This window comes from Heloderma suspectum, chromosome 2, assembly GCF_057233095.1.
Source record: "Heloderma suspectum isolate Gila_16-S chromosome 2, 16-S_ref, whole genome shotgun sequence".
In the NCBI taxonomy this organism is placed as follows: Eukaryota; Metazoa; Chordata; class Lepidosauria; order Squamata; family Helodermatidae; genus Heloderma; species Heloderma suspectum.
In genome coordinates this window covers 32,492,295-32,564,383 of record NC_139459.1, presented here as the reverse complement: position 1 = coordinate 32,564,383, position 72,089 = coordinate 32,492,295, and the positions used below count along the sequence as shown (strand labels likewise).

Genomic DNA, 72,089 nt, shown 5'->3' with positions numbered 1-72,089 from the left:
GGGAGAAATTCTCCGCCATCCCTACCGCGAAGCAAGCTGCGGGACCAGGTAAGGGACTTTCGTCCATCCCTAGCACCACAGTTCAAAAGCATCTATCTTCCTTCGCTCAGCCTTCCTGAAGGTCCAGCTCTCACAGCCATAGGTTACTACGGGGAATACCATTGCTTTAACTATGCAGACCTTTGTTGTCAGTGTGATGTCTCTGCTCTTAACTGTTTTATCAAGATTTGTCATTGCTGTCCTCCCAAGAAGTAAACGTCTTCTGATTTCCTGGCTGCAGTCAGCATCTGCAGTAATCTTTGCGCCTAGAAAGACAAAGTCTGTCACTGCCTCCATGTTTTCTCCCTCTATTTGTCAGTTATCAATCAAACTGGTTGCCATAATCTTGGTTTTGTTGAGGTTTAACTGCAACCCAGCTTTTGCACTTTCTTCTTTCACCTTTGTCATGAGGTTCCTCAGCTCCTCCTCGCTTTCAGCCATCAAAGTGGTATCATCTGCATATCGGAGATTGTTAATGTTTCTTCCAGCGATTTTAACTCCAGCCTTGGCTTCATCCAGCCCAGCATGTTGCATGATGTGTTCTGCATACAGGTTGAATAGGAAGGGTGAGAGTATACAACCTTGCCGTACTCCTTTCCCAATCTTAAACCAGTCCATTGTTCCGTGGTCTGTTCTTACCGTTGCTACTTGGTCGTTATACAGATTCCTCAGGACGCAGACAAGATGACTTGGTATCCCCATACCACCAAGAACTTGCCGCAATTTGTGATGATCCACACAGTCAAAGGCTTTAGAATAGTCAATAAAACCGAAATAGATGTTTTTCTGAAACTCCCTGGCTTTCTCCATTATCCAGCGGATATTGGCAATTTGGTCTCTAGTTCCTCTGCCTTTTCTAAACCTGCTTGTACATCTGGCAATTCTCATTCCATGAATTGCTGGAGTCTACCGTGCAAGATCTTGAGCATGACCTTACTGGCATGTGAAATAAGTGCCACTGTTCGATACTCTGAACATTCTTTGGTGCTTCCCTTTTTTGGTATGGGGATATAAGTTGATCTTTTCCAATATGTTGTCCATTCTTGTGTTTTCCAAATTTGCTGACATATGGCATGCATCACCTTGACAGCATCATCTTGCAAGATTTTGAACAGTTCAGCTGGGATACCATCATCTCCTGCTGCCTTGTTATTAGCAATGCTTCTTAAGGCCCATTCAACCTCACTCTTCAGGATGTCTGGCTCAGCTCACTGACCACACCGTCAAATCTATCCCCGATATTATTATCCTTCCTATACAGATCTTCCATATATTCTTGCCACCTTTTCTTGATCTCTTCTGCTTCTGTTAGGTCCTTGCCATCTTTGTTTTTGATCATACCCATTTTTGCCTGGAATTTACCTCTGATGTTTCTAATTTTCTGGAAGAGGTCTCTTGTCCTTCCTATTCTATTATCTTCTTCCGCTTCTGCGCATTGCTTGTTTAAAAATAATTCCTTATCTCTTCTGGCTTACCTCAGGAATTTTGCATTTAATTGGGCATATCTCCCCCTATCACTGTTGCCTTTGGCAGGCTTTCCTTCTTTCTTGGGCTACTTCCAGTGTCTCAGCAGACAGCTATCTTGCCTTCTTGGTTTTCTTTTTCTTTGGGATGTTTTTTGTTGCCTCCTCCTGAACAATGTTGCGAACTTCTGTCCATAGTTCTTCCGGGACCCTATCTACTAAATCTAGTCCCTTCAATCTATTTTTCACCTCCACTGCATATTCATGAGGAATATTAGTGAGCTCATATCTAACTGATCTGTGGGTCTTCCCTATTCTCTTTAGTCTGATTCTAAATTGTGCAATAAGAAGTTCGTTATCTGAACTACAATCAGCTCCAGGTCTTGTTTTTACCAACTGCATAGATGTCCGCCACCTTTGGCTACAAAGGATGTAGTCAATCTGATTTCGGTGTCGACCGTCTGGTGAAGTCCATGTATAAAGTCATCTCTTAGGTTGTTGGAAAAGAGTGTTTGTTATGCACAGTGAGTTGTCTTGGCAAAATTCTATCAGCCTATGTCCTGCTTCCTTTTGTTCTCCCAGACCATGCTTGCCTGTAATTCCAGGTGACGTTTGACTACCCACCTTAGCATTCCAGTCTCCTGTAATGAAAATAACATCTTTGTTTGGCGTACTATCCAGTAGGTGCTGCAGATCCTCATAGAACTGATCTACTTCTGCTTTTTCAGCATCTGTGGTTGGGGCATATATTTGGATCACTGTGATGTTAAATGGCTTACCCTGAATTCGAATTGAGATCATTCTGTCATTTTTTGGATTGTATCCAAGCACTGCTTTAGCCACTTTATTATGAAATATGAAGGCTACTCCATTTCTTCTGTGGTCCTCTTGTCCACAGTAATAGATCTGGTGGTCATTTGATGTGAAGTGGCCCATTCCAGTCCATTTCAGTTCACTGACACCCAAAATGTCTATATTTAATCTTGACATCTCCCCAGTAACCACCTCCAATTTGCCCTGGCTCATAGATCTTACATTCCAGGTTCCTGTGGTGCATTGATCTTTAGAACATTGGATTCGTCGTTCACCACCAGCACCATCGGCTGCTAGCCGTCCTTTCGGCTTTCAGCTAGCTGCGTCATCACATCTGGGGCTAGTTGAACTTATCCTCTGTTCCTCCCCAGTAGCATTTTGACCATCTTCCGACCTGGGAGTCCCATCTTCCGATGGTATACTGACATATCTCTGGTTGTACTGATCCATTTAGTTTTCATGGCAAGAATACTGGGGTGGGCTGCCGTTTCCTTCCCCAGGGATCGTATTTAGTCTGACCTCTCTGCTATGACCTTCCTGTCTTGGGTGTCCCTTCACGGTTTAGCTCATGATGTCATTGAGGTGCTCAAGCTCCAGCACCACGACAAGGTAACAATCTCCTTTGCCCTATGCTTTTTCTTCTTCTTCTTCTTCTTCTTCTTCTTCTTCTTCTTCTTCTTCTTCTTCTTCTTTTTAAAGGAGGACTGGAGCCGTATCCAACGGTGTCGTTCCACCAGCGCAAAAGAGGTTGTCTTAGTGGAAACTAGGTTCCAGAGTATGTGCAAGGAGAGAATCCAATGAAAGTTCTGCTTGTACAACCACGCAAGGGCTTGTTCAACCACTTTCAGGAAACTGGACCTGAAACAGTCTCCTGAAAGCACACACTCTGCTAGCACAATGCACAAGCACTTCTGCAACTGAAAGCTTTCTGCTATTTGAGCTTGTGGGATGACATCATTGGATAGTGCCAAGATGTTTGTTGGAAGAGGAAATCACTGACTTCTTACATAAATATAAGCAAGCCAGTGTGGTGTACTGGTTAGAGTTGGGGCTGTGCAGAGACACCCTGACCTGCTTTGGAGCCCAATTTGTAGCTTCTAAATTGGCCTCAACCCACCTCAGGTTGATCTGGAGCTGGAGCAACCCGCTTCAGCTTCTGGATCCATTGGAAGATCTAGCCAAAGCCCCCCACCTAGCCACGTGAGCCGCACACCAGCACCCACCACTGTCGAGCCACGTGAGGCCTGCACCCACTCCCCACCCAGCCATGTGAGCCCCGCATGAGCCCCACTCCCCACACACACACACGAGCTCCTCTCTTTTCCTTACCTGGACCCATAACATTGTGCAGATGGCCTCTTTGCGGCTGCAATCTATGCACCATTTACTTACTGGAAGAAAAGCAGTCACCATTAAAAAGAAAATGGTGATGCTTTCCAAAATGGCAATGGCTGTGGGTGCTCCCCATGGGTCCAGGTAAGGAGCAGAGGGCTTGTGTGGCCAGGGGGGTGGGGGTTGGCTGTCCGGATCGGGCTGAAGTGGCCCGAAGGTCTGCAGAGTGCTCCAACCCACTTCAGGCTACTTCAGCCCACTCCCAACCCACTCTAGTACTGGACCACTTTGGTCCAAATCATCTCAATCCACTTCAGAATTTGGGATGTGGGCCGAAGCAGTGCACAGCCCATGTCAGAGTGTCAGACAAAGGGGTTGGATCCAGCTTTGGCTTTGCACCTGCAGAACAGATGCACACTGGTGGAACAGGACTTCTGGAACTTGGGGTGTAGAAGAGGAGCGGAAGTTCTGTTCCACCAGTGGTATCTTGCCCATGGGCACAACAACAAAGGTGGATTGAGCCTTAAGACTGGAATGACTGGGATTCAAATTCCCACTTGGCCAGAAATGGATTACTTTGAGCCAGCCACACAGTCTCCACCTAAGCTATCTGAATGATGTAAAGTTATGCTATTTCATATTATACTGAGGCACCTCCAAGATGAATCACTACAGATGTAGTTGGGAGTCAGACCTCTAAAATACATTGAATGCTGGAGCATCTCTGAATGGGAAATGAGAAACGACAGGAGACAGCTGCTAAATGACCAAGGTCAAGAGATGTGATTCGAGAACACAGAGGATGCATTACCTTTGCCTGTCCGCATCAAGCCTGCATGATCTCCTTGGCAGTTGTACAGAAAGGGGAAATAATAGATGCAGAGAAAACCTAAGTAGGGGACAGCACTTGCAACAGTGTAGGTAGACTCTAAAATCATAGCTAATGGACCTGCATTCCTGTTTCTGGAATGTTCCCATCTCGCATTCTCTAAGAGAGACAGAGACAGAGAGAGATGGTGAGAGAAGTTATCAAAGCTGAACACTCCAAAAGATAATGGTTTGAATCCTAAGATAGAATAATATAAGGAAGTTTATGGAAGGGTAGTTTGGTTTTCCCTTCACCACCTGTGCTCTTCACCTGCAGCCTGGGGCCCCACTGTACACCTGCACTGTCTGTAAAGCCAATAAGTACTCTGCTGTTGCAAAACTTCCTAAAGGAAATCAACCCGGAGTGCTCAATGGAAGGACAGATACTGAAGCTGAAGCTCCAATATTTTGGCCACCTAATGCTAAGAGAAAACTCCCTGGAAAAGACCCTGATGCTGGGAAAGATGGAAGGCAACAGGAGAAGGGGATGGCAGAGGATGAGATGGCTAGATAGCATCACTGATGCAATGAATATGGACTTGAGCACGCTCCGGGAGACAGCGCAGGACAGGAAGGCCTGGCGTGCTATGGTCCATGGGGTCACGAAGAGTCGGACACGACTGAATGACTGAACAACAACAAGCTGCAAAACTACCTCATTTTTCCAAATGAAAACACTGGAGGGGAAAAAAATCTGCTACTGACTGCCATGGTCTTTGTCCCCCCACCCCTTCTAGTTTCCAAAACCATTTTAAAGTCTGGGGGGCACCCCCAAAATCAACCTTCACTTTTGGGCTGCAAGCAACATCTCTTACACACACACACACATTAAAAATCACCCAAAATTTAATTTTGGTAACTTTCAATCTGGCCCTGCTTCCAAGTTCCTACTTTCAGCAACATATAGAATCCAGCTACATCATTTCCCAGAGCTTCCGGTTTCTCTGGCCAGATCCACACCTTGTGTCATATCATTATGATCCCATCATGATAATGATGCACATTTATATCTTGTAGGGTACAGAATGACATTTTTTGCAGTATCTTGGATCCTGTGGAATAAAAAGCAGGGAATAACACTACAAAAGCAATATATCGAATGTGTAGTGTGCCCTCAACAGTTATCAGCACACTTCAATACCACTATAAAGCTGTAGTGTGGATCTAGCCTCTGTCTCATTTCTTTAGTGTCAGGCCCAGTGCAAGGACAGTCTGTAGCTAGCAACTGCTGGTTTCTTAGTTGTTCTAACCAACAAGCCTGTTTTATCTTTTATTTTATTATTACATTTATATCTCACATTTTTCCCTCTTGCAAGGAACCCAAGGCGGCTTACATGGTCTTCCTCCTCCTCTGCATTTTATCCTCACAACAACCTTGTGAGGTAGGCTGGGCTGGGCGTCAGTGACTGGCACAAAGTCACTCAGTGAGCTTCATGGCCAAGTGGGCCCTAGAACCCAAATCTCCCAAGTCCAAGTCCAACACTCTAACCACTGCATCACACTGGCTTGCCAGTGTGAAGTTTGACATTTTTTCATATCAGCAACTGGAGGAAATTGTAGAGAGATTCCCCCTAGACCAGAGATGGGAAACACACATACAGCCGGAGAGGCCCCTGCCACTGCTGCCACAACAGTGCAGCTGAATTCACTGGTGGCAGGGGAAAATCATAGTTGTTAATGCTAAGGAGTGCTAAAAAAAAAGGTCAAATTTAGCCAGAGAACAAGTGACATCTGACCCTTTTAGCCCTCAGTTTGGTGCCCAAATTGGCAAACCACCAATTTTTACTCAGTGCTCCATGGATTGCTAGGTGCCCCACAGAGTGCAGCATGGTGTGGTAGGGGAAAATGGCCCCCAGGCCCCCTGCAGTTGTCCACCCTGCCCTAGACCTGCAAGGTGTTTGAGCAAGGTGGTTGCTGGACAACTCCAAGCACTCTTGAATGAAACGGATTATCTAGATCCATTGCAATCAGGCTTGAGGCCTATTTTAGAATGGGAAGTGTCATGGTTACCCTGTGGGATGATGTCTGCCAAGAGAGGGACAGGGCAAGTGTGACTCTTTTGATTCTCTTGGACCTTCCAGCAGCTTTCAATACCTTCTGGATAGGTGGGCCGGGCTGGGAGTTTGAGGCACTGTGCTGCAGTGGTTCTGCTCCTACTTGGATGGCTGATTCCAGAAGGTGTTGCTGGGGCATTATTGCTCTGTGCTTTGGAAATTATGCTATGGGGTTTGACAAGGCTCTGCTTTGTCCCCTGTGTGGTTCAACATCTACATGAAACCGCTGGGGGAGGTTATCTGGAGGTATGGACTGAGGTGTCATCAATATGCAGATGACACCCAGCTCCACCTTTCTCTCTCATCAAACTCAGGTGAGGCAGTAGCTGTTTTGAACCAGTGCCCAGGCATGGTATGGATGAGGGCCATGGATGAGGACTGGATGAGGGCCAATCCAGACAAGACAAAGGTACTGTTAGTGGGTAGTTCGTCTGCCTGGCTCAGTGATGTCCAACCTGTTCTGGGTGTGCGTGTGTTGTACTCCCCCTAAAGGACCAGGTTCGTAGTTTGGGGGTGCTGCTGGACCCGGAACTGTCACTTGAGGTACAGGTGGACTCAGTGGCACAGAGCACCTTGTCTTAGCTTAGGCTGATATACCAACTACGCCCTTATCTGGACAGAGGCACAGAGCTAGCCTAGCTACAGTTATCCATGCTCTGATAACCTCTCATCTGGATTACTGCAATGCATTATATGTGGGGCTGCCTTTGAAAATGGTTTGGAAACTTCAGCTCGTCCAAAACAGGCTAGTGAGATCATATTATGCCAGTTATTTTTCCAGTTGCATTCACTCCCAGTCCATGTCTGGACCCGATTCAAAGTGTACATACAAAGTGTACGTACATTAACATACAAAGCCCTAAACAGCTTGGGGCCAGGTTATCTGAAAGATCGTCTCCTCCCATATGTATCTATCCAGAACCCTAAGATCATCTTCAGGGATCCTTCTCTGGGAATCTCTCCAAAGGAAGCGAGGTGGGTGACTACTAGGAAAAGGGCCTTTTCTGTTGAGGCACCCTGGCTGTGGAATGAACTCCCTAGGGAGGTTTGCCTGGTGCCCACACTGTACTCCTTTTGGCACCAGGTGAAGATATTTTTTTCTCCCCAGCATTTTAGCATTCTAGTCTTTTAGCTCTGCTGTTTTAAATCTGTATTTTAAATCTCTGCATTGCTGCTAGGTTTTATTCTGGTTGTACTTTTATATTGTAGTTTTAAGCTTTTATATTTTATATTGTTTTATGCTGTGCCTTGAGGTTTTAATCATTGTGAACCGCCCAGAGAGTTTCGGCTATGGGGTGGTATAGAAATGTAATAAATAAATAAATAAGACTCACTAAACTGAGTGCAGTCTAACATGGCAGCCCACCAGGGACTCAATGCACCTCCTGTTTCTGATGCTGGCCAGGGACTGCAAAAACAAAGTGATCATGAGTCCCCTGGCAGACCAGAAGACATGGTTTGGTGAGTTGCATTTACATTTGCCAGGTTTTGTTGTGCTGGCTTGAACGGTGATGGTGAAAGCTCTCAGAGGAAAGACATCAAAGATATAAGTAAAGACGTTTTCTTTGGGGGCTCTTCTTTCCACAGAGTTCTCCTGCAGAGTTACAAGTACTTTCTGATAAGGCATCTATGGCAAGCTAGCTACAGTATCAGCAGGGATCAAGAACTGAGCAGGATCGGGGGGTTTCTGAGTGAAATTCAAAATTTTGGGGCTCATGGAGCTGGGTCTGAATAAATTCCAGGGCATCCAAGATGAAAGCTGGGATCCCAGAGACATCCCAGGATGACAGCAAGAAAAAATGACTGCATCTGACCAGTATAGGCATTGAGTGAAGCTGTAAGGAGGCTTTTAACATTCAGAAATAAAGCAGTGGCAGAACACAAGAGCAGCTATACCAAGACTGAAATAAAGTCCTTTTAGCCAAGGATCGAAACTTGGTCAATGGTCAGAAGGTGCTTCAAATAAGTTTCATTCTAGTGGTAAATAATATTGTACAGTGTTCATTTACCCCTTCTTTGTTCCAGATTTTCAGCAGGGATGCTGGAAAGCCCTTAGAAACATAAGAACCTGCCTTGTACTATATCAGACTATTTGTCTAACTAGCCCAGTATTATTACCTACTCTCATTGACAAGAGATCTCCAAAGTCCCAGGCAGAGATCTTTTCCATCACCTACTCCATGATCCTTTTAACTGGAGAGTGAACCTGGGACCCTCTGAATGCAAAACATATGCAAAACTCATATACCACTGAGCTATGGGTCCTTTGCTTAGTTCTAATCCTGTTATGTATTAACCTGACTGTACCTCATGGCAGGGATAGAGATATCTGTCAGTTTCATTTTCTCCCACATTACTTTGTTGTTGTTGAAATCTCAAGATCTGCAACCAACTAAACAGCAGTGGATTAATAAAATTTGGGAGACTATGAGTATGTATAAACTTACTCAGTAAGGGTAGTGAGCAAGAAGTCCTAACTCGAAGAATGATATTATGGCACCATGGTTTCCATTCATTTCATATGCTGAAGCATGTCAAACTTTTGATAAAGTTCCAACCAAGTACAGTTGCCTATATATATATATATATGTGTGTGTGTGTGTGTGTGTGTGTATATATATATACACATACACACACACACACACACACACACACACAATGACATACACTTCCACATGCTCCTTTTATACGTTGCATAACTTGTATTTTTACTTTTCTTAGGTATTGAGCTCCAACTTAGGCTGTTTTATTATAGATGTTCCATATGGATAGCAGTTAAAGACTAAGGTTTACTATTAGTGAATTCTTTTGTTTCTTTGGTGATTTTGATTTATTATTATGTACGTTCTTCTTTGTTGCCTTTATTTTGTTAACCTTATTTCAAAATAAAATAAAATGTCATGATAAAAAAGAAAGAAATCTCAAGTTCTTTCCATCCCATTTATGAAGACATCTGTGATTTTTAAAATGAACAGAATGAAATTCCCACCCATCTGTACTGGTCCAACTCAATAGGTACAGTTATTCTCAGCGTGGAGAGCACCATGTTGTACCTGCCTGCCATGTAGCTTTTAAAGATGAGGAGGCCATCAGAAAAAAAAAGTGGCAACCCTCTCTCACAAAGATGGCTGAATGCACAGGGATTCAAACCCAGACTTGTAAGAAGAACTTCAAGCCCTCTGCCTGGATGGACAAATCTCTCAGTGGGTTTACTTTCTCCTACCTATTTTTTAAATCTCAAATTCTTTCTTGAGATCTCATTTACCAAGAAATTGGTGATTTTTTTATCCAGAAAGGAACCAAACAGGAGTCTCACCCATCCCTGTCTCCTGGATTGCTTGAATTATATGAGAACCCCAGAGTTAGAACCCCAGAGACTCCTACTGCAGGTGTTAATGACTGTTTGGTCCATGGAGAGCAGTCCATCAATCTTAGTGGTGACAGAGATGCTTCAGAAATTCTCCATATTCAATTTTCTCACTAGATTTCAGATTTCTGAATTATTTGGATTTGTTCCTGAAATGGGACTGAAATATTAGGAATTCTATGTGGCTCCATTTGTTCATTCTGAATTTTATAAAAGTATTGTGTAGGCAGTTAGTTGTAGCTTTCAATTCCTTCCATTAATTTCTATCTTCACCAGTGGCCCATGTGGGCAGTGGAAAAAAAAAACTGCTAAAGAAGCAAACTTGATGGAACTGTATGCATGATTGCTTCAAGATTTATTGTCTGTAGGGTTGTTTGTTTTTTATTGTTGCACTTGCATGTATGCATCCACTGATAAAACACCACCCAGGAAAAAGCAAACATCGTTTGATTGTTCATATGATTGTATGAAGTGTCTGTTGCATGATGTTTCACCAATGTGCAGGTGAGCATGTGTGCACCAGGAAAATGCCACAAATACTCAAATCCTCTGTTAGCGCACAATGTTGCAGAAGTGGTTGCCACTACTGAGAATTCAGTAGTATCTCAGTGGTATCTCTGCCAGTGTCAGCCGTTATTAACAAGAAAGGAAAGGAAAGGAAAGGAAAGGAAAGGAAAGGAAAGGAAAGGAAAGGAAAGGAAAGGAAAGGAAAGGGTGACAGCTAGGGATGCACCGATTCCCCATCATCCATTCCGGTGGGGAATCCACGGGGGGGGGGCGGCAATCCGTTCCCCCCCCCCAGGATCCTCGTGGAGCAGCTCCACTCTGCAAGGATTCCGCAGACCCAAGGGCCGCCACTTACCTGATCAACTGGAGCCCTTCGCCTCCGTGCCGATTGCCATTTTTTAAAAAATGGTGATCGACAGGATGTCCCCATAGACTTATACACAAAATAGAGCCGTGTATCTTGGGCATAAGTCTATGCAGACTTATACGCAAGATTCATGGCGCAAGATTCACAGCTCTATTTTGCGTATAAGTGTATGGGGACATCCTGCCAATCCCCCCTTTTTTTTAAATGGCAATCGGTGCGGAGGCGAACAACTCCCTGTGCAACAAGCAGCCGTGCCGTCCCACACGGAATCCTCCAGGAGAGGAGGTAAGTAGGGCCAATCCACTGTGGATTCCTGAGGCTGGATTCCAAAGAATCTGGCCTCATTTGGATCCGTGGCGGATTTCTCTAACATCCCTAGTGACAGCTAGAATGCAGCCCATTTCACAAGTATAAGGGTTTATTTACTTGCCTAATGGGATGCCAAGGCCAGTGAGACAAAGTAGCACTCAGTGCACCAAGTTCTTCCTTGCATGAATTGTTCCGCCAGCATTTGCGTAACCACTGGCTGAACAAGGGCCATTGCTGACATACTTTCACTAGCATTAGATACAACTTATACTCTTGTCCGGATCCCTATGATGTGCCTTTGCCCATAATAATTGCCTGGACAGCTCCCCTGCTATTTCATCAACCCAATCCTTTCTGCTGGACAGCTCCAGCCAGTGCTGGCTTTTGGACTCTAGCGGCTAGCCTACAGAACTGCTGCTAATTCTTCAGTAAGGTTTGTATGGCACTTCCAGTGGAAAGTGATGTGTTATTCATGCTTTAGTCACTCTAGGGAAAGCACTGACAGCTATGAAATACGTTGAAGGTGACTAGCTAGTTTCATGAACTGTTTGCTCTGACAAAAAACAAAACAAAACACCCAACCCAACCCAACCCAACCCAACATGAAGCATCACACACACACACACACACACACACATTCCTATCCTTCAGCTGATATTGGAAATTGTTTCCAGGAATTTCTGTAATGGTGAAACCACTGCACAGCATATTCCATAGAATCATAGAATCATAGAATCATAGAATAGTAGGGTTGGAAGGGGCCTACAAGGCCATCGAGTCCAACCCCCTGCTCAATGCAGGAATCCAAGTCAGAGCATCCCTGACAGATGGCTGTCCAGCCTCGTCTTGAACGCCTCCAGTGTGGGAGAGCCCACCACCTCCCTAGGTAGTTGGTTCCATTGTCGTATTGCTCTTACAGTCAGGAAGTTTTTCCTGATGTTCAGATGGAATCTGGCTTCCTGTAACTTGAGCCCATTATTCCGTGTCCTGCACTCTGGGATGATCGAGAATCATAGAATCACAGAATCATAGAATAGTAGGGTTGGAAGGGGCCTACAAGGCCATCGAGTCCAACCCCCTGCTCAATGCAGGAGTCGAAGTCAAAGCATCCCTGACAGATGGCTGTCCAGCCTCATCTTGAATGCTTCCAGTGTGGGAATGTCAGAGAATTCCACCACGGACTGAAATGGGATCGAATTCCCTTTAGTCCATGCCACAGAATCCTCTGCGGAACGGCACCACGAGGTCCTGCGGAGCCAGCAGTCATGCGGCTTTTCTATTGTCATTTGCAAGGAGTCATGGAATTTTCGTGAATAAAAATGCAGTACAGCAATATTACAATAATAAATACGTAAGGGTTTTTTAAAAAAATGAATTATGCTTACCGCCTTGTTTGTGGGTGTTCTTTTTAAATTGAAATCCTTCTTCTCCATTGGGGAATTTACTTTCAGCCCAAACACTTCCTCTTCCTAGGGGCTTCCCAAAAGAAGGCTGTCTTAGGTGTGCCTGAGAGATAAACTGTTTAAAGCAATGCTGTTTAAAAGAAAGAAAAAGGTCCTGGAGCCCTGCATGATGTATTATTCTCCCTGCTAAGCTCCAGGACCAGCGTGGTAATTTTAAACGGTTTTGTCTTTCTATAAAACAGCATTGCTTTAAACAAACAGTTTATCTCTCAGGCACACCTAAGACAGCCTTCTTTTGGGAAGCCCCTGCAAGGAAGAGGAAGTGTTTTGGTTGAAAGTAATTACTGCACGTCAGGGCAGGGGGAAAAAATATGTAAATATTTACGAAAAATAGCAATTCTTACAGAAGTTATCCAGACTCATGGAGACGGCTGGGCACAGGAATTACATTTGTCGGTACGGATTTATCTACGTAATTTTCAGAGCAGAAAAAAAAGGAGGAGAATTCTGGGGGCTTGTGAACAGCAGAATGGAGCACTGGACGCAAACTACGGAAGTCAAGCAGCATGAAAGGTACACAATTTGTATATCCCTACTCCATTGTGGGAGAGCCCACTACCTCCCTAGCTAATTGGTTCCATTGCCGTATTGCTCTAACAGTAGGGATGTCGGAGAAATCCGCCACGGACACCAGTGAGGCCGGATTCTTTAGAATCCCCTCCCGCCGCAGTCTGTGGTGGAACGGACTGCTCCCCCTGCCACCCCATGAAGTCTGGTAGGGACGGACCCTACCTGGCACTGGCCGGTCCGGGTCCGTCTGCTGCCATCCTCAGCCATCCGCTGCTGGGCTGTGGACGCAAATGGAGTCCGGTGTAGCTGACTCCATTTTTGGGACAGCACCCTCCCACCCATGTTCCCTAGCAAGTGGTGCACATAGGCTCACTGCCTCTGGTACTGGAGGTAGCACATAGCCATAAAGACTAGTAGCCATTGATAGCCTTCTCCTCCAGCAATTTGTCCAACCCCCTTTTAAAGCCATCCAAATTGGTGGCCATCATTACATCCTGTGGTAGCGAATTCCATAGTTTAACTATGCGCTGTGTGAAGAAGGATTGTCTGCTGTAGACTGTGCAGGTCTGATTCTAATTCTTGGGAATCAGACCTCATTCGGATCCCTGGCATATTTCTCCAGCGTCCCTAGCATTAGGGATGTATGAAACAACTTACCTGTTTTGTTTCATACATCCATGGGGGGGGAGGTGCTCCATCCCTCCCCCCGAAATCCTCGACGGCCGGCTCCACTCCGGGCAACTCCGCGGAGCCACCGGCCAGGGCAGCCTGCAGTGACAGCCAGCTGCTGCTGGGCTGCACAGGGATGCAAATGGCAGCCACTGTAGCTGCCGCCATTTGCGTCCCTTTTTTTTTTGCCGTGATAGGCTACGTAAATATTTACGTAGCCTATCATGGCAAAAAAAAAACGGAACACAAATGGTGGCGGCTATGGTGGCCACCATTTGCGTTACTTTTTTCGCCATGATAGGCTACATAAATATCTACGTAGCCTATCACAGTGAAAAAGGGAATGCAAATGGCATCCCTGCGTTAGCCGTGATAGGCTACGTAAGTATTTACGTAGCCTATCACGGCTAAAATGGTGAAGCAAATGGCGGCCGTAGATGCAGCCGCCATTCGCAGAGCAGCATGAACGGCAGCAAGTGAGTGCTCCGTTTCGCGCCCCTTTTCTGGGGTGGGGGGGTGGGGGGCTTCATTCCGCCATGGGTTTCAGGGGGCTGAATGCGCTGGCATTCGACCTCACCGAGATCCATGGTGGAATTCTCCACCATCCCTACCTAGCATAGACTATTTCAATTTTCAGCCATGCTCAGAATGCTTTGGGCCATGGACCAGCTCTGACTTTTCCATTTCATATGTGCCCCAAGGATAATGACATGTTGATACGTACATAATGTGTGTCATGGGCCAGCAGCAGCATCTTCAAATTGTTTGTCACATACGTGCACGTAAGATCCTTTTTTTTTCTTTTTAAGGCTGGGTTGATCCAGGCTTAGTCATACTTACAGTAGACTTGGGACTTAACTTAAGCCCTGTTGTTTTCAATTCTGTTCTGAGTAGGACTAAGTCTGGATCCAATCTGTTATTTCCAATCATATATTCATTGAGCACTTCAATCATTTAACGAATATGGTCATTAAAGTTTGTCTATGACGCCCTTGCCACAGTATAAGATCCTGAAGAAATGGGGACACAAAAGATTATATTAGCTTAGGAGATGTGCCTTCGGCCAGATCTACACCTTGTGTCATATCATTATGATCCCATCATGGTCTTGTGCATTTATACCCCATAGGACACACAATGATATTTGTTGTGGTATTTGGGATAATGTGGAATAAAAAGCAGGAAGTAACACTACAAAAGTGGTATATCAAATGTGTACTGCGCCCCAACAGTTATCAGTGCACTTCAATACCGCTATAAAGCAGTAGTGTAGATCTAGCCTTAGACAAAACAACAGTGCTAACTGGAAGCACTAATCTCTACTACATCAAACTCATCATGCTAAAACCAGATAAATCCCTTTGCTTCTGCTCTTCTAATCATGAAGTGGTAATGACAGCAAAAGGGCTGCTTTTCAATTAATTACCATTTCCTCATAATCTTTTATAATCTCTTAGTACGGTGTACAAACACCCATTAGAAGCATATTCCTTGTCATTTAGCAAAAGGGGAAAGTTTTGCTATACATCCCATAATTGTTGTGCTCCATCCCAGATCATGACAAAACTTGGGTGGTGATGACAATAGCCTATTCCTAAATAACTTATTTAAATAAAGCTGATATTACCTCTGTATTATTTATTACCAACTAGCATGATGTATGCTAAATTCTGTATGCAAACAAACGCTGCAAAAATTAGTTTTTTGCCAGCTGTTCCTTTTAATTGTACTTCTGACAGTTTTCAAACAGGGTGATTCCATCTAATTCACCATTTCTTGATAACTGTCATCATCGAAAGTAATGGGATAATCTCATGCATGCCACCCTGATCTTCTTGGCAGAACAATGGGAGACAAATGTGGTCAATACAAATAAATAAGAAATACTTCTTATGGCTTACCCACTACTGAAGCTATTGCCCACTTGGAAAATATCTATATGATTGCGTCTCTATTTCAGCCTAGTGGCTGGGAGAAAAGATAGCTGTTACACTCTTAGGATCATACAGATCCTAAATATATTCCATGGAATTAGGTTCCATACTTTGCAATGTGTTTATGATAAAGTTGCAAAAAAACTTTAAATCCAAGTATTTTGCCTTAACTGATTTGCACGTTGCAATCCAATTTTGTCTCAGAAATGCAAAATGATTCCAAATGCTTCCTTTGTAAGTTTTCTCAAAGATAAATAAATTATAGGAGGCTCCTAACAATTGTTTCCATCCATGTTTCATTCATGATTTAAATGACTTTTTCATGACTTGGCTGAAGATTTCACAACGTCTTGCATTCCACATGGCCGCACAATTGAATTGCCTATGTTAAATTCATTTTAATTAAATCCTCATTATAGGCTAAATCACACCCTTTGCAGCCAGAGTCAAACCAAGATGAATAGTTTCCTGACCATGCCAAATCAAACAACAACGTAAAAAAAAGATCAGGACAAAAACTACAAATTTTACCCCAAAACATCCTCATGACATTAAAATAATTTATAAACAGAAGAATAACATAGAGTGTATACAAATTCACAACAAAATACAACCAAGCATTTTTCAGTTGCCAAACATAGCAATAAAACAACTTATGAACTCCATAGTTACATATACAGTGGATATTGCAAGTCATGGGGCAGTGTCCTATATGCTGCCCGTGTGCTAGCAAGACTCACCACTACCACAGTGGAAAGCTAGAGGTTCCTGAAGCATCCAGAAAGAGAGGAAACACTCATTTCTAGAATGGGGAAGGTGAACAGAACTCACAAAAGGGAGCACTGTTGACCTGCCCTAATCCAGACATGGCCGTTTCCGCTCATTTCTGGGGCTACTTTCGGAAGTGCTAGTTCCTGTTGTGCTAGTGGTGAATCACATGGGCACAATGGAACTAGTGAAGGTGCAGTGTCAGCATAGGATACTGCCCTGAGAAAACCACCTATTAAATAACTAACATTTCAGGTTCCCAAGAAGAATCTGTTGCAGATGAACGCTATCCAGTGCCAGACATGTTCTGACTATGCAGCCTTCTTCAGTGGCACATCTAACAACTTAAATAAACTACTTCAGAATGAATCCAGAAGACACAGTATTCAGTCTGATTGATATCAGGGCACATGTCCATATAGTTAAAATAAGAGACTGAAGATATTGTGAAAAGGTCGGAATACAACCTCTTCTGATTAAGATGTCCAAACAGCAATTATACATCAAACAAGAATCCATCCATCTACAAAAAGGTATATATCTACTGAATATTTTACTGGTCAATGGCCATGTTGGTTGTGGATGATGGGTGCTGTAGTCCCCATATATTTGGAGGGCGCCAGGTTGGGGCAGGCTGGTCGAACTACTCTCAATATCAGTGGTGTAAAATGAGTAGGATATCAAGGGGCTTATTGAAACTATGGGAATAATCCTATACATGTTTAGGATTGGGCATACCTTAAGTATAACAGTGGGTGGAATTCATTTGATCAGAGTTCTTAAATCCACCTTCTCCCAATTTATCTGTGTCCAGTGTCTCAAACACATCTCTGTTACAGGGAAATGGGGCAGCTCCAGTATTCACCACTGCCATCTTTTCCCCACCCCACCTGAAACCTGCTCGTATCTAGTCATCAAAGTGTTTGGGATTACATTATACCAAATGTCAGCTTTCTATCTCTTGCACAGGGCCAGCCCTGTGATGCAAGAGTAATGTAGCCTCCTCAGGCGGCAGAAGCTGGGGTGCACTGGTGAGAAGCTGGAGGGCAGAATTGTGTGTGCTACCTGGCCTGGCCTGCAACCTCTCAGCTAGCTTTCTGTACTCAGGTTTGGTGAAGGACCTTGTCCCATTGCTAATGTTGAAATAATTTTACTGCTACTCTGGTCAACTTCTGTATGTGGAATGGGGAGGGGTGCCATCTTGTCCATCTCTACAAGTTGCAACATGTCTTCTGCTGGCCCTGCTGTTGCAGAAGTGCCCTTACAATGGTTATATTTCTGGGAGTGAATTAGGGATGTCAGAGAATTTCAGCACGAATCTCAGGGGGGCCGAATGCCAGCGCATCCGGCCCCCCAAAATTGGTGGCAAAACGGTCTGCCCCCCTGCCCCCCCCCCGGATGGGACTTACCTCGGGTGAATCCTACTGGCAGCAGCGGTGGCGGCAGCGGCAGCAGCTGCTCCGGCAGCAGTGCGGCGGCGGTTTGGTGGCGGTGCGGTGGTGGTGGCGGCTGCGGCGGCCAGTCTTCCGACTGGCTGCCGCCGCCGCCATTTCCAGTAAAAAAAAAAAATGTGATAGGCTACGTAAAGATTTACATAGCCTATCACAGCTGAGTAAAAACAAAAAACAAAAAACCGCGCGTACGCAAATGGTGGCGCCCATGGGCACCGCCATTTGCGTTCCTTATTTTGGCACATCTAGTCTACGTAAACATTTACGCAGACTACGGCGAAAATAAGGGGAACACAAATAGCGTAGACGCTACGCTATTTGCATTCCCCTTATTTTCGCCGTAGTCTACGCAAATGTTTACGTAGACTAAACGTGCCAAAATCAGGAACGCAAATGGCAGCGCCCATGGGCGCCGCCATTTGCGTACGTGCGGTTTGTTGGTTTGTTTGTTTACTCAGCCGTGATAGGCTACGTAAACATTTACGTAGCCTATCACGGCTGACTGCAGGGACGCAAACGGCAGCGGCTACAGCCGCCGCCATTTGCGTCCCGGCCGGCCAGGATTCAGGGGTGGAGGGACGGAGCACCTCCCCCCATGCCAGAATTTCGGGGGGAGGGACGGAGCGCCTCCCCCCCACCGCGAATAGAATTTCGTTCAAGGTAAGTGACTTTCGTACATCCCTAGAGTGAATGAGTCAATCAGTCAGACCAAAACATTTTTCTTTATGATGATAGATGCTATGATGATTTTAGCACCTTATGCTGAAGCTTAAACTCAACACTTCCCCCTCCACCCTGTAAAGCCTTGCGCTGCACACAGTTGCCCTTCTTGAGATGAATGACTTTGACTTTTCCCCCCTCACCACACCATTTCCTTAAATCACTCTTCTGCAGGGGTGTTTGCCGAGGTGTTTTTGTTTCTCCTTGTCCTGTCCTTCTTCCAGTCATCGTGATTGTGTGCACAAAGGCAAAATGCCACCATCATATTTCGGACATTTAAACTTTTGGTTCTAGCTGCTTCCAGCCATTTGTAAATGATAAAGAAAGTAGAACTCCAAACCTTCAGCAGCATGCAAGGAGAACATCTCAGCTGGGATATCCAAGTTGATACTCTCTGTACTCATGATGACATTTGCATTAAAAAGCCCTATAGGGCATATATTTTTGGAAGGCATCAGTTCCCAAATGCTGCTTTTTTGCTTGAAGAATGAGCAGTACTGTTTCGGCCATGTGTTAGCTCAGCCCATGTCTGGGGAGCTACACTTTGAAGAAGTGATGTGCAGGAAAAGTTGGTATCGGTCCACTATTCAGAAAAACATGAGAGAGGTAGGATTTTTAGAAATTTAATGAGATACATCTGCAAGAACAGAGGCATACTTAGCTTTCAGTAAGTCAGTGAAAAATCTTCAGCAAACCTTAAATATTCACTTTTGGACATAATCAAGATTAAACTGCAAAAAAAACCCAACCAGTACGTTGGACCCAAATGTTCCCTTCCTACAATGCAAAGAGGTTCTAAAGAAAGAAGTACTTCAAAAGGAGAACTCCTTCTGTCAGAGAAAGCAGACTTTTGGACTCAACCCACTGTATTTTAAGAACATCTATCGCAATTGGTTTTTATATCCCATAATAACTATAGAAATATTATCTACACATGTCACAGTCACACTTCAAAGGGATTTTTCCTTTTCCATATGCATATTTAGCACATTTAGGTTATACACACAGGAGTAAGCCCACCATATTTTGTGGGACCTACCTCCCCATAGATGTGTGTAGGATTGCACTGTTAGACTGTCATCCTAGACAAAGTCTCATGGGAGTGAACCCCACTGAACTTCATGGGACTTGCTTCTCAGTAGACATGCATAGGATGGTGTTCATCGTTTAAAACAAAAATAAACCTGGTAACAGAAGATCCAGGTGCTTCTAAGGAAAATAAGCATGTTGAGGAAATAAGCCCCTGCCCCTCTGCCTTCTCCAGATGGAACTCTTGATCAGGAATGGCCCTAATAAAAGGGTAGTATCTGACCGTGTCTGTCCACCTGCGGAACTGACACTGCTGGAGGAACAGATTCCCCCTCTCCTCTGCAGCCCCTCTGTGCCCCCCAAATCTACCCTGGAGGATTGTAGGAGCCTCTGGAGCAGATATGTGGGGTGTGAAGGGGGGAAGAGAGAAAGGGGATGTCTTGTTCTGTGAGATGAAGCCCATTCATGCAACATAAGATGTTGCTCAGGGGCATCGTGATTGGTCATGTAGATAATGCATCCAAATTTACATTTTCCTTGGAATGATTTGGTGGATAGGTTTTGCACATATACATAGTCTGCCTGACTACCTAATTAGGGGTTAGAAAGAATCATAATGGGACCTAAGGAAATTCCATATTTTAATTACAATCTGTTTTGCCTTTCTGTCCCTGATGGCACTTTTTTCTCTCCAGTTTTATTAGAACATTTTTTTATGATCTGTCACCTGCAAGATTTTTGTGTCTTGCAATTCTGCAAGAGGCTTATCCAGTCTCACACTTCCAATAGTGCAATACGTGCAAGTAAGAAGGAAAATGACAAACACTGACCTTCACTTCCATATACACCTCTACCATTATAGGGCAACACAAAACTTACCATATACTTAGCTAAGTACATTTTGTATATTTACCATTTTAAACAGCTCCAGGATAAACTCTACTTTTGGGAAACAGACCCGCCCACCCCACCCCTTACTACAGCTCCCTTTCCTCAATGTCTGATTCACAGCTCAAATAAGGTAATTATTACAGCTCAAATAAGGTAATTATGTACTTCTTTCAAATAAGGTGCAGCTTATATAAGGTACTTCTGCCACCAAAAAGCCAAAACCTATTTTAAAAATGGACTGTAACCTGATGGTAGTTTTGCCTTCTGTTGGAGCATGTAGGCTGTGCTCTGCTGGATGTAGGAATCGTTTTAGACAATTTGGCCCACAAAAAACTTTTTTGCAAGGCTCTGGAACTCTCCTTTGTAGCATATTGTGATCCGGATTGTATACGTGTATCTGAGGAGAGGCTGATGCACTGTCATCCCTTGTTTCAGAGAGTTGCATTACAGGAAGCTCAGCTTAATTTAATTTAATTTAAATATTTATGTCCCCTTTCTCTGCTTATGAAGCCCTCAAGATGGCTCACGAAAATCTAAACAATTACCCATGAAATCCAAAACCAGATCTAACCCACATTCCCTCCCGCTCCCCCTCACCGCACGCACGCACGCAAATAGCATCTCTTTAAAATAAGATACAACACGGAGCAACTCAGAGCATATTGCCCATCCATCACATGTCCAGGAGAACAACGGAACATGACACATGAAATAAAGTTGGAGCCACCAGGGTGTTTATAGGGAGAAGCCCACAAATGGGGCACCACTTCAGAAAAGGCCTTGTCCTTCGTCATCACCTGTTTAACCTCTGAAGTTTGGAGCAGAAATGAAGCTGCCTTATACTGAGTCTGGCCATTGGTCCAACTCATTCAGTATTATCTACAGCAGGAGTGGGCAACTTGTGGCTTACAACAGCAGGGCTGGCCCAAGACATTTTGCTCTCACAGGTAGAGCTCACCATTGGCAGGGCTTGTAGCACATCTGCTTTCTTTTTGCATGAGGATTTTTTGTGCGGCCACTGCAAGCGGCTACAGCATCAAATGTGTTGGCAGGTTAGCCCTCCATTTTGCATCCACCACAATGCAGGTGGGAGGGGGCAGCGTTGTGTCTCGCTCCAGGGAAGAAGCGGAGCTAGGGCTGAGGCTGTGAAATTGTCCTCCCATTTCCCTAAAGTTTTCTTCTACCATGAAAGAGGCTTCTGGGGGTTTTTTTGCTTCTTTCTCAGGGTGCTTTATAATTTATTTTGGCGGTGTTATCCAGCAACTGTGAGGTGGCCGAGGATATTCTGTGTGTTTTTTCTTACTGTTACACATCTCTCCATTGCTTTGCAGTCTCCCAGGCTGCCTGTGCTTCCTGATTTGAAAAAGCCCTATGGGAGGAATTACCTGTAAATGAAGGTGGGACCCCCGGGCTCTACTAGCCTCCTTGACCTGCTGCGACCACCTCTCCAAGCCACCTCAGCCAGATCCAAGAGGAACCCCCAACCTCCCCCTAACTTTGGAAGGGAAACAATAGCACTGACCCAGGAAAGAAATAGCAGGAGTAGTTTGAGGTAGATATTTATTAATAAATTAAGGGTAAGGGAATGGGAAGAGAAACAGAACAAAGTACAATTTAGAAGTCCCACAAGTACCAATTCCCTGTTTGGAAATCCAACATAAGATAAAACAATAAAAAACACCTGGCCTAACTACTCACACCTTGCAGTAGGATCCTTTGTCTCAGCCAGCATTCCAAGTTTCCAACACCTTCCACCGGGACTGAATGAAACCAAAGGTCAAAGGAAGGGCGGCTACTTGTCTCTTTTTATCTGGTCTCTGCCCAGCTTGTAGTTCTTTCTTCCCCTCTCCCTTCTCTCCCAAGGAGGATGAGATGGGTTTTCACACCTCTCCAGCTGTGCTGGCCCTTTGGCAGGCCAAGTTGGTTTATGACCTTGAGTTCTGATAAGACCTCTGGCCTGGCGCCTTCAGTGCTGGGACTGCCCAAACCTCCTCTTCACTCCAGGTGGCCAGAATTGCAAATCGTCCTGCAGGATCTTACTCCCCTCTACCATAAAATAATAAAAACACAACCTAAAAACATGCAATACACTGTTAACCCTTTCCCACCATATCTCCATGAGGCCTTCTCCTTGATATTACCTCATGATGTCTTCCCCTGGGCACAGGGGAAGGGTGGGAAGCTGAGGAGGCTGCAGGCTGCTGGAGAGAAGATTGTACAATAAAAAACAGGACACTTGGGCACAGCCCTTAGCCATCCCCTAAGTAAGGTATCCACACACAAAAAACCCAACCCGTGAGGATTTCTCTGAAATTTTCTTCACCATTGAATTTCTTTTTGAAAGCAATTTATTTTCCATCAGATTGAATGATAATGGTTGGGAAAAATGTGAGAGAAATTTTCAGCAGAGCACTAGCCACGAACAATACTGGAATGCAGCCCATGAAAGCTTCTCTGAAATGGAATTCAGCCTGGGGTCTACACCATAAAAGCTACTGAGAAAGTCAACCAGCTAGCAGCAGAGATCTTGGAGGAAGATATCGCAACACACATGCACACACACAAGTTTGAAGTTAGTAGCTCTTGTTCCAGAAGTCAGCTTGAAAGAAGCAGAGGGCTAAATAACTGAACCAATTTTACTAAACTGCAACATCAACAGTTTCATTTGAGGAAAGGAAGATGCAGTTCATGTTGCTTTTCTTGGCCTAATTATTAAGGTGATGAAAAGGAAAAATGGCTCATGAATACACACCTGACTCTTCTCTGACCTTGTGCATTTTTTTTTACACCTGGACACAGCAAGGTGTAAAAGAGCTTGCATTCTAATTTATTTATTTAGGTCTGGGATGGTCAGTAGGTAGACTGGTGGATCAGTGGATGATTTGTTGTAGATCCCCAAAGGTTTCTGACTCCTGGTTGTTTAACAATTACAACAAATAGTCTTTCCCAGAATCCATGATCTATAATAACTTAGATCTGTGCTTGAATATGCATGTCATACCAGTGGCTCAAGGAGTGTGGTAGGTAACTGGTTCCACCCCTGAGCTGCCATTTTGCATCTGGCTCTACCCCCAGCCACTATTTTTGTGCCTGGATCCAACTGGAGGAACTTGGTTTAGTAAAACAAATACAAAAAAATGTAGATCCCACAAAATTGAAGTCTCTCCATACCTGAGTTATGTTACTTTAGCCCACTTTTCAATCCTGCCACATTCCCAAAGTGAATGCTTTGGAATACTTACTGACAGCCACTTGTCATCACAGAAAAGGTCAGCAAATTTGGAACAGATTTGCTCTCCTTGGGAAGGATGGCAGCTGCTCATGGCTGAGCAAGCAACTGCACCTTCTTCTGCCGTGCCTGGCAGAGCCTGGTGGGATTGCTCTTGGTGGCCATGGCAGAAGCAGGATAGGACCGGAGCCAAGAGAGAAATGCCATGGGGCTTCCCTCTCCACTCCTGGCCCATCCTGCTGCGTCTGCCGCCACCATTATTGCACACAATGGCAGCTCACTGGGGCAGCAGGAGGCTGCTCAATTATCAGGCGGCTTGTGCACCCCCTGGAGTACATGCCCCCCACTTTGGAGACCACTGCCTTAAGGGTCCCACCTTCGTTCTTTTAAACTTCCCCTTCCTGGTAATGTGGGGTTTCGGCTGTAGATGTGGGGTGACTGACACTCTAGACACAGGTTTTAACCACAACAGTTTACTAGTAGGTTTAAAGCAAACAAATTACAACTAAAGGCATTTACACAATAGAGCTGAGTGATACAAAAGGCATTAAAATAAAATACATTTCACGAAATGCTAGTTCCTTTACCCTAGGCTAACTGTCCTTAGACATTTCTAGGCTGCTGCTTCCTGCTCACTCTTCAGACTCTGCTCTCACTTCAGGTTCTGGCTGTCTCTCTGCTATTACTGGCTGTCTTCTACTCCTTATATATAACTTCCTCCCTTGAAACCAAAAATAGCATTTTGAAAACGGATGTTTGCAAATGTTTCCATTGGTATGTTATTTTGTTGCCGAGAATGATGCAAGTGTATCACCTATAAAAACGCTCATATCTGCACACTTAACACAATTTTCTAACCTGTTTAAAAAGTCTTCCAAGTGAAGAGTTTCAGTGGGTTTTGAACCCATTTGTTCAAAATATAAAAAATGCAACACCTTCTGATTAGTCTGCAAGAAAAACTGATTGACATCAGGGAAGATGGAAATTTACTGGATGAATTTCAACAAAAACCTTTGCATAATTGGTGGAAAGGACTGAAAATGAGTATCATGATTTAGTAAGTGTAGCCAACAACAATGCACTTCTTCCATTTGGATCTTGTGAGGCGTCTTTTTCAGCTATGACAGTCATTGAAACCAAGTATCAAAATAAACTGAACTTAGAACCAGACCTTTGAATCGCTGTATCACAAAGTGTTAAACCAAGATTTTCAAAAATATTGAAGCATATTCAATCACATTGCTCTCACTAAAAAAATATTATTAATAACAATATTTTTAGTGAGAGCAAAAAGGTCTTTATACCATTAATAAATAAAATAAACTATTTTTAAAATATTGTTTATTTCATCTTTATATCAAACTTTTTAATTTCTATGTGTATGTTTTATCATGTATATATTAGTATAGTAGGATATGTATATCCTTTGTAAATAAATACAGATATACTGGGGGGTGCGTACTCAAAAATTCTTCTTTACTGATAGGGGTGAGCCATCAAAAATGTTTGGAGAACACTGCCTTATGGAGTTGCTCAGGAGATCCAGGTCATAAGTCAAACCTTGACAAGCTATCAGTCTGGTCATCTTGTGTATGCGGAATGAGGGAGGAGTTTTAGCCTTTGCCACAAGCATCAAAATGCCTTGGGCCAGCCCTAGAATTGAGGCCTTGGCCCCAGCCATCATTCCCTGACCAGAGTTTATTTTTATCGACTTAAAATATGGTCACTCTTGATCAAAATTTGCAAGAGAAGCCTTCAGACAGAGAACATGAACACCACTACTGTTATGTCTCCATATTCATACAGCTTCAGGTTCAGCTGATATAGCCAGGAGTTCAGGTCACACTGCTCTATGGAGCCTTCTGAGTGGACTAAACTATCGTAGCAAAATTGGGCATACACAAAGGAAACTCTGAAATCCATCACACACGTGTTGAAAATTACAGTATTTAAAACAGCAGGTTGTAACTAAATTCCTGCTGCTGCACAAACCATTTAGAACCCAACAACAGGAAAAGGAGAAAGGAAAGCCTATCGTAAAATAACAGACAATGCAAGTGCTTTTCCCTCTAATAGATCTCTTGTCACATCGCTAGTCAAAACATTTGCTTTTCACCACTAGACTTTTAAAATGACATGGTTGAAGATGGCTGTATTGGGGTTTGGGGGGAGGAGCCCTTTTCTTTTCTTTTCTTTTCTTTTCTTTTCTTCTCTTTCTTCTTTTTTTTTTTTTTTTGGTGAACAGGCAAACACACACACACACCCCTCTGCCCTTTTGCAGAGCCATGTTCTTTTGTCTACCTGAAACCACATGGTTCAGAGGAAATGACATGTAATTGACTGTCATCAACAGTCCTCAAGCTTTGAATACTCAGCCGTAGGGTAAAGTAGCCAGAACATTCTGCTGGAGAATGGAAAAGCGCAGAGTCCTTTCCCTCCTGTCAAAACAGACTGAGGTGCCAGCTACTGATTAGGTAGCTGTTTGTGCTCTTCCATTCTCCAGCAGAAGACCACGCCCGACTTCTGTTGTATTTCAAGTACACCAGGGGTAGTTTCAGCTAGACCAGGAGTGCTGAACGTCTTTCACCCTGAGGACTGAATGCCATTTCAGAGAAGCTTTCGGGGGCTGCATTCCAGTGGTGGGTCAGGCTAAATCAAAATGGGTGGGGAAAGATACCAGCATATTGAAGCTTAAAGCTTCAGTATGCCAGGAATTAAGCCTTACGTGAGACATTTTAACCTTTTAGAATGGGGGAAAACTGCACAAAAGCTGGGAAACTACCAAAGAATTGCCGGTCAGAGGAAAGAGGGTGGGGCATAGCCATTCCAGAGGGCTTGATTGGTATTTTAGGAGGGCAGTATTTGGCCCTTGGGACTGAGGTTCTTCACCCTTAAGGTAGACAAATTCACACACCACTACACTAAGGCTGAGTCTTATAACTAGCTGTTCAGAAGAAATGGCAGGGGAGATGCCCTAGAGGGCATCTAATTGGCCTCTGTGGGAAACAGGATGCTGGATTACGTATATGCACTGTTGGAGTGATCCAGCAAGGCTCTTCTTATGCTCTTCCCTTAAAGCATGTAACTCTGAGATTGGCCTTTCAGTAAAGGCAACGTTGCCACTCTCCTTCTCCTGCAAATCCCAGGCCTGTGCTGATGAAATTCAAATTCTGAGCTTGGGATCAAGAACATCTTTTTTTCAGTGTACTGGCAATGATCAGGGCAGGCAAAGGCAAGAAGGGATAGAAACAGAGAGATGTCATAACCTGGGGATTGGCTAGAGGTGCATAAAACAAGCAGGTTGACAGTTGATACTGCAGAAAAGGGCTGAAGCTGCAGCCCCCATAGGAAGCTGCCTTATACTGAGTCAGACCATTGGTGCATCCAGCCCAGTATCGTCGACACTGACTGGCAGCAGCTCTCCAGGGTTTCTGGCAGTTTTTTCTGTCTTACCAGGAGATGCCAGGAATTGAACCCGGGACCTTCTGTGTGCCAAGCAGGTGCTCTACCACTGAGCTACAGCCCAAACCATGGGGAAAAATTGCCCAGGTCCAATGAACTTAAATGTGTTATAGCGTTTTTAGATCTTTACACTGCTGCTGCCTTTTCCCCTGTTTTTTTTTTCCTTTGGTTCTATTCTGTTCTAAACTTTTAAAAGATTTTATATGATGTTTGATCGTGTTGTATTTTGTGGTTTTAATTTTTGTGAACTGCCCAGAGAACTTTGTCTATTGGGCAGTACAGAAATGTGTGTGTGTACACACACACACACACACACACACACACTCTACATATACATTATATATAAAGAATCTTCCCAGGATTACACCAGTTAAGTATCCCTTATCTCCATAACCAAATTGGTTTATTTATTATTATTTATTAGTAACACTCATATACTGCTTATTATATTAAAATCTCTAAGTTGGGGGGGGGGAAATGGAAGAAGTTAATGAAGTTGCTGAGGAATTCTAAAATCGAGTGCCAAACCCGATTCTGTTCTTGTTAAAGGGATGAGCAAACACTCTCCAGTCCAATTTGGAAATAGTTCAGATAGATTGCCTGGCCAAGTTATGCTTAAATTGGCTCCAGACCCAGCATGCAGCCTAACAGATGTGCTGCGAAATCTATCCCAGTGTCACAGAGAATGCTGCTGGCAAATCTCTTGGGTTGAGTGCAACTGCAGTGGGATCCAAGCATGGCACACAGCATTCTCTGGAAGAGATTCAGGGCTTGTGCAATGCAATGTCCCGGAAGAAGCAAAAGGTCTTGGGTCAGCTGTGATATTCAGGACTGGAGCAAGAGAATGTTGCTGGGAAATGTTAAAATTGAAAGCAGGCTACCTAAAGTGATTGAGTGGTTGAGTGTCCCCACTAATGCAGTAATGTGAGAGGTCGCTGCTGCACATTTAGTCCTGCCACAATTGCGCTAATGTGGTTTTAAAGGGAAAGTATTTTTTTTAAAAAATGGGTGGGGGGGTCGGACATAGGTTGGGGAGGGTGGGGGTGCTAACCCACACACTGGCTAGAGAAAGCAGAAGGGGTGGAACAAGGTGAGAATGGGAGGGTGAGAAAAGGCTTTCTAAATGATGATGTGGTTGAGACTCTACCCAGTAGCCACCCAAACAATTGATTCAAAATAAATTGCATGTGACTTGCCAAGAGCCCCAGGCTAGCTTTGGGATAATCTGGGTTTCGACCCCCATGTGTCCCCAGTTGGAGCTAATCTGACTCCAGTAAGTGCAGAAAAGTGAAGAGTGAACTAAACCCATCGCCATGGAGATTCCCCCCTGGACAAAGTTCCTGTTTTCCCAGTCACTGGTGAATTAATGTCATTTCCTTCACATAGCTCATTGCTGCCTTTTTGAGCCGTTAATCTTCCTTTTCTTTTCACTGTGAACACAGCAAGGGCAATCTATGATCTACTGCTATGGACTAAAAACACATGCACCCTTGATGAAGCTAAGCAAGTCCGGTAAGTACCTGGATAGGAGGCTGCTCAGGAACCCTGTATACTCCATCTTGAACTCTACAGAAGAAAGACGGGATGTATCTGTAATTTCAAAAATCCGGGGAAGAGAAGGGATGCACAGTACCAATCCCCTCATGGGCATCTGCAGCACGAGGAATTCCTTTCCAGGACGACATTAGGGTCTGATGCCCGCCCCCCGCCCCCTGCCCACGTGGACAAAATGCGCCATTCTAATGGGCATAGTGGAGAGGTGAATACAGTGCTGCCTTCCATTTCATTTTGTATGGATGTTAGAACACAGAGAAAATATGGCTCTGACACACTTGCATCGATGACTCCATTGTTAAGATAATGATTGAATTCCCTTTTTTTTTCCTTTTTAAGCTGTGGGTTAATTCCAGATAGACCGTTCGAGCCCATTTCCCTCTACTTCACTATCAATGTAATACATGGCATTAAGGTCTCTAGTTAATGTATTTGCAACTTCCTTAGCCACCATCCCACTGCCACCACACATACGCACGCACGCACGCACACACACTGTGCTTCACTTTGAACAATCCTTTGCCCATCGGTATTCCACCAGAATTCCTCTTGATGCACAACATGAATCTCTGATTCAGAAGCCCTCGCTCTGAACTAAGCGGCACTGGAACTCTGTAAGGCTGTGCTAACAAATGAGGTCACCGTTCCTGAGCACTTGGCTGAGGGCTGCTTCGCAAGAGAGGTTACCACCGGCATGCACAGAGAGATAACTAGCAAAGGCCCATTCAGCACAGTGATTGCATCCTGACACTTGTTATTACCATACTTCCTCATTTGCTGGGTTGGAACTATCAATTGGGGGCTGTAGGCTTAACTTGGTAGGAAGTGACATATATTGTAGGACTGCATGGAGCAGGGCTGGACAACTCACCACCCACAGACTGCATGTAGCCTCTGCCACCCCCCAAATCAGTACGAATTATTTCCGTTTTTCCTTAAAAAAAAAAAAGTGCTTGTAACAGCTACGGACACAATTTAATTGGTTTAATTTATTAATTTATTTTTCTGTTGCCACAGGTGTGTGGGGGGGGATGTCTTGGAGGCAAAAATGGTCCCTAGGCTTCCCGCGGTTGCTCACCTCTGTCATAGATAGGCCTATTCAGCTCCCACTGAATACCAGTTGCTTGCAGCAGTAATGAGGAAGAGCTATTATCTTCCTGTCCTGCTGGCTAGCCGCTAGGGGAAAGGACACTGGACTGCATGGGCCTTCTAGTAACATCCTGCTTCATGGTCTTCTGTCGCTCAGGTGCACTAGGTATGAAGGAGGTAATAATGGTCTAATGCAGTCCTTACTAGCATTCCTGAAATTAAATTGAGCTTGTCACTATACTAGTTAGTACTACTAGGCACATAGGACTTTTCCCATAGAGATGCAGGGATAAAGCAACACCCCATGTACACAGGGATAAAAACTAAGAGTTCCTCACTGTCTGAACCTCTGATATCAAACAGAAAGATGTGTTTTCTTATGACCTCATATGGGTACATTTACTACCAGGTGTTCAGGCTACATGGAATGCTAGAGTTTCTTATCTCTATGGGCTATAACATCAGTAAGCATAGACCTGGTTCACATGGAACAACAAACCATGGTTTAATTAACCATGGTTTGAATTGTAGGTTCCTGTTATGTGTGAACCCAGAAATATGGATTTACCATGGATTGCTAACCACGAACAACCCACAAAGAGAACCCATGGTTTATTGTTGAACTGTGAACTGTGGGTTGTTTAAACCAAGGGTTGTTGCTGTTATGTGTGAAACCCAGAATTGTGGTTTGTTTATGGGTTGTTTCACCAGGCTACAAAGACAACAGGCAAGAGCGGTAAAAAAATAACCCAGCCTCTTTACATGCCAGTACTGCAGTGCCACAAAGGCAGTTGGGTTACAGGGAAGGAGCTGGCAGAGGAGGGAAACAAACAACCTAGAGACTAAGAAAACAAACCATGGTTTGTTCGGTCATCTGCCAGACAAACCCTGGGTAGGGCAACAAACCATGGGTTGGTGTTACATGTGACCTGGGTTACAGTATGCAACAGAAACCTCCAGCCACTCATGGGGCATTGTGAATATTGTGGGTTGGTAGCTAAGGTATACTCAACCTTAGGGGAGCTGGCGGTGGTGATGGCCGACAGGAAGCTCTGGCATGGGCTGGTCCATGAAGTCACGAAGAGTCGGAAGCGACTGAGCGAATAAACAGCAAACAAGCTAAGGTAATGAGACTGAGAGGTACCTGACAGAAAAGCTGTAATACTTAAGTAGTGACTGCAAAGTTGTTTGTTGTTGTGTTTTAGGATTAACTAGCAAATGGCCCCAGCTTTGCACTGGTAGGAATAGGCCTTATGTTGAGATGAGACAGCGAAGGCTGCAAGCAAACATATGCTGAAGTGCCTGCCCTGAGTGAAGCCATGCCCACCGGCGCCCCTAGGGATGGCCCCTGCCATGTTACACCCCTGCAGCCCTGTGAAGGAGAGCTCTTCGACAACAGGGAGAAGGGAACAGGCATATCCCTCGGTCTACTAAATAGCCCTTATTTTGATACAGTGACTTCAAACAAACCTAAGCAACTGTCAGAGATCTGGACACATTGTGCTCACCCCATCTGAGTGAAACCACGCCCACTGGCACCCTTAGGCACAGGCCCCTGCCAGGTGCACCCTGCAGCCCCTTAAGGGAGGGGTCTGCCTTATTCCATTCCCGGGGGGGGGCTGGCCCACAGCAGGGGAGAACAGGTAGGTGTATAGCTGTGTCCATGGAGCTATTAATCTCCCCTGGCTTCAACTGAATTGACTACAAAACTATGCAATGGTTAGAGAAGTCTGCACCGAGTGCATGAAAATGGGGTGGTGTGTCTGTCTGTCTGTCCACTCCACTCCCCTGATGCAGAGCTGACCCACAGTGAGGAGGAGGGGGCAGGCCTATAACTCTGTCCCTCAGCCTACTAATCTCCTGACTTCAAACTGTATGGACTGCAAAGCTATGTCCTGGTTAGGGGAGACTAGTATATCAGCCTAGTGGATCAGATGAACATATTGGGCACATTTAAATTAATACGTTTTTTAAACAAAATAACCTCAAGGTGCACACCATAGGGCCCCTTTTATGTATGCCAAGTTTCAGGTGTCTAGGCTTCATGGTCTTGGAGCTACGGCGGTGGCAGATGGACAAGACACCTCCTCTTTCATTCTTATAGATAAATTAAAAGAGGACCTGCAATGAAACAAGATTTCAGCAGTGGAAAGGGGCAAATGAGAAATACAGCTGTGGTTGACTGAGTGTGTGAGAGAAGCAGCTGCTGCCTCCAATCACAGGACCACAACCAAGCTTGCTGAAAAATGAAGAGCGGGTGAATTGGGCAACTTAGGAGAGAGTAGCTGTGAAAACTGGATAGCGAGTCCCTCCTGAGGCTTGGTAAGCTAACAAGGTGTACCTGGCCATAGTAAGCTTGGAGCGTTTATTTTTTAAATTTCTTAATCGCCCATCTGGCCGGTCACCTGGCCACTCTGGGCGATGTACATCAATACTAACAGTTTTAAAACAATAAAATTTTACATAAAACGTATTTCTAAAAAATACCCTAACCCACCCCAAATGCCTGCCCGAACAACCACGTTTCTAATGAGTGGCGGAAGCTCATTAAAGAGGGGGCATGGTGGAGTTCCCTAGGGAGGGAGCTCCACAGAGTGGGGGCCACCACAGAGAAGGCCCCCTCCCTCATCCTCACCAGCCTAGCTGTCCTGCCTGATGGAACAGAGAGAAGGCCATCCGAGGCTGATCTTGTTAAGCATTGTTCATCTTCCTTCCTTTCCAGCCATGTTCTGCCCAGATTGTTGGCAGGGGAAGAGGGCATTGCCTCCTTGTTCAAGCTTTGTTAGTTTAGCTTGGCAAAATGAGTTCAAGCAGGAGGCATGAAGAGGAATAGCAGGAATGCTCTGGGGGTCTGAAAGAGAAAGGAACTGTGGGGCATGTCCCAGGAAAGAAATGCCTGCATTTTCCAAGGATACATTGCCTGCTTCAAGTTAGTGGACTGCAGCATCAAAAAGAAAGAGGCCAAAGGTTTCATATGGACATACTTTGAAGAACATTTGAGTTTTCAATTAAAAGCCAAGACAAGAAAATGTTGCTTCGTCAAACAACCTCTGTGAGAAAGAGACCATGAAACGGGGTACATGTTTGTTCTGTTTGTGTATTATAACTTCTGATATATGAGAAGCATGCAGGTGCGTTTCTGCTGTGCAAGTATTTTCCATTTCAGGTGGGCAGGAAAGCAGCAGTGCTTGCCTCATTGTGCAAAGACTGGCATAAAGCACAGGCAGGAAATTCCAGAGCTCTGAATAATTTCAGGATTGTAAATTTTGAACCAACATTTTGCATACTTGATAGCTTTTCCAAAGAATCAGTTTAAAGTACAAAGCTACACAACAGCACTTTGAAACAAAGCACAGGGATCTATTTTTGAGAACGCAACTCTGTGCCCCAAACGCGTGAGTAGTTCATAACTACCTGATTTCCTTTAGTCAAGTGAGATTATTACACAGCGTAACACAGCCTTCTCCAGTCTGGCAGCCTCCAGATAGGATGGGCTACAACTCCCATTAGCCATACTGGTTGAGGATGATAGGCAGTCCAACAGATACTGGGTTGGGGGAAAGGCTGGCATGATTTCATAGACAAGACCCGATACAAAGTGGAACGCATCTAACAACGCAAAGAAAATAAGAATAGCTCTATTTGGTTGAAGCAGGATTTAAAATTCTGCATGCAAGGATCTTGAGTTACACAGGCGCCTTCCTTTAGCTGGATGTCACTTTACTACAATTTTTTTGCCTATGACGGGCTTCAAACATGATACATTTCTGTGTATAAAAAAGCATGAAAGCTGCATGGAATGATTACACTATGGTCCTATATTTCATTATTGTGAGTGGCCCAATCGGGCCACCCATAGTTGTGGTTGGGTACACCATTTTGCATGTTTTTCCCATGGGGCAAACTAGTCAGTTTTGGGGGCATAGCTAAACACCCCCTTGTCCAATCGGCCCCAAATTTTGCACATAGCTATGTAATTTTCTAGCGGATCAGCTAGGTTTGGTGCATAACAAAGCTTATTATGGGATGTTACAGGGGAAAAGGAAACCAGTGCTATAAAGCACATATACCCATAGCGAACTAGATACTTGCAGCCACTACAAGCAAGTCTTGGTGCTCTTTTTGTGTTTCTTCCTACACATTAGCACTTTCAGGGTTATGTTTGCTAGCCCTAAGATTTTCACTCTCTCAATACAAACAAGGTACACATTATTTAAATACAGGCCAATTCAAATGAAACCAACTAGGTGGCAGTTCCCAGTTGATATATGTACATGTAAGGTTGTTGCCATAGTCAGAATTTCACTGCTTCCCCATCATTACAAACTCACTTAAATAGAGGCTGGAAGTAATGTGTCCAATGCTGTGGTAAGCAACTATTTCGCACCAACATTTTGCCACGAGCTGCTGCAAATTCAAAACGTAGAAGCCACTGCATGCTGGTGTGTGTGTGTGTGTGTGTGTGTGTGTGTTTGCACAATCAGATCTCAATTGGATTACGAGCAGGTCATGTAGTTTGAAGTTACACAGAGTTCCTCTAGTAACAAAGTAATAAATATATGCTCCCTGTGTTGTATTTGCAGCCAATAGTAAGACCCAGCTGTATCCCTGTAACACTTCAGGTTTCACAAAACATGGTGTGTGCATGGGGAGAGGGAGATCAAAACATCAGGATGGCAAATTTGAAACTAAGGATTGCTTCAGACAAAGTTTCTGAAATGATATAAGGGATAGTAGCTGAAAGAGGAAGTCAAAACCTCCAGTCCCCTTTCATGAGTCTAAGTAGATTTTTGGATACTAGCCATATTGAGCTGAAGAGTCATGCAGAGTGTGATGTTGTTCCAACATTGGAATTGTTATGGTTCCACTCAAATTTTCAACCATCTGAGGCTCACAAAGTCATCGCTGATGACAAGTGTCCAAGAGTCAAATCAGGGACTGAAAAGGGCCAAATCACATGATGTTCTTCTCTTTTGAGACTATAGGATCATGGTAATCAAGCTTTCAGAACATCTTTATTATTTTAAGTTTAGAATCACAGGACTGCTACACATGGAAAGGAAAAAGGCATTTATCAAACTGGGCTGACATTTGCAGTATAACTTAAGCTTCTGTTCACACTGTAAGTGGTAGTAAATCAAGGAATAAATGGAGGGCATGGACACCTGAGGATTATGCTTAAAACAAACAAAAATGCATATATTTTTTTTACCATAGTCCACACTATATATATATATATATATTCTTCTATGGGGAGCAAAAATGAAAAGGAAGATAAGAATAGGTTGATAGGACACTAACCAAAATAACAGTTCAATTTTCTCATTCTGAAAATTAAGATACCCTGATTTCATTAGAAGAATTAAACATATGTAAGAGAAAACAGAACTCCTATCCAGACGTGAGACACCACTCTGAAGAACTAATGGTGGTGGGGATTATCATGGTAGCTTTTGAACTAGAATCATTTTTACAAGAAAAGCAGAGGAGTAGCAATCCTGCAGCTCTACACATGGCATAAAGCCATTTTAACACCAGGCAAACAACACCTTGCATTCAATGCAACACAATAGTAAACAGTGCCATCTGGTGTTCAGCCTCTGCACTTCTGAATTCTAGTTACCAGAATTATGACAAAGCATAAAATGTGTAGCTTAACTAATCCAAATACCAGCTCAAGCTCATGGAACAGTCTTACACTAGGAGAGTGGAATGTTTTACATTTTCACCATAGATGACTGGTCTCCAAGTCTTATCCAACAGGATTTTTTACACTCCCATCAGCTTCAAAGTCATGCTGCACTCAGAGCTGCGGGCTGAAACAAAGTAAAAGTCCTTGAACTCACAGAAATAGTTCCATAATTCTTTAATTGGATTCTGATCCGCTTCCAAGTTCAGCCATCTTCCCATACTGGAGATTAAACAACTGAATGAAACTGCCTTGGAACACCATAGCTTCCTATCATGGGCAAACGTCTCACTATGGCAGCACAAGCTGCATAGTGGGTTTACTAACCACAGTGAGAACTAGGCATGTGCCTGGCTCATATCACTTTAAACTACAGGTAGTGGGGGTAACATGATCAAATAACACCAGCTACGTACACACAAAAAACTAGTGTATCAGGGAGAATAAGCTAGTTTCTTTCCCCTGGCACCAAGTTTTCTAGACTATATTGGATGAAGTATTATTCTAATCATTGAGCCCCCACTGGAAAGCATTTAAGATCCCTGCCACCCATGTTACACTTGAAATCACTGTAAGGATTCAGCTTCAACCACCACATTTAGTTCCCCTCATTCAAGCTTAAATCCAGTGTAAAGCATTACTTGAAGGCAAATTCCACACACACAACCAATGCCAGCTTGCATTTGAACTTTACTATATGGGACACTGTTGTCCACCTGGATCACTAACTACATGGCCAGCTTCACATTCACGCTATGTTTTGTTTTGTTTTTTAAATTACTCTGCTTTTCTTGCACAAACCTGTGATCTGTGTAAATGGTAAAGCAAGCAGATGATGCTTCACATTCAATTTATATCTTAAGTGCAAGCAGATGGCAGCGTAATTCAGCCTTCATTAGATACGTCACTTACACACCTTGGGTTGCATCCAACTGATGTCCCCCTCAACTGATAGATTTTGATACAGAAGGGGCGTATGTCAGCAGAACTGGGAGGAAGGCAATTCCCTCTTCCCACTGCAGTCCCATCATACGTAGTTTCAAACCTGCTCCACGGCGTTGGGAATCCTTAGGAATAGCATGGGAGATGGCAGGAGGGAGAGTGAGCAAGAATCACCTCCTTCCCCATTTCACTGGCAAAAGCCTCTATTGGATCAAAAGGCCTTGCATCAGTAGTGGGAGAATAAATGAACACAAACCGTTGCCATTACCTAACCAGCAGCTGTGTTCAAGAATTTGTAGGAGATTGTTCTGGTATAATTGTATCAGAGATCATATTCTAGAGGGTCAACTTGTACTATGGCAGTCAATATTTTAGGACGCAATCCTACGGGCGCTAATCAGCAGCGAGATGGCCATAGGATAGGTTGGTTCCCTGAGAACCGACCTCCACCCCACCCTGCGCTGCCTCATAGGCAGTACAGATCGCCCCGCACTCTTAACAGGAGAGCAGTGAAAACAGGGCATTCCTGGGGAGGGGGTGGAAGTGCCTTTCCGACTCTTCCTATCCATCGTCCAGCCTCCGCCCCCATTCTGACTTCCCGAAATTGGCTGTCTAATCGCGAATGCAGGGTGGCTGAAGCACTGAGAAGATCCCCTCCACGCTGCTCCTGGCCTGCACTGGATAGGCAGCCTCCTATCCTGATATGGATTTTGTCATTGCATGGATTTTGTCGTTCAAGTGGATGCAACTACTAGTTTGTCATGTGACTAGAGCAGAGAACTAGACCTAATAATCTACACCAATTAAAGCTAAGAAGCACAGGACTGCTTTGACTAATTTTATAAACATTCTACAGTAGAATTTAATACGTAGAAACTTGAGGAAATCACATCTTCCAACTACAATGATAGACCCTGAAATTATTGTTTTCAGTTGACCAAACAAAATAAGGTATTTGGTTTTATTCATTTATATGGTCTTGTGTCTGTAAAAGTGATGTAAAAGTGTTTCTACACTGAAACAGCAGAGTGAAATGTAAAATTCTGTACTGAAATTTTGTACATTTCAAGTTCAAGTACCACCTCAAACCCCAACAGCTACTTGCAAGATAAAGGAAATAATAATTGGACTATTGAGAGATCACAGTGAAACTAAGTCCCTATGGTTAATATTAAACAGCACAGTTCTGTTCAGTTTCAACACCATCTTGACCCCTGCACTTTTACCAGATGGAAGGGAAGGAAGAAAAGGACAAGACACATTGAAATACAGTATCTGAAATAGGGTCTCTTGAATATTGTGCTTTACTAGGTTCTAATAGTTGTAAATTTTATCTGGGTCTTCCTGTCAGGAAAGAATCACATTTTAAAACAATATGCCACACAGAGAAAATATTGATCTTGATATGTCATTTAAACAGCTATTTAGATGCTTTGATCTGCATACAAATACATGATTCAAGGCAATTAACAACACCAGCAATAGTCTTGTATAACTTCCATTCTTCCTAAAGTCTTGTGCAGGAACAGTGCTCAAAATGACTGCATTTTTAACAGTCCAGATAAAGAAAGATTTAAGCATTGGAACTTGTTTCACTAACTTGAGATGATTCAGATTTTCTGAATTTTAAGTTACAATTCCTTTGGTCTGTTTAAGAGAAATTTAATCAACTGAACCAGAATTTCATCATTAAAACCTTTTACATCATTGTCTTCTATTGCTTCGTACAGGAGCTTACTTTCAGTTCCCCAACAAATATTCTTTCTTGGGTTATTTTTATCAGCATCAACAGTTAAAGCCAAGGTATTCAACTGATAACAAAAGAAGGCAAAGTATCTTCCGTCAGTAATCACTGCCTGTGATACAAAGGGCCGGGTCACATCTGCCTCACTCCAAAATCCTGGGAGAGAGGGGAGGAAAAAAGAAACAGCTAAACAAAAGCATTTTTCTATCAACAAAAAGCAAGCTGTTAAGGCACAGGCATTGTAAAGTGGTGCATATTTTAATAGTTCAGGCTTTTTAGTCAGTCATGCAACTTTCAACAAAGAGGAAGGGGTCATTAGAGGAAAATTAGCTTGAACCAACCAAGTGAACCAAATACAAAAACTTGTGATTGTCACCTTAATGTTAGCAACCTTGAACATAATAACCAATGGGGTGTGGACACCGACTACCTGCTCCACTCAATGAGCTCTTCTTTCCTCCACCACTGCACTAGCCAAGGAATCTGTCACCATTTTTTAAAGCAGGGACTGCCAAAACAAGTCACTCAACACTACAGTCTCTAAGCTGGTAAGACAGTACAACTCTACTGGTCCTCTTTTCACTTCAGCTGTAAGTACAGCCATTGAACGTTGATGCAATTTTCAAACTGGTAGAACTGCGTATTATTTCTGGTTCCTGATCCTACAAGGGGCCATAGCAGCTCACAGAGTAGCCCATTCTCCAACCACCAAGACTATGCTCCCCAATTTTTTCACAGATTTCTATTTGTAAAGTTTAAAATCACAGGGCTATATCATCTTCTAAAAGTTAGATTTGTCAGTCAGCACAGTATTTTCTTTATTAACCTGGGGTGTTTATTGAATTAGCTGCAATAAGTGGCATAAGTCCAAAAGTATAATAGTCTTTGACTACTGACTTACCTTGGTACATTGCTTGTGCTCCAGTCCAAGCAAAGAGACTTGCAATTGCATTGGCACGAGAAGGAACTTCAATCTGATCAATGAGATTCAACGAGATAAGTCTTTCCCTTGTCAGTCTGGCAGGAAGCAAATGAAATTGTGTATGTCCATAGGCACATGGATCTGCTACCTGTGAACCTAAATCCCACAAGAGATAATTATTTCAGATCCTCTCCTATACAACATAACATAAAAGAGGCCTAGGAAAAGTACTAATTCATTGCAGCGTACCTTTACTGTTTTAGCTTCAAAATATTAGGCAAAGGAACAGAACATTTATTTACTAATTTAAACATGAAAATATTGGCATACAGAAGTTATGCAATTATATCCAAGGTGGCCTACCAATGAACTTACTGGTATGTAAGGGTGCAATCCTATGGCCGCTAGACAGCAGCTGGATGGCCATAGGATTGTTTGGTTCTCGGAAAACCACCTCCCCTCCCCAGTGGCTCCATGCTTGGAAAAGCAGTGCAGAGCAGGGCAAAAGGGGGCAATTCCTGGAGGCGGGGACCGTGGAAGTGCTGAGATGCTGCTTTCTATGCATCGTCCGGCCTCTCCCACACTGCTCTGAAGTCCCACGGCTAGACAGCCGCACTCCGCCCACCCTGCATTGGATAGGCAGTCACCTCCAAGTTCAGAGGCAGCCGCCTATCCTGATAGGATTGCTCCCTAAATGTTTTACTTTTAACTAGCAAAGAATAATTACTGCTAAAAGTTCTCCCCAAAATCAAGAACAGGCACTCTATTCACTTTATCCAAAAGAGCTGATTTAGCACAGTAGCTAAGACAGAACTGCAAGCCATTATAGTCCTGGTACAAATGCCACTTCAACCATAGACTAACTATATGCCTTAAGTAAGCTACCAGTCCCTTATGTACAATATGGGGATAACAGTGGCCTACCTGACAGATCTGCAGTAAGGATTGACAAGATGTATACCAATCAGTCTGACCCCCTGAAATGCTTTCTATAAATGCCAAGTTTCAATGAATTACTAAAATCCTGTTACTACATGATTTATGAAGGCAGATAAACTCACTCTGAAAGCACTGCATGAAACGCATTTTATGTTAATATCATAGAATCATAGAATAGTTGGGTTGGAAGGGGCCTACAAGGCCATCGAATCCAACCCCCTGCTCAATGCAGGAATCCAAGTCAGAGCATCCCTGACAGATGGCTGTCCAGCCTCGTCTTGAACGCCTCCAGTGTGGGAGAGCCCACCACCTCCCTAGGGAATTGGTTCCATTGTCGTATTGCTCTAACAGTCAAGAAGTTTTTCCTGATGTTCAGCCGGTATCTGGCTTCCTGTAAGTTGAGCCCATGATTCCATGTCCTGCACTCTGGGATGATCAAGAAAAGATCCTGGCCTTCCTCTCTGTGACAACCTTTCAAGTACTTGAAGAGTGCTATCATATCTCCCCTCAGTCTTCTCTTCTCAAGGCTAAACATGCCCAGTTCTTTCAGTCTCTCTTCATACGGCTTTGTTTCCAGTCCCCTGATCATCTTGGTTGCCCTCCTCTGAACCCTCTCCAGTTTGGCTGCATCCTTCTTAAAGTGTGGTGCCCAGAACTGGACACCGTACTCCAGATGAGGCCTAAACAGTGCTGAGTAGAGGGGAACTAGTACTTCCCGGGATTTGGAAACTATGCTTCTATTAATGCAGCCCAAAATACCATTTGCCTCTTTTGCAGCCACATCACATTGTTGGCTCATATTCAGCTTGTGATCGACAACAATTCCAAGATCCTTCTCGCTTGTAGTGTTGTTGAGCCACGTATCCCCCATCTTGTAACTGTGCATTTGGTTTCTTTTTCCTAGGTGCAGAACTTGGCATTTATCCCTATTAAATGTCATTCTGTTGTTTTCTGCCCAGCGCTCCAGTCTATCCAGATCACTTTGAATTTTGTTTCTGTCTTCCAAAGTATTAGCTATCCCGCCCAATTTTGTGTCATCTGCAAATTTGATCAGCATTCCCTGCACCTCCTCCTCCAAGTCAGTAATAAAAATGTTGAAGAGCACTGGGCCCAGGACTGAGCCCTGCGGTAACCCACTCGTTACCTCTCCCCAGTTTGAGAAGGTCCCATTGATAAGCACTCTTTGAGTCCGATTCTGTAGCCAACTGTGGATCCACCGGATCGTTGTTTCATCTAGCCCACTTTGAGCTAGTTTGCTCATCAGGATATCATGGGGCACTTTGTCGAAAGCTTTGCTGAAGTCGAAGTATATGATGTCTACAGCATTCCCACGGTCTACAAGGGAGGTTACTTGATAAAAAAATGAGATCAGATTCGTCTGGCAGGACTTGTTTTTGACAAATCCATGTTGGCTTCGAGTAATCACGGCATTGTTTTCAAGGTGCTTCCAGATGGATTGCTTTATCATCTGCTCCAGGATTTTCCCAGGGATTGATGTCAGACTGGTCTATAGTTCCCAGGTTCCTCCTTTGTACCCTTTTTGAAGATAGGGACAACATGAGCCCTCCTCCAGTCATCTGGCACTTCCCCCATCCTCCATGATTTCTCAAAGAGAATAGACAGTGGTTCTGAGAGTTCTTCTGCCAGTTCCTTTATTACTCTAGGGTGCAGCTCATCTGGCCTTGGAGATTTGAACTCATCCAAAGTAATTAGGTGTTCCTTGACCATATGCCTATTGATCTCAAGCTGCAATCCTGCCCCTTCAGCCTGTACTTCACCTTTGCCAGGGGGGGTCATAGACCCTCTTTTGGGAGAAGACTGAGCCAAAGTCGGAATTGACCTCTGCCTTTTCTTTGTCATCTGTTATCGTTTTGCCATCCTTATTTAATAGCTGAACAACCATTTCTTTCCTCTGCCTTTTACTATGCACGTAGCTGAAGAAAGCCTTTTTGTTGTTTTTAGCATCCCTTGCTAACCTCAGCTCGTTCTCAGCTTTAGCCTTCCTGACATCATCCCTGCAATTCTGTGCTACCTGCCTGTACTCTTCCTTTGTTACTTGGCCTTCTTTCCACTTCCTACATGTGTCCTTTTTTGTTTTCAGGTCATCCCTAAGCTTTTTGTGAAGCCACATTGGCTTCTTCTGTTGCCTTCCACCCTTTCTTCTTGTTGGAATTGTTTGTAATTGTGTCTTGAGAATTTTTTTTAAAAGCTCCCACCCATCTTGGACTCCTTTTCTCATTAGCGTCGCTTGCCATGGGACCTTACTGATCATTGTTCTGAGTTTACTAAAATCAGCTTTCCTAAAATCCAGGGTACGCATTTGACTACACTCGGCTTTTGCTTCCCTTAGAACCAAGAACTCAAACACAACATGGTCGCTTTCCCCCAGAGTTCCTGTAACTGCTACCTTATCCACCAAGTCATCTCTGTTGGTTAGGATCAAGTCAAGGATAGCCTTGACTTGATATAGTATAACTTAGTTATAACTTAGTTATATAGTGTAACTTGATATAGTATATATCAAGTTATACTATCAATATTAGAGTTAAAACGAAAAATAAAACATCCAATGTTTGTATATGAAGACTGGACTAGAGATTTTATATCTTAGTATTTTGACATGGCAGTCTTACCTATAAATATTTTGTTGTAATACTGTCTTTTGAACAATGGAAGTTTGTCAGGTAAAACTTTAAGAGAGGGAATATCTCCAGGAGCCATATAGTCCAGAGGCACAAACTTGAAGAAAGGAGAAAAATCATCTTAGCAAATAAAAAAATGTTAATGTTATATTCTTATTATTAATAAGTTTTCTCTCACTGTGGCAACCACTTAAGTTCAAGATCTCAAATTACGTTGAATTTTATAATTTGCCACTAGCCTTTATGCTTAAGGTAAGGCACAATTCCCTCACCTTAAACATATTACATAGACCTTTAACACTTGAAGACAAATCCTCTGCTTTTTTTTTCCTCAGGAGGCAGGAAGCTCAATATGGGTAAGTACATGTGAGCAACTTTTACAACCTGTCAGCACTCCCACTTTAATGATACAATCAGGATTATTATACCCATGCTGTTCCCTACAGTTTCAATCACTTATTTTCCCTTAAGGGCACAATGTATCAGGTTGCTGCTTGCTAGATGGAACCCTCCACTCTCAGAGGCTTAAGATTCCTATGCTCTGCCAGGCTGCTGCCAGCAGGGCAGGAGGAGTGACAGAGGTAGGCTTTGCATCTCTGTCCTCCTCTTTTTTACTCTTTCCTCTAGACAGGGCTCTGAGCTCAGCGGAACTTAAATTTGCATAGTTTTGTGCTGTAAGAGTTTTGCTTGCCCAAGGAAAAAAGCAGGATTCTTATGGTGGGGTGGGATAAGATTTTACAGAGGCTAAGTAATTAGTTGGTTTGGCTGCTTAAACAATTTGCTGACAATACTGTTTAGCAGTTTTTCTCTTAAAATGTTCACATGTAAGACTGTTCTTATCCATAGGTTGGTAGATGGGGAAATTAGAGGTCTTTTTTTTGGTATAGGAGAGTTGCAGAGTTTGTTTCTCTGTGTAAAGTGGAAATAACTTATGCTTATAAAGTCAGTTGCATGAATGGTGTTTGAAGAAGTAGCAGCAACTTGAACCAGGGAGAATAAGTGATTACAGGTTCATTCCTGTGGTCCCTGGGAGAGTGTTCCAGGGACATAAGATTTCTAGGGACTTCTGAAGTCCCGGCCCCAGCAGCACAACTCGTCTAGATGGGCTCAGAGGTGTCTCCTCTACACAGGCTCCTTTAAAAAAAAAAATCTTAAGCATGACAAAAAAAGAAAGCAATTTCTCCATGTTTACACAGTGGACTCTCTTAACAGATCTAGTTTCCCACATAAGACCTTCAGGGGCTCAAAGGTACTGTGCAAGCTTTCTCTACTAAAACAGTTTTCTTAGAAGATTCCAAGTGGCAACCAGACTTAGCAAAATTATGGAAATATCATGACATAGCAATTCCCTAACTGTCTATGCTAGAGGAACAACACTAGGTACCATGAGTACTATTAGTGCGCCTTGAAATAAAAATAAATAGGCTCCTGTGAGTCCAAAGTAGCCATGCATGGTAGAGACTCACACCAATTGTCTGAATGCAATTCGCTATGCTGGATAAAAGGCAGGACAATTTTTTAAAATAAGTAATAAATGCTATCATTTCAGATACAGAGATACAGCAGAGGGGGCTGCCCAATATCTCTCTCCATGACCCAGCACTGTGTCTGTTTTCTTCCATTCACGAAGGAAGATCAGTTACTTCTACAGAAACACAGTAGCTGGACTTCTTTGAGGGCAGGTAGTTCTTACTCTTAAGATACTCCAAAAGTGTGCCTCCAGCTTTAGTTAAAAACAATATGTACCTCAGCTATTAGAAGGTTGGGGAACCTCTACTGTACTCTAACTTCTTCACAAAGGCTATTTTATTTGTCATATTTGTTGCCTAGTTCATGTTTGCCATTTAAGTGAATAGGTGCTATGGGATAGAAGAAAACATTCTATGTTATATGTTTTAGGAATCAATTCACATATCCCAAAGTCACCAGCAATAACAACTCCATTTATCTCTATCAATCTGAACTTCAGTTGTTAAAAGTTATCAAGTATTTGTACCTCTGAAAGCTGTTTTGTTATACGAATCTGACAGTGTGGTTTATCATCGATCTGAAATCTCAATGGGTCAATTCTGCCTCTCCGATGCCCACAAGGAACCACTGTCTCACCACGCATCCAATAGAAATTTACTTCTGGTTTGAAGTCTGAAATAACAAGAGTATCTTTAATGCTGTCTGAAGTGAGAACTCCTCAGAGATATTAAGTATAAGATAACAACTACTCATGCTTATAGTCAAGGATGATTGTGCGACTGTACATTTATGTATGTACACACACAGCTGGATATTTGTATACACTTCCAAACTTGGGAATGTAGAACTTCGTTTTAACTCCAGTAATTGTAAGAAGTTATGTCTGGAAATATTAACCTTTTTATATTTTGGTTTCGATTCCTAAATGATCTAGTTTCCCCTCCCTGAAATAAAAGTGATCACAAGAAAAGTGAGGGTAGAAATTTGGTGCTATGGCATTAATTTCTCACAGTCACTTAGGATGCAATCCTATTTGTATGCCCATCAGCCTCCAAACTCAGAGGCTGACAGGTATCCCAGGCATAACTGGAGGAGCATGGAGGCAATCATCACCTCCGCACTCCCCCTGCTCTGCATTTTAGCTGGACAGCCATTCTGGCCTGGCGTCAGGGAGCAGGAGAAAAGGAAGCTGGGGTGGCCAAAAGACTGTTTGTAAGATGGCTGCCCTGATCTCCTCCCCTCCCCACCCACAGACCTTGCTGAGCTTGTAGACGCAGTTGGCGCGGTTCTCTCCTCGTTGGCTGAGAGGGGCCGAGAAGCTTGGACTCTTGGGTCTGAGGTCAGAGCACTGTCTCCAACATGGATCCAGGAATCCTCCCTACCCTATGGATCCCAAGACACTGTCTAAGGACCATAGGACTGCTCTCCCCGGGGCATGGGGATTTTTTTTAGACTATTACACCTGACATGCATGTAAGGATAACTCACATTACTTTAACAGGCATCAAGAAGAAAGCACACAGTATGAATTAGCTTGTGATATTGTCTAGGCATTTTTGGTTTAGTTCTGTTGTATAACATCCAGCTTTCTGTAAGTAGCAGTAAGACTGTGCTTTAAAACAAAATCTAGCATTAGATCCACACCATATGTATAGCAACTTTGACATCTCATATCTAAATAATGTTCACACATACAGTGTATTTATTTTATTTATTATTACATTTATAACCCGCCTTTCTTCCTCTTGCAAGGAACCCAAGGCAGCTCACATAGTCCTCCTCCTCTCCATATTATCCTCACAACAACCCTATGAGTTAGGTTAGAGTCAGTGACTGGCCCGAAGTCACCCAGTGAACTTATTGGCTGACTGGGGACTAGGACCTGAATCTCCCAAGTCCCAGTCCAACCCTCTGCAACCGTTACACCACACTGGCTCTCTATCTTATATCCCTTTACCTTAGATACAGGCTGAAAATACTTCCACAGGAAGAAAACTGTGGAATACTGGTGTTTCGGTGCAGATATTCTATAAAGATGGGGGTCTGTGTTTTATTTGTATGCATCTCTTCACATCAGCAAACCCAGGACATACAACATGCATGTCCTTCCTGCTTAAGCCTAGGCATCAAATAATAATTCAAAAAGAAGCATCTTAAATACTTCCAAATTATGTTAAGTTTAGAGTTCCAACTTCAGTGGAAGGACATACAACAATTTTCCAAGAATTTACAGGGTAGTTGTAGTTGTAATGACTGTGCACATGAAGCACTTTGAAAATGCCAGTTATGCTGTATATAATGCTGTTGGGTTGGCTCTAGACTTGGTCATACTTTAGAACAGACCCACTAAAATTAAAAGGACTTAAATTAGACAATTAACTTCAGTCCCACAGATTTCAGTAAATCTACTTTAAGTATGGCCAAGTCTGGAGCCAACCCTTTATCTCTGTTGCATAAATCAGATTATTTCACAACAGCTACCAGCCTTATTTGGGCAACCCCACTTACTACTACAGAGTGTCTCAAATGAATTCTTGAGGTGAAGATTTAACATATCAAATATAGCCAAGCATAAACCCCAGATAGAACAATGGCCAATTGCCACTTAAATCAGCTACATAGAAGAAACAGGTATGAGGCAGCAACTAAGTATGTGAACCTACTAATCTTGACTGTTAGAGCAATACTCCTAGAGAGGTAGTGGGCTTTTCTACACTGGAGGCATTCAAGATGAAGCTGGACACTGGACAGCCATCTGTCAGGGATGCTTTGACTTAGATTCCTGCATTGAGCAGGGGGTTGCACTCTACGGTCTTATAGGCCCCTTCCAATCCTACTATTCTATGATTCTCTGCTCTATGTGGCTTAGGCAGACCAGTAAAGTCCCTTACAAATGTTCCACATAGGTTCACAGAATGCATGTATGGGGAAAGGCACAACAGTAGAAGGCTCTGCCCCCAACCTACAAGCATTCATCTGAGATTCAAGGGACTACATGTAGTTCAAAAGGCTGAGCCTTCTGTTGCCATGATGCTGTCGCAGTCTGTCAGTATACTGGTTGTGCCCATAGAGCAGCTTTCCCCAACCTAGTGTCCTCCAGAGTTGTTGGGACTACAACTCCATGCTGGCTGGAGCATGCTGGGAGTTGCAGTCCAACATATCTCCAGGGCACCAGGTTGGGGAAGGCTACGATAGTGTCTCTAACCGTCCATCTCTCTCAGCCTCAGCACCACTATCCCACCTGCAATATGGGGATACCACCGACTTGCTTCAAGTAGGTAAACCACTTTACAATCTTACATTGCACAAAAACAAATCACTGACAAGACAGAAGTTATACGGAAGTACTTTTGGTTTCCACCGCCACCAAACACCTGCTCTCCCAGGTGTCTGTCACTTACTTGCATATAAATTTGATCAATGTGGGATCCTACACACGTTACTCAGAGGCGAAGCCCACTCAACTCAGTGAATTTGCTCCCTAGTAAAGAGTGCTTCGCACTGCATCCCGGAAGGACCCAGACCCGACTCAAATGCACCACTCCTCCCATCACTTCGGTCTCTCCTTTACACCCACACGCCTTCCGGAACAACCGTTTAGAGACGCACCTATGGTGGAAGAGGGGCCAAGCACAGGGTTGAGGCTGGCCAGGCGGGCGGTGAGGGCAGGCACCAGGTGGGTGAGGAAGGGCGCTGGCCCCTGGTCGATGGCGCGGAAGAGGTAAGGCCGCCGCTTGCGTTGGTAGAAATGCTCCTGGAGGAGCACGTCACACGTCACGGAGCGGAGCTCGGCCAGATCCCAGCCGCCAACGCCGCCTCCCCCGCCTCCTTCCTTCGCCGCCGCGGCGGGCAGCCCCGGCACGAAGACGGTCTTGGTGAAGTTCTGGTACCAGCGGTCCGCGTTGATCGCCCACGTCTGCGGGTAGACCACGTACTTGAGGCGCTGCCGCTTCCCGTAAAGCCGCAGCTTCTCCTCAACCGAGGGCGCGTCGTGAATCTCCTGGTGAAACCGCTCCCGCCGGCGGAGCTTGGCGGCCTGGCTCTTCGCCGTGAGGGAAGCCACCACCGGCGGGTACAAGGACGAAGGGGCGGCGGCGGCCGTGCCGGAGGGAAGAGGAGGCGCCGCCGCTGTTAAGGGCTCGGTGTGGAGCAGCCGGCGCGGCCGACCGTTGCACAGCAACCGCCACCCTCTGGGCGCCGCCATCTTGCCGGCTGGAAACGGGAAAAGGGAAAGCCGCCTCCGGGCACGTCGAGCACGGCGATTGGCCACGCTCTCCCACGTGACTCGGCGCGGCAGGCGCTCGCGCCAAAGGCTTCGGAGACTGAAGGTCATTGTACGGCTCCCTCCAGTCGGGAGGGGGGCTGTTGCGCGTGCTCTTTGTCTTCTGGAGCGCGCTGCCTGGGGAGGAGAACAAAAAAAATCACTTGCTTTTCAAGATGCGGTGCGCGCTGGTCCGGCACCCGCGCTCTTTCCGCGGGCGTGCATCCTTCCTGGATCTATGCATAGCTAGAACTTCACGGGAAGGGGCTCAAACCGGAAGAATTTATTATTTATTTATTTATTATTAAATTTATTAATCGCCCATCTGGCTGGTCACCCAGCCACTCAGGGCGATGTACAACATACAATAAAAACAGTTTAAAACAATAAAATTCTACAATAAAACATTTTCTAAAATACCCTAACCCACCCCAAATGCCTGCCTGAACAACAACGTTTTTAATGCACGACGGAAGCTCATTAAAGAGGGGGCATGACAGCGTTCCCTAGGGAGGGAATTCCACAGAGTGGGGGCCACCACAGAAAAGGCCCTCTCCCTCGTCCCCACCAGTCTAGCTGTCCTGGCTGATGGGACAGAGAGAAGGCCATCCGAGGCTGATCTCGTTAAGCGGCCTGTCTGGTGCTGCTGGAGGCGCTCCTTAAGATAGGCTGGGCCAGAACCATATAGGGTTTTAAAGGTTAAAACCAACACCTTGAATTTGGCCCGGAAAACAACTGGTAACCAGTGCAACTCCTTCAGCACTGGAGTGATGTGATCTCGCTGGCGGCTGCCTTTAATCAGGCGAGCCGCCACATTCTGTACCAGCTGCAGCTTCCGAACCGTCTTCAAGGGTAACCCCACGTAGAGCGCATTACAGTAGTCTAAACGAGAGGAGACCAGGGCATGTACTACCTATGGGAGCAGATGGTCGGGAAGGAAGGGGCGCAGCCGCCGTATCAGATGGAGTTGATACAGTGCTGTCCGGCTCACAGCTGACACCTGAGCCTCCATGGACAGCTGGGAGTCCAAAATGACCCCCAGGCTGCGGACCTGGTCTTTCAAGGGTAGCCGTACCGCATTCAACACCAGGTCAACATCCCCCAGCCTCCTCTTGTCTCCCACCAAAAGTACCTCGGTCTTGTCAGGGTTCAGCTTCAGCCTATTCCTCCCCATCCAGCCACTCACTGTCTCCAGACATTTGGACAGGGATTCTACGGCCAACCTTGGTGAAGATTTAAACGAGAGGTAGAGCTGCGTGTCATCCGCATATTGATGACACTGCACCCCAAACCTCCTGATGATAGCCTTCACATAGATGTTAAATAGCATCGGGGAGAGGATGGAACCCTGTGGCACCCCACAAGTAAGTGGCCACGGGTCCGAAACCTCCTCTCCCCGTGCTACCCTCTGGTACCTGCTGGAGAGGAAGGACAGGAACCACCGCAATACGGTGTCCCCAGTGCCCAACCCCTCCAGGCGGTCCAGGAGGATACCGTGGTCAACGGTATCGAAAGCCGCTGAGAGGTCGAGGAGAACAAGGAAGAAGCATTCACCCCTATCCAGAGCCCTCCTCATATCATCTACCAAGGCGACCAAGGCCGTTTCTGTCCCATGCCCAGGCCTGAAGCCCGACTGAAATGGGTCTAGATAAGAGCAGGCCTATTGCATGGGGTGAACAATCTTTATTGGCAGGCTCCCCGCAAATTTTCCCCAAAGCAATAATAGAGATAGTGATTTATCAGAAACAATTAGCAGAAAATAGGGCCAGTTGTACTATATGAAGTTGGTGTGCAGAAATGAGGTTGGTGTACATACCTTTGTGTTCAACCCGAACCTATGCCTGTTTACTCAGGAATAAGTTACCTCCCGCTAACACACACACTGACCAGCGAAAGCAGAAGGGGCCGAACAAGGGAAGAGTGGGAACAGGCTCGCTAAATCAGTGGTCTCCAAAGTGGGGTGCAAGCACCCCAAGGGATGCGCAAGATGATCCACTGGGGTGCGTGAGCCGCCTGATAATTGAGCAGCCTCCCGCTGCCCTGACGAGCTGTCATTGTGTGCAGTGGTGCCGGCCTGGGATGGGAGCCAAGAGGGAAGCTCAGTGGCATTTCTCCCTCGGCTTCAGTCCTATCCAGCTATGACAGCCGTCAAAACCAGGGATGTTGGAGAATTCCTCCACGGACTCCAGTGAGTCCATGGCAGAATGGGGCAATCCCCCGCCACCCCGTGGAATCCCCTGGGATGGAGCCTATCTGGCGGCGGCAGCAGCGGCAGCTCCGGGTCATCTTCTGGCCACTGCCTGGCAGCCGCCATTTGCATATTTGCAGAGGCCATGATAGGTTACGTAAGTATCTACGTAGCCTATCACGGCAAAATAAACTGAACGTAGAACCAGACCTGTGAATTGCTGTATCACAAAGTGTTAAACCAAGATTTTCAAAAATAATGAAGCAAATTCAATTACATTGCTTTCACTAAAAATGTTATTAATACTTTTTTTTAGTGAGAGCAAAAAGGTTTATTGGACCGTTACCACATAAAATAAAAAATATTGTTTATTTCATCCTTATCCTTTTTAAATTTCTATTTTTGTGTATGTTTCATAATGTACATAATATATTAGTACAGTAGTGCATGTACATCATTTATAAATATACATATATTGGGGGTGTATGCTCAAAAAAAATTTTATGATGGGGTACACGATCAAAAAAGTTTGGAGACCACTGCTCTAAATGAAGACGTGGACGTAGGGATGTCAGAGAATTCTGCCATGGACTCCAGTGAGGCCGGATTCTAAAGAATTTGTGGCGGAACAGCCTCCCCCTCCCCCGCCACCCCATGGAATCCCCCCAGGATGGAGCTTACCTGACAGCGGATGCGGCGGCTCCAGCTGGTCTCCCGGCCACTGCCGCACTGCTGTGGCCGCAAATGTACCGGCCGCCATTTGCGTGGCTGCCTTTTGCCGTGATAGGCTACGTAAATACGTAGTGGGCGCAGCAGCCTGGCAGCAACCGGAATTCCAACTGTGGCCAGCCCCGGCTGGCAGCTCCGCGGAGTCACCATGGAGCGGAGCCGGCCGGGGAGGATTCCGGGGGGAGGGACGGAGCGCCTCCCCCCCACCGCGGATGCACCTCCCCCCCACTGATCGAAAAGGTAAGTACATTTCGTGCATCCCTACGTGGACGAGACTGTACCTAGTAGGTACCCAAACAATTCACAGTAAACTGTGACCTGCCGAGAGCCCCAGGCTAGCTTTGGGATAATCTGGGTTTTCGACCCCCGTGTGTCCCTGGACGGAGCAGATTCGATTCCAGTAAAAACCGCGACAAAATGGAGAGCAAACTAAACCCTTTGCCGTGGAGATTCCCCCCAGGTCAGAACATAGGAAAAGCCCTGCTGGTTCAGGCCAAGGCCTATCTAGTCCAACATTCTGTTTGCAGGGGCCAATCAGATGCCCCAATCAGAAGCCCACATCAGAATATGAATGTAATAGCATCCTCCCGCTTATGTTCCCCAGCAACTGGCATACAGAGGCATGCTGTCTCTGATACTAGAGATAATATACATGCAACCATCATGACTAGTGGCCTTACTCTCTCCATGAGATAAGTGTGTAGCCTTAAAGTATATATACTTTAAAATGACTGAGAACCCCAATGTTGACAAGCTACAGCAGAGAAACATGCCTGATCATGAAATGGAAAAAACAAGAACAACTTATTTGTATGTTGTAGTAAAAGCAGTCTTGTGACACCTTTACCAGGGATGGTCAACCTGTGGCCCTCAGCCTAATACCACAAGGCCTTCAGCCTACTTTCAAATTCCTCTACAAGCAATCTGTTGAGACCCCTGGTGAAACTGATTCAACTCTCCTTCAGCAGCCTGCTTGGCAGGAAGGAAGGAAGAGGCAAAGAAGGGAGTAGCAGAAAAGAAAGAAAAAAGGTGGCTCTGCCCACTTTTGGCTTTGGCTCTGGTCACTGCTGGTATACAATCCCCAACAGATTGGGGGATGTGGCACTCAACAGGAAAAGAAAAGTTTTCCCACTCCGGTTCTGCCTTGAACACCAACAAGGTTGCCGTGGCATAAGCCTACTTCAGATTGTGAAGTGAAATGTAGAGAAAAAGAAAAGGTTCCCCACTCCTGCCTTGAACACTAACAAGGTTGTTGTGGCATAAGCCTACTTCAGATTGTGAAGTGAGATGTGGAGGTGTGGGAAATACGCACGCACCCATCTTCACTATCCAGAAATCTTTGCTTAATGTATCTGACAGAAGAAGTCCTTGTCTGTGGAAGTGGTGCCACAATATATTTTCTAGTTTTTTTCAAGTACTATGGGACTGTCACTTTTGTAACACCAGATGTATTTAAAGGTGCATACAAAAATACCATTATGATTATGTTATTTAGGGCGCAATATGTGCTGGCTGGGGAATTCTGGGAGTTGTAGGACTTATTTCTGTCTAAACATGCATAGGATTTCGCACTTAATTTTGGGTCTCTCTGTGTGTATGTCTATATGAACAATATTTATCTCATAGCAAAATATTTTAGCTGGCTTGGAAACCATCTGTCAGCGACTTGAAACAATCCCAGTTTATATCCCTGGCTGGGGGCCATTTTTTTCCCATTTCAGTTTGTCATGTTCCAAAATTGAATTAAGCGACATGTCAACCTCCATTCTACCATGTACAGCAAGCGGTATCTGTTGTATCTCCATTCAGCAGCAGAAAAGAAGTCCATTATCAGCTCAAGAAGTGGCTTTACCAGATGAAACCCATGTGGAACAACCACAATTTTCATACACTTGTCCAAGCATATTTCGCGGGCGTACAATACATGTGTGACAAGCCATTTTCCCATAGTATGCATAATTCAAAACTAACCATAACAAAAAAATGTGCTTCTAGTATTCCAAAAGAAATCAAGCATCAATGGGGCAGACAAGCTGCCATCCTCCTTAAAAGTAAGTTTCATTGAAATAAACATTATTGGGTTACTTAGCATTTGGCGGCGGGGTGTGTGTGTGTTTGCTGGATTCCAATTTAGACTCTTAAGATTTGCTTAGACAGTAAATACATGCCTAGGATTATTAGATTTTTATTTATATTATTATTAATATTTATTTATAACATTTCTATACCGGCCAGTAGCCAAAGCTGCCTGGTATGCCGTTTGCTTCCTGCAACTAGAGTGTCACATACTGCAACGTGACTTTGGCATTACAGACAGAAACAGCAGCATCCTGGCTCATTTTACTGGGCCGCTCTGAGGTGGGGAAGACTGTAAACTCCCCCAAAATGCACTGCTGGCAAGGACATTGGCTTGGACCCTGAGAACTGTAAATGGAAGAAAGGTTGTGGAAGGGGGCTTTCTTGTCCCATTCTAACTCCCTCCTAAGCCCTTCTATGGGGTCAAAGGACCTTCCTGCTGGGGAAGGGGGAATCACCCCAAATCATTCACACAAGGCACCTCTGCCCAAATTTGACCAGGAGCATCCCACACTCCAGGCCCCATCCCACACTGTTCAAGACTCTCCTGTCCCCCTGGAGAGGCTTTTCACAGGCACAGGGGGTTGCAAGGGAAGGAGGGGACAGGAAAGATCCTTTCTGCTTCCTTCTCAGGATTGAAGCCTGTAACCTATATTTATTGATTGCAATGATTTAAGCCTAAGTCCACCCACCCTGCAATTCTCCAAGGAACATGACAAAATGAAATTCAAAAAAATTGCCTCCAGCCAGGGATATAAACTGGGATTGTTTCAAGTCACTGACAGATGGTTTCCAAGCCATTTTTCTCCCTCTATCAAAATATGAGAACCCAGGGTCATCCTACGAAGCTGATTGGTGGGAGATTCAGGACAGATAAAACGAAGTACTTCTTCACACAGCGCATAGTTAAACTATGGAATTTGCTACCACAGGATGTAGTGATGGTCTCCTATTTGGATGGCATTAAAAGGGGGTTGGACAAATTCATGGAGGATAAGCCTATCAATGGCTACTAGTCCTGATGGCTATGTGCTACCTCCAGTACCAGAGGCAGTTAGCCTATGTACACCAATTGCTGAGGAACACGGGTGGGAGGGTGCTGTTGCACTCATGCCCTGCTTGTGGATTCCTGATCAACAGATGGTGGGCCACTGTGTAAACAGAATGCTGGACTAGATGGACTCTTGGTCTGATCCAGCAGGGCTCTCCTTATGTTCAGCATAAACCAATAAAATAGGGGAATAAAAACCAATTAAAAGACAACTGAAGTCAGCTGCAGAGCAGCACCCACTGAATACACATCACAATGTATACAATGTCTAAAAGAAAGTAACGGGACTGCTAGGCAAAGGTGGATGTTTGCGAGGGTGTTCTATAGTCAGGGAATCATGACAGAAAGGGCTTTATCCATGATAGCCATGGGCCTAACTTCTGAAAATGCGAACATGTAGAACAGGATCCCTGGAGATTGTCTCAGAACACAGGAAGGTTCATACAGGGGAATGTGGACATTCAAATTATTTATCTCTCTCTCTCTCTCTCTCTCCTGCATTTCTGCCAAAAAATGGTGCTCAAAGTGCAAAGTAGAAACAAAATCTTAATTAAAACTCCATAGAAAAAATTAAAAACACAACAGCACTAGCCAATTAAAAACCTCTTCAGCAACAGACCAACTTACGTATATGTCAAAGGCCTGCCTGAATGAAAACATCTTTGCCTGCGGGTGGAAGGACAACAGAAAGGGGGGCAACCTAGCCTCTTTCGGCAGGGAGTTGCAGAGTGTCATGTCCCCACTGGTGGAATTCTCCTCAGAGGAGGAGCTGGAGGTTCCAGAGAACAAGATCATTCCAGAGCAGCCCATGTCAGAATATCGGGAGGACCCTGTGCCCTGTAAGGGGCAAGAGATTCCGCCTCCGAAGCAGAGGCTGAGCAACCCCCTGGCCCTCAAGATGTCGTTGCCTCAAGAGGCAGGCTAGTAGGGCTCCTTCGAGACGGAGTGCTCAATTACAAAGGACAACTCCTCAAGAAGAAACAACTCTTTATGAGTAGGATTGTTGCCAGAGGGCTATAAAGAACTACAGCTGAGCCCTGGGAGGAACTCAGAAGGCTCTCACTATATAAGCCTTATGTTTCAGCCTAGCTAGTGCTGGAAACAACAACATTGCTGCAACTTCTGTATCCTCTACCTTGACTTGCGTTTGTGATGCCATTCCAGGGACCATGAGATTGGAGCCTTGATGAATTAAAAAGGGTTTAATTAAAAATAATTGTAATGTGTTATCATTGAAATGAAGTTTTACTCTAAGATTAAAATACGGTATTTTAATGTCAATTTTTAAACTCCTGATTTTATTGATGTTCAACTACTAGTTCTCAAAGTGGTTCCAATGTCTTTGGGCTGACACGAAGAAGGTAACCATTTCTTTCCTCCCCCAACCTCCTGGCTACAAGAAAGCTGAGACTTATTTTCTCTGCTGAATGGCAATCTGGCTCTGTCACTGAGAGATCAGCTGTTATTGTTGGGGCCTTGAAAAGCAACAGAACCCAGGAAATATTGCTGTGTGAGGTCAATCACAATGAGATGCTCATGAGAAAATATAAGAAGATGGCAAGATGTGCTTGAACAACTGCTAGGATGCCCTTTCTTTTGTCCTTCCTTTTGCAAATAACAGATAAAACAAATATACTGATCTAAGGCACTAGATGTCGCTCTCTTACCACTAACAATTTATACCAACAACATACTGTTAAAAAGGCTTGAGTTGTACTGCCAGTTGCATTGTACAATATATTAAACAGCAACCCCCGGGGCCATTTCTAAGCACGATGGGCGTCAGTTGACTGGATCATTTTCACTGGTATTGTGACAAAATATAGTTGTGCTTCCTTATTTAAAGTTGCAGCATTTCCATCAGGCTTATTCCTCCTCCGCCGCCTCGTCTTCCTCCTCACCTCTGCAGGCTCAGCGATTGAATAAGTGGGATATTGGCTGAAGGCTTTTTCACATATTAGGCTTCAGAATGCTATACTTGGCAAATCTGCAGTTGCCCCTCTGTGCCAACATGAGTGTGGTGCAAAATTATGCAACTACTGAATGTGCAGTGTTGTTAGCCTCTAGCTTAGACAACTTTTAAAAGGATTGGACAAATTCATTTCTCAACTAGTCTAGAAAGAGCCACTAGCTATGCTAGCTCAATGGAACTTTCATGTATAGAAGCAATATAATGTTGAACACAAAATGCTGGGATCAAACAATAAAAGAAGGTCGTCACCTCCATACCTCACATGTGATCTTCCAGAGATTTCTTCTACTGCAAGTGGACACCTTCTGGTGGCTTATTTCCTATACCAACCACCACCACCACAATAATACACTAAGGGCGCAATCCTATGCATGTTTAGACAGAGAAAAGGCCTACAACTCCCAGCATTCCCCAGCCAGCAAAGCAAAGCTGGCTGGGGGATGCTGGGAGTTGTAGGCCTTTTCTCTGTCTATACATGCATAGGATTGTGCCCTAAAGCAAGGATGGGGGTGGAGTGGGGGGAATACGTTTGGTTCACATTTTAATATGAACTTACCTAATTTTGCACTTTTGAACCCATACCGAATCAAAACTCAGTCATCCTTTGAAATTTGCACTTCTCCAAATTTTGCAATGAGGTCTTTCTTCAGTCAAAAATATGTGCAAAAATGTGCACATTAGGGGAAAGTGCACACAAACATGTGAAAATGCATTATATTATGAAAATTGCTTGTCAAAAATGTGGATATTAGGCAAAAATGACAGAGGCAGATGTCTTTCACGGTACCTGTAACCTCAAATCTTTTAACTAGAGATACCAGGATTTGCGCCTGGCAACTTTTGCATGTCAAGAATGTGCTTTACTACTGAACTACTACCCCTTCCAAAATGTTCCCTTGCTGAGAATTGAGGTGAGGGCACTGATCCCTGTTTGCTAAATTGCACTATACAGACTGAAAGTCTGATCTGAACCTCCATTTGGCTGATGGTGCAATGTAGAACTGTGTTTGGGGCCAACATTTCGGGTACCCTGCTTGCTACATAGAGGTTCAACAATACAAAAACATCCACGTGAATGATCAGTAGAGAGTCATAAGAACTAATGTACAGGCCAGGAGTTCTGCACAGGCAAGGTCACGGTCAGATTGAAGGTATGAGCTGAACCTCCATTTGGGTGATGGTGCAGTGTAGAAACGTGCTTTATGCTTGGGGCCGACAGTTCAGGTAGCTGTTCGCTCCACATAAATTATGTTCAGGATGGGAATTCCTACACAGTAGGCAGCTATAGCACTTGTGCAACCACAGTACACACAATACCCCAAATTTTATTGGCCCTGCTAGCTGGAGCAAGAATCACACGTTCCCTGCAACAATGTATTACAGCTTTAGTGCTGGGAAAATGTAATATCACCAAATCAGAAGTAATTTGTGAGGGATGATATCGGAATGTACTGTGCAACAAATGACAATCCCACATTATACGTGTGTTGCCCTAAAATATGATCAGTCTTCCCCACCATGGCGCCCTCCAGATATTTTGGACTACATTTCCCATCAGCCCCAGCCAGCATGGCCAATGGTCAAGAGTGATGGGAGTTGTAGTGCAAAGGGCACCATATTGGAGATGTCTGGATTAGGCCCTTTCAGATTACCGCAAGCATTTTCCTGTCTGTGTTGACATGGTTGTTGACATGGTTGTTGGCCACATAACTGCTCAGTTGAGATCAACTCATGGGATGAAATAAGGAGACAAACCACAAGTTAAATGGTATTCTCCGTAGTAACCTATGGCTGTGAGAGCTGGACCATAAGGAAGGCTGAGCAAAGGAAGATAGATGCGTTTGAACTGTGGTGTTGGAGGAAAATCCTGAGAGTGCCTTAGACTGCAAGAATATCAAACCAGTCCATACTCCAGGAAATAAAGCCAGACTGCTGACTTGAGGGAAAGATATGAAAGGCAAAACTGAAGTACTTTGGCCGCATCATGAGAAGACAGGATACCCTGGAGAAGATGCTGATGCTAGGGAACTTGGAAGGCAAAAGGAAGAGGGGCCGACCAAGGGCAAGATGGACAGATGATATTCTGGAGGTGACAGACTCGACCTTGGGGGAGCTGGGGGTGGCGACGGCCAACAGGAAGCTCTGGCTTGGGCTGGTCCATGAAGTTATGAAGAGTCGAAAGTGACTGAACGAATAAACAACAAGATCTTGCCGTCTTTAAGTGAACATAATGGATAATGTGCATTACCTCCAATTTTCAATCACACCACCCATTATGCATGTTTTTGCATATACGCTCATATGTGTGTGTGTGTGTGTGTGTGTGTGTAGTATTTTATGTTTGAAACTGGCCAAGAATAAATTTCTTATAATCCAGTTTTGGATTAATCAAGATTGTTAGATATAAACACATAACGAACATGCTTTTTAAAAAGTAATGGAAAATTAACCCATTATATCTTGATGTTTGTTTAGCCTTTAAAGTAAGGTACCAAAGAGCCACACAAGATCATTTATATGGAAAGTGTTCTGTCTGCTAAGTACTTTGCATTGCAAAAACAGTGTTTCATTCATATGCTGTCCCTAAACTACTCATTTTCTCCAAAAGCAATAGTAGTTGTATTGGCTAGGGATGTCACAGAAATCCATTTGGGGGGCAGGGTTTGATGAGTTTCCCTAGATTCAACCCCCCAGACTTTGTTCCAGTTCCCACTGCAGCATCTGACTCTGTTTGCAGAGAGTTGGACCAGTCCGTAGATTTTCCAGGCATTTTGTGCTTTTTTTCCCCTACAGGTTCTGCCATTTGCACAAATGTCTGAGCAATTTGTGCAAATTGCTCAGAAATTTGCACATATTGTGGAACCTGTGGGGGAAAATGTGCAAAATAAGTTCCTGGAGTTCAGGGGAAAACCCGCACTTCAGCTCACAAACACAAATCTACTTGTACAAATCTACTTTAATGAGCTTTCGCCACACATTGAAAACTTGGTTGTTCAGGCAGGCATTTGGGGTGTGTTAAGGTATTTTTAGAAAATGAGGTTTTAATGTTTAATTTTACTGTTTTAGACTGTCTGTACTGCTGTACATCGCCCAGAGTGGCTGGGTGACCTGGTCAGATGGGCAATTAAGAAATTTAATAAATAAACAAACAAACAGTACATGCAGCAGAACTTCACTGAGTCAAAAAAGAACTGTTTTCTTTTCCCCCAGCGACAATCCCTAGTGTTGGCCAACAGAAAAATTCCACAAGGAAACTTCCAAAATCTGTATCACCATGATACTTTTATTAGGTCAACTCAAAGGTCACAAATCCTGTGCAGGCTTTGGAATTCTCCAAGACTCTTCGTCAGCAAAATGGTAAACAAAGGGGAAAAAGGGAGGGGGAGAGGAAAAAAAGAGGCTGGTGTTCAAGTCATGTAGTCTGCATTTGGTTAAAAGATGGGAAGTGGGAAGATGCTGGAGACATTCACATGGGACTCTACCAAGTACTGAAATGGTGTCAGGTTGTACCTGGGACCCTCCTAAGGGTTGCTGGGAAGACAAAATAAACAATGGTTGATCCCCCATTTTTTCAAATATAAAATCCAGCTGTTATGCGGAAGCATCTCTCCCATTTGGAGAAACACACAGGTTCCTTGGTAGGTAGAAAACAGAAGTAGAGAAAACTAGACAGATGTTACATTAACAAAGCTGGAGATCATTTTAGATAGTGTACTGTACTCAGTCCTTGAAAGCAAGAGCAGTGGGCAGGGTTTCATATAGCCTTCCGAAGTGATTATTTCAAATGGGCTAGCTAACCAGCCAACTACTGAGCATTTGGAGATTTTGGATTTTACATTTAAGACAACATCAGGCTGTTTTCTGAAGTTGTCAATGCACATCTCTATTACCTATACTAAGGACGAGGAACATCTGGCCCATAGGCCAATCTGGCCCACCAATCTGGCCCATCTTGCCCGCAGGGCCTCAGAAGAGGCGCCTCCCCAAAGATTCATCACCTCTCTGAAGCCCTGCCCCCTGTAGGGTAGTGGGGAGAAGAATCCCCACTGTTATCTCTGATCAGTTATTGGAGATTACAGTGGGGAATCACCTGCAGACCCCTCCCCATATTCAGCCCATGGACAGCTGGGTAGCAGGTTTTCTGCCCTGCGCCCCAGCCCCCAGAAACAGTTTCCCACCCCTGGCCTATACCACCTACATCGACACCATGTGCTTGTAATACACCAAGTTGGGATTGCACAGAATCCCACCATTAATCACCGGCGGCACCTGGCCTGCAGTCACATGCTTGGGGGATTTAAATCCAGTTTAGCATTGCCAAGTATTGCTTTAGAAACATTCCTGACATAGACAAGACTGAATCTTGATCTGTTATCATTGCAGCTGCATTCTCTGAAGAAGACCCCTTGGCCCCAAACCAGTTAAAAGCATGCACCCTGCTTTGATTTGGCTCAACTGTACATGCCTGTCCTCTGCCTGTTAGCCCTGAGGGCCAGGATGGGGTAGCAGGCAATGGGAACACCTTCAAAGATGGGAGAAGCCCACAGGGCTTCTCCTCCTTCCTTTGAAGGTGGGGGAGGCTTGCCAGGCTGACAGAAGCTCTTATCTTCCTCCCACGACTTTTTGGGAAGTGAAAAAGGTGCTGCCAGAGTACTGAGGATGGCAATCTCTTTTTTCTTTTTTGGTCAGGGATCATGAAGGTTGAACTACAATCTCCATGATCCTCAGTGAAAAACACCAGCATCACTATGCAAGCACCAGTTTCATTTTTTAAAACAATCACATGGGAGGGGAGAGAGTCCTGGTGGATGGGATTATTGGGCATTGCTCCTACTGTTAAAAAGGCAGCATTTAGCAGAGAAAAAAACAAAAGGCAGAATGGAAGGAGCGTTTACCAGTCCCACATGCACACAAGACTATTGTAGAACAAAAAAGGAGACCACACTCTTCTTTTAGTGAAAGAAACAGCTTTAGGGTGCAATCCTACCTTGATGGTCAGCAGCCTCTGAAGTCGGAGGCTGCTAAGTATTCAATGCAGGGCAGCCATAGCACGGAGACAATCTTCGCCTCTGTGCTCTGGCTGCCCTGCATTTTTGGCTAGGCCGATTTCAGCTGTCTAGCCACAGCTTCTGGGAGGGGGACGGAAGGAGGCCATGTGGTGCATAAGAAGCTGCATAAAGCAGCTTCTGCAGTCTCCTCCCCTCACCGCCCCTGGGTCCTCCCCCTTTTCGCTGTCTCCACACTCCATTTCCGAGCACAGAGGTGTAGCTGGCGTGGAGAGAACCACACTGGCGGGGAGGGGGAGGGGAGCGTGGTTTCTGGGAACCATATTCAGAGCCCTTGTTCATACCTTGGTTGCCTTAAACTGAAGAATCCTATGGCCCTCTAAACAGTGTCTAGTGGCCATAGGATTGCTCTCTTACTCAAAGGTATTCTTGCATATACAAATCCAGCCACAGCATACGGTTTCAAACTTTTTTCCAGTCCATTTCTATGTGTTCTGTTCTACAACAACAGCAGAAGAAAGCGAGCAAGCCATGTGCCCCGAGCAATGAAAGAAGGCAGATAGAGAAAGTGAGGGGAAAGGAAGGGGAGGACCAAGAAACCACTATAGACTATAGAGGTCCTAAGGCTAGCTATGCCACAAATACCCATGCATTACCTAGCTAACTGCAACACTGCCCCCTTCCTGTAGCTTGCAGACGAGGTTGCAATATTCCCAACACTACCAAGCCTGTCCCATCTTCAAAGGAGCCACCAATGCCTAGGGATGCTGGAGAAATTCGAGATGGGCTAAAATGAGCTCGGATTTCTAAGAATCCGAACTGCAGAATTTGCAGCAGACCAGCCTTCTCAGGCCTCATGGTGTCCGTGGACTTTAGGATTTATTTTTTTTTTAAACTTTCCCCAAATTTATGCAAATTTATTCATAGGAAAATTCACAAGTTTCTGCTGAGACTGGTAAATATATGTGGGGAAAAGTTGAACGGAAAGGGGGACAATACGCTAAATGTTACGTACTAACGTAAACTATGTAAACTGTTGCGAACCCTCCTACGGAATTATTTGCCTATTTTTCCGCATAACGGGGGAAAAAAATCAAATTCATCTGTGAACAAAGTCCGGAATGAATGACACTGCAGAATCCACAAAACACACATGAGACGGATTTCACAAAATCCAGACATCCCTACCGCTGCCGCCATTTACCCCTTACTGGGCCCCAAGGTAAATTTAGTTTCCCTTTGGGGATGGACTGGCAGGCAGTGGAGAGAATCATGGCATTCGAATGCTCTTTCAAATGCCCACCCCTGCCCCTTGACAGTTCTCAAGTATGCAAATGGAAAAAAGTCAGTAGTGGGATATGCATGCAGAACTGGGCATGTTGTGCCTTGAGAAGAGAAGACTGAGGGGAGATATGATAGCGCTCTTCAAGTACTTGAAAGGTTGTCTCAGAGAGGAAGGCCAGGATCTCTTCTCGGTCATCCCAGAGTGCAGGACACAGAATAATGGGCTCAAGTTACAGGAAGCCAGATTCCGGCTGTACATCAGGAAAAACTTCCTGACTGTTAGAGCAATACGACAATGGAACCAATTACCTAGGGAGGTAGTGGGCTCTCCCACACTGGAGGCATTCAAGATGAAGCTGGACAGCCATCTGTCAGGGATGCTTTGACTTAGATTCCTGCATTAAGCAGGGGGTTGGACTCGATGGGTCTTATAGGCCCCTTCCAACCCTACTATTTTATGTTTCTATGATTTTATGATCCCAAGCTCTGAAGGCGGTGGGGGATCGAATACCTGTATATTTTCTCCCTTTAGTGCACATAGCTTCAATTTGACATCGAAAAACAGAAGGGGGGGGGCAGAGGATTAACAGCTTAGAGATCTCCCACATCACTGTTAGTTTGGACTTCAGTCAGATTGGAACAAGGTACTTTCAACTAATGTGCCATTGCTTTCAGGACTTGCTTACAAGTAACTTTGGCTAGATTGTGATATTGGCTTTGAAGCAAAGTGAGTTTCATATAGCTACATTAAATAGGAACAGTTGGCAGAATGAGGTAAGAAGGGGTTACATCTATGAGTGAAATTTACTTTCTGCCAGAAAGGAACTTCCCTTGGAGCTTTACGATCTAAAATGCCTCCAAAAAACTTAGTTCCCCAGAGTTCTACCATAGTGCGTTTTGGTTCCAGAAACAGTCCTGCAGAGAATGTGAGGCCAACAGCTGATTTCTATCAATAAGTTCCTTTCTTTAAAAAAAAACAAAAAAACATTTATAGCGATTGTTAAAAGGTCGCATCAAGGTATGTCAGATCGGAAATTTCATGTAGATACACTTCTGCTTACTCACATCTGTCCACCTTGGAGGAATATGAGTAGACTGGGACATCTCAGGGTACTAGTGCATGAGTATATGATTGGAGGTACAATCCTATGCATGTTTAGACAAAAAAAAAGTCCTACAATTCCCAGCATGCTGGCTGCGGCATGCTGGGAATTGTGGGACTTTTTCTGTCTAAAATCATGCATATGACTGTGCCCTAAGTCTTCTAGAACCATACATTTGAGAAGATGAGATGTACCCATGAGCACCATATATCACACGCATATAAATGACTAACCTAACCCAGAGTGTGCTGAATATCAGAGGCAGGTGGCGGTAGAGGGTGGTGCAGAAGCAGGACTGATGCTCAGACCCATGGGTGAAAGCTGGCCTGGCTGGGGACCCAATCCAGCCCTCCAGGGTTCCCCAAAGTACCACGCCCCCTCATCTGGGCCCACCCCCTTTCCCCAACTGCCAATAGTTTTGAAGCTTCCTGGTTTTTGCACAGTTTTTCCCACTCTTCTAAAAGGTTGAAATGCTTTTCCTAAGGCTTCATTACTGGCAGTAAAAGCTTTAAGCTAAAATCTTCTGTATTCAGCTATTTTTTGCTCTGCCCCCATTTGCCTTCAACCCCACCCACCACTTGAATGCAGTCCCCAAGAGGTTCCCCAAAACTGAATTCAGCCCGTGGACTGAAAGACTTCAACACCCCTGAAGCAGAGTCATCCAGGCAAGCAGGAAACTGAGTTCCAAAGATGCAGCAGGACTAAATGCTCTATTTCTAGTACTCATAAGGTGAACCTCAGGGCCATGTGGCACCAAAAAAAATGCTCCTTCTGAGGATCACAATGATGGGCTGACATAAGGGGTTAGGGCAGTGGAGGCTGGTGGCTCCGATGTCAGCAGGGCAGTGAATCTGCTCCGGTTTTCACTCAGAACTTGCAAAATTTCACAATGAGAAGTGCAGCATTTGTGTGGAAGGGGGATGCTCCAGTTTTGGGGATAGGGAATTATTCACTTCCCCTAACACCCCATCCCCCGGCCAGCATTCTTCCCAATTTGTATTAAAATGGCATCTGTCATAGAGTTATCCCTAGGTAAGAAACCTGCAAAATATCAGAAGGATAAGTGCAATGGCTAGGGACTTATGATGACTGAGAGACAGTTTAACATGTTGTTTTCTTCTCAATTGACCCCAAAGTCACAGAAAGTGCAGTAGGACAGGGATAGATGGTGGATGTGGCGCATACAGCGTCAGAAGCAGAAGGACTTGAACAGCCAGCATTTTCCACCCGAACACCCAATAGTGTACCCTCCCAGGTCCCACAGCCTCCACAAAACCTCTTTTAGCAATTGTGTTCCTGGAAGAGAGAACTAGCAAAGAGCCCTGAACACTGGATCAGTCCTCTGATATATTACTTCAACATCCCTCCCCCAGAGCACTGGGATTGGAGAGCCCTGGTAAAACCATTCAGTGTGCTTAGAAGCAAGAGCTGCTAGCCACAAAGCTACATCCTGTCTTCTCCCGCCTTTCTCTCCCCACCCTGGTGCTTTCCTTTATGGAGAGGTTGGGGAGAAATGTATCAAATTGCCTCTGCCTCTGTGTCCCTTCTAATCCTGAACCTTCCGGTGCATTCAGATTCAGTTTTGGTCCACTTCGGAGGAGCCCGACTTCAATTTGGACATCTCCAGAATCTGTCTGAAGCAACCTGATTCACTTCAAGATTTGGCTGAATCTGAAGCATGGCCCTACGAGCTGCAGCTCCCGAACCAAGCTACCAAGGGTAGCCCAACACAGAGCACATTACAATAATCCAGTCTTGAGGTTACCATCTGGACCACCATGGCCAAACTATAACGCTCCAGGAATGGCCAAAGCTGGTAAAAGGCACTCTACTGAAGCCGCTTGATCCTCTAGTTGTTAGATAAAAAGTTCTTGCTTTCGGTTTAGAAGAAAAGGATGCCAGGCAGGCAGCAGTGGATCCAACACTATTTTATTGAACGTTTTGCAAAACGGGTGCAGAGCAGTCTGGACCCTGAGACACGTGTGCAAAAACCTTTTATACCATATCACTTCTATTGTTCTTGCCAGTAACCAATGAAACAGTCAGTATCAGCTTACCAAGCCATTAGTCATGAGCGCGTCATTATGGTTCTCCTTTTGGCTTCGCCCACATTTTTCCCGCCACTCGGGCTCCTACGTAACTGAGGCGCCAACGGTTATGGAGTCTCTTTTTTTCTAACAATTCCCTCCTTTAAGTCTTTACTCACGTCTTAAAGCGTTTAAAACGGAGCCTCTTTATTGGTACAATAAAGCAAGAGCATCTGTTTTGACAGAGCGGTTTCTATCAATCGCTGGGATAAGCCTCTAACACAGGGGATAATGCAATAACCAAATAATACCAGAACTCCTACTACCACTACAAGCGAGATAAGGATTGAGGCTGCTAGGTGTTTCCATTTTCCAAACCACTTTTCTAACCAGGCAGTCACGGGGTTGTTAATCCCCGAATTCTTGGCTAATTCTTCAGACAAGGCGTTGAGGCCCTGCAAAGCCCTTGTTACCGTGCCATCTGGGGCAGTGTTGTTAGGGATGAAGGTGCAACACCGTCCACCTAGCATGACACAACCCCCCCCCCTTTTTCTGCTAACATCGTATCAAGAACACGCTGATTTTCCCAAGCCATTTGGCTGGTGGCATCTAGCTGCTCAGCCAATCCTTTTACAGCATCTCGAGTATAGTTTATAAATCTCTGTTGATTATAATAAACGTAATTGATCCAATCTACATTTTTGTTAATGGTCACCCACCAAAACAGGGTAGATTCAAATCCTGCAGCAATTTGATTTCTTCCTTTGAACTCATCTGGCACTCCCCTTGGTACTCCTATGGAGTCAATGTATATTTGATCATCAAAAGGGGTTACTGATTGTTTCTGCCGGGGTTGGCTAGTCTTCTCTGCTGGATGATATGCAATTGAAAAGGGGACTGCCAACTGAACTAACCCACAAGCTCCGGACCAATTGGAGGGCAATACCTCATACAACTCTAGACCACCACAATACCACCAGAATTCAGCCCGTGGGACTGAAAGGGAATTATTCCTAAAGCAGGTGGAATTAACACATCTTATTTTACTCGTCAGGTTCCCTATATGCCCCTCTGTGTCTGCAAGGTTTCGGTGTATGCATCCGGTATGGTTTCTTCTTTGCAAGAAGACTGTGGAAGGTCTGACACGATCCTTTAATTTGAGTGGGGGGTATAATTTATTGAGGGTTTGGCATTCCTCCTCTCCCCATGCATCAGGGTGTTGGAACAAACGGATCACGCAGGTGAGGAGGGAAGGAGTGTCCCACCCCAGAGGAAAAGGCAGCACCTTTGCTACTGATCTTCCTGTGGCACAAACAAAACAGTCAGACTTATTTAAGGACTTGGCTGTATACTTTATCCACTCTAACCACACATTATCAGTTTCCTCTGTTATTGGGATTCCTAACCTGGTTCTCCAGGGACGCCTCTCTTTCTCGGGGATCTGTACCAGAAGTGGTTTGAGGGGTGTAGGTGTGACATTTCGGGGTTTTATCTTAAAGCTGTCAAGCCCAAGTCCTTGAGGTATCACCATCCATGTTAATATTTCTTTGACTAACATTACCAACACCACCCACAATACTTGCTTCATATTACAAGTTTTTTGGAATTCGAACCCGAGCTTTTCCCAGATGTTGTGACTTGTATATTACAGGTGATTGTGGCTCCTGGATGGCTTCTTCGCCTGTGTCCCTGGCAGCTTCCGGAGGGGTGCCAGGGAGCAAAGGACCGTTGCCCGTGTCCTTCTGTTCTTTCCAGGTGACAGAAGGAAGCAAGGGTTGCCTAAATGGCTTTATCCGGCTGCAATGTGTCCATTTGCTAGAACCCACAAGCTTTACTCAAGAGTGGCTGGTTGGTCCCACCAAATAAGGCCCCTCCCACCCTTCCTTTAAAGCTTCTTTATTCCACTTTTTCAGCAACACCTCGTCTCCCGTCTGGAAGAGATGGATAGGTGCATCTAACGGCAATCTCTGGAACGGAACGGAATAAGCTCGTAGCTGTGAAAGAACAGACTGTAGAGAAGTCAACTGATCCCTTAGCATCTGATCACCCATCTCCCACTTATTTATTTATTTATTTATTTATTAAATTTATTAATCGCCCATCTGGCTGGTCACCCAGCCACTCTGGGCGATGTACAACACACCATAAAACAATTTAAAACAATAAAATTCTACCATAAAAATTTTTTTTAAATACCCTAACCCACCCCAAATGCCTGCCTGAACAACCACATTTTTAATGCACGACGGAAGCTCATTGGAGAGGGGGCATGACGGAGTTCCCTCGGGAGGGAGTTCCACAGAGTGGGGGCCACCACAGAAAAGGCCCTCTCCCTCGTCCCCACCAGTCTAGCTGTCCTGGCTGATGGGACAGAGAGAAGGCTATCCGAGGCTGATCTTGTTAAACGGCCTGTCTGGTGTTGCTGGAGGCGCTCCTTAAGATAGGCTGGGCTGGAACCATATAGGGTTTTAAAGGTCAAAACCAACACCTTGAATTTGACTTCCTCCCTCCTTCCGCAGTGTACCCGAGGCGGGAACCCAAACATCAGTTCGAAGGGGGACAATTTTATGTCCTTTCTTGGCATCCTTCGAAGCTTCGTTAAAGCTATTGGCAGAGCCTCAACCCAAGTGAGCTTCACCCCTCGTTGGAGTTTGGTTAAAGTCTCCTTGAGGCTCCGATTGATTCTTTCAACTTGTCCACTTGCCTGCGGCCTCCAGGGGCAATGTAAATGCCACTCTACTCCCAGAGCCTGTGCCAGTCCCCGTGTAATAACTGAGGTGAAGTGTGAGCCCTGATCGGACTCTATAACTTCGGGCAGGGAGAACGGGGGCACCACCTCCTGTAACAATTTAGCAACAACAGTTTTAGCTTGGCAGTTCCTTGGATTCCCTCTCTGGCTGCTCTTTTTGCGGCCTCATCTGCCTTCTGGTTTCCCTGTCTCCATTTTTCCTCTTTTTCTTTCCCATGGGCTCGGACGTGGACAACAGCCACTTGTGAGGGTAGCTGGAGGGCATCCAGAAGATCCTCTATTAGGCCGCCATTAGCCACTGGAGATCCGTTTGCTGTAAGGAATCCCTTCTCTTTCCACAGTTGCCCATGAGCATGCACAACGGCGAAGGCATTTTTGCTATCGGTATAGATATTTACTCGCTTTCCCTTGCTGGCTTGCAGGGCTCTTGTCAGGGCTACCAGTTCAGCGGATTGGGCGGAGAAATGAGGAGGCAACCTTTCCTCGTGCACATTCTCGTCTAGAGTAACGACGGCCGCTCCTGTGTAGCGCCTTCCATCCAGCATATAGCTAGACCCATCTACAAACAGGTCTCTGGCTCCCTCTATTGGTTCATCCTCAAGGTCCGGTCGGCCTTTGGTGTCTAGGTCTAATACTTCAAGGCAGTCATGATCTGGGAGTCCCGATCCGTTTGTGCCCAGTAATGTTGGCAGTAGTGTGGCGATATTAAAGCTAGAGCAAGCCTTAAAAGTGAGGTTTTCATTTGTTAGTAAACCTATTTCATATGGGGAATGCCGGGCCGGGTTGAGAAATTTGCTTCCTCCTCCTGATCCCAAAATTTGTGGCACCCCATGCGGCACCCAAACTTCAATGGGTCCTCCCATTGTCATTTTCTCGGCCTCGGTAAAGATCAGAGCTGTTGCCGCCACTGCTCTCAGACAACTTGGCCATCCTCGTGCTATGACATCTAGGACCTTGGAATAATATCCCACTGGTCTCCAAGAGGGCCCTTTTCACTGGCAAAGCACTCCCAAAGCTATGCCCTTATTTTCATGCACATAAAGTCTAAATGGCTGGCTGGGATTTGGTATGGCCAGTGCGGGTGGTGACACAACAGCAGCTTTAAGACTGAGGAAAGACTTATTCATTTCCTTAGTCCATTTCCATTTATCCAGTCTATCTTTCTGCAGCGCCTCATACAGCGGCCGCGCTGTCTCCCCATAGTTTGCTATCCATAGTCGGCAGAATCCGGTCAGCCCCAGGTAGGCCCTCAATTCGCGGGGGGACTTAGGGACAGGAGTGTCACGGATGACTTCGACTCTTTCTTGCCCTAGGCTCCGAGTCCCTTTAGTTAAGTGGTAGCCTAGGAATTTTACAGTTGGTTGGGCCAACTGTACTTTTTCTTTTGACACTTTATAACCCCCGCCCCCCGCTAGATGGTTGAGGAGGGAAACTGTCCCACTCAGGCACGCATTCTTGGCCTTGGCTGAAATCAAGAGGTCGTCACAGTACTGGAGGAGATGCACCTCTGAGTGCTGCTGGACCCAGGGTTCGAGATCCTTTTGGAGCTGCTGGCCAAAGACTACCGGTGAGAGATTCAGCCCCTGAGGGATTACTGTCCATGTTAATTGAACTTTTGACCCCCCCCCCCGGGCTCTCCCATTCAAAGGCGAACAAAGGCCTTGAATCAGGGTGGAGGGGGATGCTGAAAAAGGCGTCTTTTAGGTCTATGACAGTGAACCAGGCGTGCTCTTCCGGAATTCCTACAAGGAGGGTGTGTGGGTTGGGGACCACAGGATGGGGGGGACTCAATTTGCTGATTAATGAGCCGGAGGTCTTGCACTAAGCGAAAGCCCTTGCCCCCCCCTTTTGACACAGCCAGGATGGGCGTGTTATAACGGGACATTATCTCAATGAGCCAGCCTTCTTCTCGGAGCTTTGTTATTACTGGTTGTAGGCCCTCCTTTCCTTGACGGGAAAGGGGATACTGTTTCACATGAACAGGCCTTGCTCCCTCCTTGAGGGGAATTTTGTATGGTGCTGCCAACTTGGCACGAGAGGCCCCTCCAATCCCGGCCCAAGCTAGAGGGTTGACTCTGTTTTCTATTAGGCTCCAATCCTCGGTGGCCTCTGGGGTGGATTCTTCTGCAACCTTCAAATGGGCCATTTGGTAGTTACTACTCTGCTGTTTAGGGAGCCGTATCTCCATCCTTCCGTCAGGAGTAAAAGCAATCTCAATTTGGAGTTTAGTCAATAAGTCCCTTCCTAGCAATGCCACCGGACAGGAGGGGGTACAGACAAATGCATGTTCTAGGTGTGTTTTCCCAACCTTGGTGAACAGGGGATGAGAGAGGGGCACTTGGGTTGCCCTTCCCTCGACCCCCATTATGGTGGTGAACCCCCCACCTCCCGTTGGGGGCTCACTGAGGGGGAGGACGGACAGAGCGGCCCCTGTGTCCACAAGGGCTTTGTAGGAGCGGCCCCCAACCTTTATTTTGACCATGGGGTCCCGTCTTGCCTCAGAGACGGCTAAGAGGGGGCCGGGCCCCGGTCTGTCCTAATCTCTTTCTTGTTCATACAGAACTCTCTCTGCTCCTCCCGTATTTTCCCCTATCTCTTTCTGCTTCAAACCCTCACAATCACGCTTCCAGTGCCCCATTTTCTTACAGAAGGCACATTGATCTTTCCTCAGGGGAGATCCCTTCCTTCCCGCTTTCCTCCCCTTTCTAGCTCCCTCTTTGTCGGGTCTAAGAACTGCAGCAAGGAGTTTGGCCTGCCTCTTGTCTTTTTCTTTTCCTTCTTCCTCTTCTCGCCTCTCGTAAACCTTTTGAGCTACCTCAACTAAAACTCCTAGGTCAGCTGCCAACCCTCCTTCAACTTTTTGCAACTTCTTTCTGATGTCCTGGCAGCTATTTCCCATGAACTGAGTTGTGAGGATCCTTAAATTATTTGGATCATTCAAGTCAATGTCAGTATATTTAGCGAAGGCTTCCCTCAGCCTTTGGAGGAACACAGCAGGAGGTTCGTTTTTGTCTTGCTTTAGAGTCAGGACTTTTTGCAAATTGGGGGCCCTTCTCGCGGCTTGCTTCATGCCTGCTAAAATGAGCCGAAAATAGTCAGCATGTAAGCGTCTATGTGCCGCTGTGGCCACCCCCCAATTGGGTCGCCCTGTGGGCAGAACCTCTGCCGTCTCCTCCTCAGTTGCCTGGGGATTTTCCTCCCTATACTTGGCTCGTGCCCCCGCAAGGATGGTTGGCTTTTGGCTGAGGAAACAGGTGTTCAATAGAATTTGTGTATCGTCCCATGTGGGGTTGTGAGTAAGCCTCACATTCTCCATCAGAGACAGGATTGGCCCGGGATCCTCTTCAAAGGAGGGGTTAAATTGTTTCCAATTATACAAATCAGATGTCGTGAATGGGACATTAACAA

General features: G+C 44.9%; 1 protein-coding gene across 1 annotated transcript; it reads right to left on the bottom strand.

The window, feature by feature from the left end:
• Positions 1-34,884: 34,884 nt before the first annotated feature.
• MRPS30 (mitochondrial ribosomal protein S30) lies at positions 34,885-48,465 on the bottom strand. Its single transcript, XM_084833186.1, has 5 exons — positions 47,845-48,465; positions 44,762-44,907; positions 42,757-42,862; positions 39,164-39,340; positions 34,885-38,418 (listed from the first exon to the last, which is right to left on the bottom strand). The coding sequence occupies exons 1-5, from the start codon at positions 48,437-48,439 to the stop codon at positions 38,150-38,152; spliced, it is 1,293 nt and encodes a 430-aa protein (XP_084689312.1). The 5' UTR covers positions 48,440-48,465; the 3' UTR covers positions 34,885-38,149.
• Between the last annotated feature and the right edge of the window lie 23,624 nt (positions 48,466-72,089).

Bases quoted from the DNA above. Each gene is read 5' to 3' on its own strand.
- MRPS30 (XM_084833186.1), bottom strand. From the start codon at position 48,439: ATGGCGGCGCCCAGAGGGTGGCGGTTGCTGTGCAACGGTCGGCCGCGC. The intron at 39,341-42,756 runs GTAAGACTGCCA...TGTGGGATTTAG, and splicing joins TTACAACAAAATATTTATAG to GTTCACAGGTAGCAGATCCA. The intron at 38,419-39,163 runs GTAAGTCAGTAG...CCTCTCTCCCAG, and splicing joins AGCACAAGCAATGTACCAAG to GATTTTGGAGTGAGGCAGAT.